General features: G+C 46.0%; 1 long non-coding RNA gene across 3 annotated transcripts; it reads left to right on the plus strand.

Moving 5' to 3' along the window:
- The first annotated feature begins 10,709 nt into the window (after positions 1–10,709).
- Positions 10,710–42,576, plus strand: LOC142303448 (uncharacterized). 3 transcript variants are annotated; one of them, XR_012753027.1, is made up of 3 exons: positions 10,710–11,588; positions 20,543–20,687; positions 40,363–42,576. It is a non-coding gene; the product is annotated as an uncharacterized LOC142303448 (long non-coding RNA). The 3 variants fall into 3 exon arrangements; XR_012753026.1 differs by having other exon boundaries at positions 10,710–11,558; XR_012753028.1 differs by lacking the exon at positions 10,710–11,588 and adding an exon at positions 18,284–18,886.
- Positions 42,577–72,089: the final 29,513 nt, after the last annotated feature.

The following is a 72,089-nucleotide window of genomic DNA, read 5'->3' on the forward strand; positions in this document are numbered from 1 at the left end:
GGGAATTAAATAGAGAGATAGAGATACAAAGAAAGAGACAGACAGACAGACAGACAGACAGTGACACACAGACAGAGACTGGGAGAGAGACAGAGACAGTTACTATCCGGGGCAACGCCCGGGTACTACAGCTAGTATATATATATATATATATATATATATATATTATATATATATATATATATATATGTATTTATTTTTCTGTTTCATGTGTAACATTTTTAAAATTTTCTACTTCTGATATCTTCAGATTTAATTCCGTATTTTTTTATTAAATAGATAGCAAAATTGATAGTGCATATTCTTTTTCAGACAAGATCTAAAATACTTCCATACATTGTTGTTGTTTAAATTTAAGATAAAAAAAATATATTTTTCAAAATTGGATGAGGCTTGGCGATTCTGATGAGCGGTGACATCAATAATGTTATTGCTGTTCACAGTCGCCAGGTCTTGCGGGGTGCAGCATGAATCGGGAGTGGCTGCTGCTCAAAGTTTATGGAGTGTTAGAATGTTGCTCCATAGATTTTCGTGGATGGACAGGGAAATACGTGGTGCTGGGCTACGTCGGACCTGAGTTAGATCAGGTTCTTGCATCAGTTCTATTTTTATGTTACTGTAAGGTTACAAATAAAGGAACTCCAAAGCACTAGTGTGAATTTAGTTTTATGTGTACTTTCCAGAATATTTTGGAGGTGATACTAAGTCTAGTTTCATAAACCTGATTTATAAATTGACCTATTTTTCTGTTAACCGAACCCTATAGCCCGGTCTGCAGAATTATTAGGCAAATAAGTATTTTCATCACATTATACTTTTTATACATGTTGTCCTACTCCAAGCTGTATAGGATTGAGAGCCAACTACCAATTAAGTATCTTGGAAAAACTTTGAAGAATTATTGTGAAAAATCCATAAAAAAGAGTAACATTGACTCATTACAAGTCCATGGTATAGAAAGAGTTAATCTGCCCTTGCGTGGAGGTCATTGGACATATCTACTCAGGAAATGCGAAGCACATTGGATATTAAAACTCAACACTCGCATTCCAATGGGTTTAAATTTTAAAAATTATTTATTCTACTTATATTAAAATTATGTGTAAATATTATTTTCATTATTAAACTAAATTAATATAGTAATTGCAAAACACAGCATACTATTAGCATAGATGTGGTTTATTTTTCTGTACACTGTGTGCAGAATTATTGGGCAAATGAGTATTTTGATCACATGATACTTTTTATACATGTCCTACTCCAAGCTGTATAGGCTTGAGAGCCAACTACCAATTAAGTAAATCAGGTGATGTGCATCTCTGTAATGAGGAGGGGTGTGGTGTAATGATATCAACACCCTATATAAGGTGTGCTTAAATATTAGGCAACTTCCTTTCCTTTGGCAAAATGGGTCAGAAGAGAGATTTGACGGGCTCTGAAAAGTCTAAAATTGTGAGATGTCTTGCAGAGGGATGCAGCAGTCTTGAAATTGCCAAACTATTGAAGTGTGATCACCAAACAATCAAGCGTTTCATGGCAAATAGCCAACAGGGTTGCAAGAAGCGTGTTGGGCAAAAAAGGCACAAAATAACTGCCCATGAATTGAGGAAAATCAAGTGTGAGGCTGCCAAGATGCCATTTGCCACCAGTTTGGCCATATTTCAGAGCTGCAACGTTACTGGAGTATCAAAAAGTACAAGGGGTGCCATACTCGGGGACATGACCAAGGTAAGGAAGGCTGAAAAACGACCACCTTTGAACAAGAAACATAAAACGTCAAGACTGGGCCAACAAATATCTTAAGAGTACGACTGATATTTCAAAGGCTTTATGGACTGATGAAATGAGAGTGACTCTTGATGGGTCAGATGGATGGGCCAGAGGCTGGATCAGTAAAGGGCAGAGAGCTCCACTCTGACTCAGACGCCAGCAAGGTGGAGGTGGGATACTGGTATGGGCTGGTATCATCAAAGATGAACTTGTGGGACCTTTTTGGGTTGAAGATGGAGTGAAGCCCAACTCCCAGACCTACTGCCAGTTTTTGGAAGACAACTTCTTCAAGCAGTGGTACAGGAAGAAGTCGGAATCGCTCAATAAAAACATGATTTTCATGCAGGACAATGCTCCATCACATGCATCCAACTACTCCACAGCATGGCTGGCCAGAAAACGTCTAAAAGATGAAAAAATAATGACATGACCCTCTTGTTCACCTGATCTGAACCCCATAGAGAACCTGTGGTCCCTCATAAAATGTGAGATCTACAGGGAGGGAAAACAGTACACATCTCGGAACAGTGTCTGGGAGGCTGTGGTGGCTGCTGCATACAATGTTGACCATAAACAGATCAAGCAACTGACAGTATCTATGGATGGTAGGCTGTTGATTGTCATCATAAAGAAAGGTGGCTATATTGGTCACTAATTTTTGGGGGTTTTGTTTTTGCATGTCAGAAATGTTTATTTCTAAATTTTGTGCAGTAAAGCCTGCTTTACACCTTACGATATAACATACGATATCGTATGCGATATGATCCACCCCCCTCATATGTGCAGCACATTCAATTTGATGACGCACAAACGATTATTTCCCGTCACACGGACTTACCCTTCCATACGACCGCTGTAGGCGGCGAGCATCCACTTCCTGGAGTGGGGAGGGACGTTCGGCGTCACAGCGACGTCACACGGCAGCCGGCCAATAGAAGCAAAGGGGCGGAGATGAGCGGGACGTAAACATCCCGCCTACCTCCTTCCTTCCGCATTGCCAGCGGGAGCCGCGGAACGCAGGTAAGCTGTGTTCATCATTCCCGGGGTGTCACACACTGCGATGTGTGCTGCCTCGGGAAAAATTTGAACAACCTGACGTTCAATTTTTAGTAATTGAACGACGTGCATGCGATCAACGTTTTAACGTTCAATCGCAATCGCACGGAGGTATTACACGCTACAATGTAACTAACGATGCCGGATATCGGATATGCGTCACTTACGACGTGACCCCGCCGACACATCGTTAGATAAATTGTAGCGTGTAAAGCCCGCTTTATATTGGTTTACCTGGTAAAAATAAACAAGTGAGATGGAAATATATTTGGTTTTTATTAAGCTGGCTGATAATTCTGTACAGTAATAGTTACTTGCACAAACAGATATCCTCCTAAGATAGCCAAATGTAAAAAAAAAACACTCCAACGTCCAAAAATATTAAGCTTTGATATTTATGAATCTTTTTGGTTGATTGAGAAAATAGTTGTTGATGAATAAAAAAAAACCCTTTAAAATACAACTTGCCTAATAATTCTGCACACGGTGTATAATCCCATATGAGACTCATTTTAGCTACCAGACTGATTTCAGTTCTGTGTGAGAGACCCTAACCTCTATGATTACAGTCTAATTATCATGCCTATCAATATTTATAATGATTATTGTTATATACAGTCAGTTCCAACTAAGTTACCCAGATCATACAGTATAGTCAAGATAAAGGTTTATAATTCTAACTGGTCCTTTCTTATTAAGGTCAGAAGAGTATAACAGATGGTTATAGAGGAATATATTATACTTACAAGCCAATGGAGAGACGGAAGTCATCTTACCTGGATGTCCAAATGGGTTATGGACATATGGCTCCTTTTTTGGGCCAAGCAATATTTTTGGGCTGATGATGGCTTATCTTATAATTCCTTTAGATACACAGAACATTTACTGAGAGCCATCTATTCCTCATCTATTCCATGAAATATAGAAAATTTGAGGATTTCTACTGTTAACTGGACACAGCACCTGTTTCTCAGCAAGCAGCTAGATTATTTTGGCGGTGTCCTAAAAGTAAAGCAGATGGATACCCATATTTTATTTCTATACCTGCCATACATAGCAGATGATTGTATGCATACAACTGAGCTCTTACCGTCTTCAATTAAGGAAATGTGAGACAATACAACTAGATTGGGAAGATTTGATCACTAAATGACCTATATTATCAAGCTAATCTAAGAACGTTTAACTAGATATTTCCATTACATTGGAAAACTCAACCGACACACTTTGGTTTCTGACGCATACTCCTGTTTTGATTCAATAAAACCTCGTAACTTCTCCAATTTATAGGTCAAGGATGGTTTTTGCGGTGTTTTCCCAAAGCAGTGCATTGTAGTCTGGCATTGCCAAAATACTTATAAGAACTGAAGAATATGTATATTACTATTAATTATTATATCATTTATTATCTATATATATAATTGCCGTATTCTGTCTGTCTGTCTGTCTGTCTTGCTCCAAAATTGTGTCCTTACGGTGACACAAAGCTGATTGGCCGCTGGGCTCACCATGGCCCCGCCCCCCCGCACGGATTGGCCGCTCGCCTAGGCTCCGCTCGCACACGGATTGGCTGGCCGCTCGCCCAGGCTCCGCAGCCCACACGGATTGGCCTCTCGCCCCGGCACGCATTGGCAACTCGGCCACGCCCCGCCCCCCTCACACAATGCACGCTCGCTCTGGCCCCGCCCCCCGCACGCATTCCCCGAACCGACACGGAGCCACGACTCCCAGGTGAGTACTGTACCCCCGGGAGCCCACATCAGCGTACGCCGCCAACCCAGCCGACACATACCCTCGCATTGCTGGGGTTGCCGCCGTATGCTGGTGTGGGCTCCCGTGCGAGCGGGGGACGGGATACGCTGGTAACCATGGTAGCATAGTTACCAGCGCATCAAGGTCCTGCAGCGGCGGAACATACACACGCACACACATAACAACACACACATCAGATCACACTCACTCACACACACATCACATCGCATCCACACACTCACAACATCCTGGGATATCGCTTGCTTCTCGGCGGCGATACTGTGGAGTGACCTTCCAGGACCTGCCGGAGGATCACATGGCCAGAAGCATGTGGTATCTCCGGATGTTGTGATTGTGTGAGCGCGTATGTGCGATACTGTCAGTGTGTGTGTGTGGTGTGTGTGTGAGTGTATGCGATCGGATGTGTGTGAGTGTGCTCTGATGTGTGAGTGTGTGTGTGTGAGTGTATGCGATCGGATCTGTGAGTGTCGGCAGAGGAGCACGGCGTGCTGGGGGAGGCTGGGAGGAGAGAGGCTGATACTGGGGAAGGCTGGGAGGGGGAGGCTGATGCTGGGGGAGGCTGGGAGGAGAGAGGCTGATGCTGGGGTAGGCTGATGCTGGGGTAGGCTGATGCTGAGGGAGGCTGGGAGGGTGTAGGCTGATGCTGGGGGAGGCTGAGAGGAGAGAGGCTGATGCTGGGGTAGGCTGATGCTGGGGTAGGCTGATGCTGGGGGAGGCTGAGAGGAGAGAGTCTGATGCTGGGGGACGCTGGGAGGAGAGAGGCTGATGCTGGGGGAGGCTGATGCTGGGGGAGGCTGGGAGGAGGGAGGCTGATGCTGGAGGAGGCTGGGAGGAGGGAGGCTGATGCTGGGGGAGGCTGGGAGGAGGGAGGCTGATCCTGGGGAAGGCTGAGAGGGGGAGGCTGATGCTGGGGGAGGCTGGGAGGAGAGAGGCTGATGCTGGAGGAGGCTGGGAGTAGAGAGGCTGATCCTGGGGAAGGCTGGGAGGGGGAGGCTGATGCTGGGGGAGGCTGGGAGGAGAGAGGCTGATGCTGGAGGAGGCTGGGAGGAGAGAGGCTGATGCTGGGGGAGGCTGGGAGGAGAGAGGCTGATGCTGGGGGAGGCTGGTAGGCAAGAGGCTGATGCTGGGGGAAGCTGGGAGGGGGAGGCTGATGCTGGGGGAGGCTGGGAGGGGGAGGCTGATGCTGGGGGAGGCTGGGAGGAGGGAGGCTGGGAGGGGGGAGGCTTAGAGAAGAGAGGCTGATGCTGGGGGAGGCTGAGGCTGGGAGGAGAGAGGCTGATGCTGGGGACAGAGAGGCTGATGCTGGGGACAGAGAGGCTGATGCTGGGAGGAGGGAGGCTGATGCTGGGAGGAGAGAGGCTGATGCTGGGAGGAGAGAGGCTGATGCTGGTGCAGCATGGGGGATGGAGCACGATGGGGGTGCGCAGCATTGGGCATGGAGCACGATGGGGAGTGCGCAGCATGGGGGATGGAGCACGTTTGGGAGTGCGCAACATGGCGGATGGAGCAAGATGGGGGGTGCGCAGCATGGGGGATGGAGCATGATGGGAGGTGCACACCTCCCCCCAACACACACACACATACAACACAGCACACACACACTGGGAACCACAAACTCTGCCCTACATAGACACCCACACACACAGACAACGCTGCACACACACAACACCCAACACACAAACACCGCAGCATACATAAATATACGCACATACCGCACAACACACACATTGCACAAAACATACCTCCCCCCAATACACACCACACCCACACAAACCGCGCAACACACACACACACAACGCTACAGACACACAGCGCTCCACAAACAACGCAACACACGCAACACATATACAACAACACTCTCGCCCCCCGCCACACCCAGACAACACCCAGAACATGTACAGCGCCCTACACAAACACTTGGTAACTATAGACAACAACATCTACATATATATATATATATATATATATATATAACAAAAATCATACATTAACTACACAATACGTAAATTCTAGAATACCCGATGCGTAGAATCGGGCCACCTTCTAGTTATTATATATTATTATTATATTTATATTATAATTAATATATTACTTCATCATTAGCAATGCTCCCAAGAAACTCTAAATGTAGAGTATTCTCGAATTTTCTGGCAAATATCAAAATGTAGATTTGCTATAAATTGATCATTTTATGTTAAAATTACTTCTGACAATATTATAATCATACTCTAGAAATTTTGGAATGCTCAATCCACCCCATGTTTAGACTCCATGATTGGCAAACCATATTGTACAATGTCCTAATATAGATACAGCAGTTTTCCGTTACAAATATATGTGTCTGTCAATTAACTCTTATTGAAGAAAACACTTTGCACCCAATTTATCAGTGTTGAAGCCAAAATCCTTTAAAATAAAGTTTTTGGAAAAATGCGAAGCTGTGCAAAAGAAATGCTTTTCATTATGCCTTTTGGCTAGTGCCAACAAAGATAAAGCGTGACAATGTCCGCCCAATAAATTCATTAAGAGTGGAGGCATATGACAGTATACAACACTCGTAAGATGCGCTAAATTCAATAAGTGGCATGCACCTCTTTATGAATTTGGTGCATCTTACTCCTGCACACCCCTAATTAAGATTGGTGTACAAAATGCTAGTCTTAATGAAACAGGGCGTTAACATTCAGTATCTAGTTTATGTATACTATCCCAACACAATATCCTCACACAAAACAGATTTGGCATGCCTCTAGCCATTAGAATTGGGCCCATTAGAGCCTATAGGAATAGAACACATCACCAATCTTCTAAGTAAATAGATTTCTAAAGTTAATATTGACTAGGGATGGGTGAGCACTAAAATGCTCTGGAGCTCCGTCCTTGAGTCGAGCAGGTCAGAGGCTCTGAAAGTGCTCACCTCAAGCAATGAATATAATGGAAGTCCATGATTGCGTAGTCTAGCTCTCCACCCACATACCGCCAGCCATAAAGAAAGCATTTCCGGGGGGAGGGAGGGAATTTTTTTTTCTTTTGACACACTACATCTGAAAACATTGCTTTAACCCAAGTGAAAGCTATTCGGAGACTATGAATGGCTCTCCCTGTGGTGCATGTATACATCATGCAGGGAAGCAAGCCAATGCATTGTGGTCGTCGTTTCATGGATGAAACATCCAAGCACCCACGATTAGGGCCGGGATGAGGAGTAGGCACCCACCTAGAGCGGTATCTCCTACCTCCCTGAGGGGGTTGCACTTTGGAGGAGGGGTAATTGACATAGCTGAATGCCTGTGACCTCCTGGCGCCATTATATGGCTATAGTCATTCAGCGCACTCACAGCCGCTGCACAGGCATGGAGGTGAGCGAAGTCAGTCAGGGACACTGCTCACCCTTCTCTCTGCCTGTGCCATGTCATAGCTTCCTCCCTGCACTCAATTATATATGCATCCATCAGACACAAATACAATTGCTGTTAGTGCCGCCAGCAGAGGAGTTGTAAGCAGGTCTCTGCCCCACCGGGAAATCCAGCAAAATACAGGCCTTTCTTGGCCTTCACTCTGCTGGAGACAGCACATGCAGGGGATGTCGGCTGGCACAATGCAGTGATATCATCATGCCATTCAGAGCCCCCTAGTAAACAGGATTGAAGAGGAAATGGAGCTACGCTGGACTGAGAACCTGGATTAAGTGAATATAAGATTTTTTTATTTCTCTTTGCCACTGAATGGCGGGGCTTTGCAATAGGGGCTGACTATTGAGAAATGTGGGGCTTGCTGTGTAGACATATGTAGGACTGGCTTTAGGGACATACATTGGATGGGCTGTGGAGACATGTGGGACTCGCTGCGAGGACGGACATGGGGTGGGTTGTGGGGACAAAAGAGAGGCTGGCTATGGGGACATAGAGGGGATGGCTGTGGTGGCATACATGGTGCTGCCTGTGAGGATGTACAGGGGACTGGCTGTGGGGACATAACTGGAGCTGGCTGTGGGGACAAATGTGGGGCAGGCTGTGAGGACATAAGAGGCACTGGCTGTGTTGACATAAGAAGGTTGGCTGTGGGGACATGGGAGGGACTGACTGTGGGGACATACATGGGTCTGGCTGTGGGGACATAAGAAGGGTTGACTATGGAGACAAACATGGGGCAAGCTCTGGGAACATAAGAAGGGCTGGCTGTGGGGGACATATGAGTGGCTGGCTGTGATGACATAAGTTGGGCAGGCTGTGGTGACATACGTTGGGCAAGCCGTGTGACATATGAGGGGCTTGCTGTGCAACAGACTGTGGGGACATAAGTGGGTCTGACTGTGGTGACATACATAGGGCTGACTGGGGTGACATATATGTGGGACTGGCTGTGGGGACATTACAAGAGGGGCTGGCTCTGGGGCAGACTGTAAGGACATACGTGCGGCTGGCTGTGGTAACATACATGGGGCTGGTTGTGGTGACATAAGTGGGGCTGGCTGTGGGGGCATTACAAGAGGGGCTGGCTGTGTGGACATCATATTATATGGTAAACTGTGGGAAACATTATACTGGGAACTGTGCTGGACATTATACCTTGGCTATGGGACATCATACTGTATAGGGGTACTTGGGGGACATCATAATGTATAGGGGACTTTGGGAGACATTATACTGGGGACTGTGGAGACATAATACTGTTAAGGGGCTGTGATGACCATACCATATTGGGGCTGTTGAAGACATTGCATTATATAGGGGGCTGTGGTGACCATATTATATAGGGGCTGTGGTGACCATATTGTATAGTTGGCTGTGGTGGACGTCATACTGTATATTGGGGGCTGTAGTGGACATAATACTTCATGTGGGGCTATAGTGGACATCATAATGTATAATGGGGGCTGTTGTGGATATCATACGGTATGAACGCCTGTGGTGATCATCATACCATATAGGGGGACAGTATGGGGAGAGAGTTACAATTTGGAGAAGACATGGAAGTGAACAGTATGATGGCATAATGTGAAAACGGGCACAGAATGGATATGGAGTGAGGCAGTGTGAAAAGGAGGCACAGTATGGAGAGAGGTTAGCATGGTGGTAGACAGTGTGGTGGTGTTGTGATATAGAGCGTGTAAGGGAAAAAAGTGGAGAGAAGACAGCCATGGTATAGGCCGTGGTTTTTAAGGGTGGACACTGTAGTGGTTTTAGCTGATAATGGCAGACAGTGTGGTGGGTATAGCTGAAAATGTCAGACAATGTAGTGATTATAGCTGATAATGGCATATACCATGAGAGGCTTATTTAGGGCATAATATGAACATATATTGTTTTTCTGAGGGCATTTTAATAACACTCTTATTTTTAAGGCCACCATGTCTGGATGTGCTGCAGACCAGAGAAAAGGGATGTCTGCAGAGAAGAGTTGTGGATGTGAAAAGTCATCATGGCATCTGGACAACATGGAGAGAAAAAGAAAGAAACAACTCACTCAGAGAAGATGTCCTCTATAAGGTAACGAGATGCAAATATTTACTTGTTGATACTGACTACATTTCATCAGTACTCTGGTTCATGTATGGTCCGCAGTTGTATTACTTATAACAATAAATCCCAGAATCTTTGTACTATTTTTAAGGACATACTGAGAGTTGTAGGTTCAACAAATAATAATGTATATGGGACTTATTTGACATTACAATTGATTGCTGTATTTTGATTGCTGTAATAAGCTTGGTGATGTATTCATGTATTTACGGTGGTTCTGGTGACATACACTTGTACTGTTGTATTTATTTACTGCTGGTGGTTCTCGTGATGTATTCATGTGCCCATTGAGGTTCTGGTGATGCATTTGTAATGCCCCTGTAAACGGGTCGTTACAGGGTATTAAATGTTACCCCATTTTTCCCGGGCAGGAGGAAGAAGAGTCCCCACAACACACACTCACATCACACTGGCAGGAAGGAGTTAATAGCTTTTGCAGCATGAAGTTTTGAGTCCATGACTCATCCTGTCTCGTTAATGAGCAGGTGGCTGGACACAGGCAGGTCCCCATGACAACCAAGGGGAGGGGGGCCTGAATAGGAGTGAGTTTAGTACAGAACACACAGAAAGTTTGTCAGAACATCAGAGGCTGTAGCAGAGTGCAGACTTACACAGGACAGCTCCCTGCTGAGGAGATGCCACGAGACCAGGGCTGATAACACCTAGAGGAAGGGAATGGAGCTGAGGACTGGGGATCCCTGGAGAAAGTTATACCCGGTGGCGGTTGGTGTGTGTCCACTACTGGAAGAGAGACAGACAGAATGGTGGCATACTCGGGGACATGACCAAGGTAAGGAAGGCTGAAAAACGACCACCTTTGAACAAGAAACATAAAACGTCAAGACTGGGCCAACAAATATCTTAAGAGTACGACTGATTTTTCAAAGGCTTTATGGACTGATGAAATGAGAGTGACTCTTGATGGGCCAGATGGATGAGCCAGAGGCTGGATCAGTAAAGGGCAGAGAGCTCCACTCTGACTCAGACGCCAGCAAGGTGGAGGTGGGGTACTGGTATGGGCTGGTATCATCAAAGATGAACTTGTGGGACCTTTTTGGGTTGAAGATGGAGTGAAGCCCAACTCCCAGACCTACTGCCAGTTTTTGGAAGACAACTTCTTCAAGCAGTGGTACAGGAAGAAGTCGGAATCGCTCAATAAAAACATGATTTTCATGCAGGACAATGCTCCATCACATGCATCCAACTACTCCACAGCATGGCTGGCCAGAAAACGTCTAAAAGATGAAAAAATAATGACATGGCCCTCTTGTTCACCTGATCTGAACCCCATAGAGAACCTGTGGTCCCTCATAAAATGTGAGATCTACAGGGAGGGAAAACAGTACACATCTCGGAACAGTGTCTGGGAGGCTGTGGTGGCTGCTGCATACAATGTTGACCATAAACAGATCAAGCAACTGACAGTATCTATGGATGGTAGGCTGTTGATTGTCATCATAAAGAAAGGTGGCTATATTGGTCACTAATTTTTGGGGGTTTTGTTTTTGCATGTCAGAAATGTTTATTTCTAAATTTTGTGCAGTAAAGCCTGCTTTACACCTTACGATATAACATACGATATCGTATGCGATATGATCCACCCCCCTCGTATGTGCAGCACATTCAATTTGATGACGCACAAACGATTATTTCCCGCCACATGGACTTACCCTTCCATACGACCGCTGTAGGCGGCGAGCATCCACTTCCTGGAGTGGGGAGGGACGTTCGGCGTCACAGCGACGTCACACGGCAGCCGGCCAATAGAAGCAAAGGGGCGGAGATGAGCGGGACGTAAACATCCCGCCTACCTCCTTCCTTCCGCATTGCCAGCGGGAGCCGCGGAACGCAGGTAAGCTGTGTTCATCATTCCCGGGGTGTCACACACTGCGATGTGTGCTGCCTCGGGAAAAATTTGAACAACCTGACGTTCAATTTTTAGTAATTGAACGACGTGCATGCGATCAACGTTTTAACGTTCAATCGCAATCGCACGGAGGTATTACACGCTACAATGTAACTAACGATGCCGGATATCGGATATGCGTCACTTACGACGTGACCCCGCCGACACATCGTTAGATAAATTGTAGCGTGTAAAGCCCGCTTTATATTGGTTTACCTGGTAAAAATAAACAAGTGAGATGGAAATATATTTGGTTTTTATTAAGCTGGCTGATAATTCTGTACAGTAATAGTTACTTGCACAAACAGATATCCTCCTAAGATAGCCAAATGTAAAAAAAAAACACTCCAACGTCCAAAAATATTAAGCTTTGATATTTATGAATCTTTTTGGTTGATTGAGAACATAGTTGTTGATGAATAAAAAAAAACCCTTTAAAATACAACTTGCCTAATAATTCTGCACACGGTGTATAATCCCATATGAGACTCATTTTAGCTACCAGACTGATTTCAGTTCTGTGTGAGAGACCCTAACCTCTATGATTACAGTCTAATTATCATGCCTATCAATATTTATAATGATTATTGTTATATACAGTCAGTTATTATTATTATTATTATTATTTATTATTATAGCGCCATTTATTCCATGGCGCTTTACAAGTGAAAGAGGGTATACGTACAACAATCATTAACAGTACAAGACAGACTGGTATAGGAGGAGAGAGGACCCTGCCCGCGAGGGCTCACAGTCTACAGGGAATGGGTGATGGTACAATAGGTGAGGACAGAGCTGGTTGCGCAGTGGTCTACTGGGCTGAAGGCTATTGTAGGTTGTAGGCTTGTTGGAAGAGGTGGGTCTTGAGGTTCCTCTTGAAGCTTTCCACGGTCGTGGAGAGTCTGATGTGCTGAGGTAGAGCGTTCCAGAGTATGGGGGATGCACGGGAGAAATCTTGTACACGATTGTGGGAAGAGGAGATAAGAGAGGAGCAGAGAAGGAGATCTTGTGAGGATCTAAGGTTGCGTGCAGGTAGGTACCGGGAGACTAGGTCACAGATGTAGGGAGGAGACAGGTTGTGCATGGCTTTGTATGTCATGGTTAATGTTTTGAACTGGAGTCGTTGGGCGATGGGAAGCCAGTGAAGGGATTGGCAGAGTGGCGAGGCTGGGGAGTAGCGAGGGGAGAGGTGGATTAAGCGGGCTGCAGAGTTTAGGATAGATTGGAGGGGTGCAAGAGTGTTGGAAGGGAGGCCAGAGAGCAGGAGGTTGCAGTAGTCGAGGCGGGAGATGATGAGGGCATGCACTAATGTTTTTGCAGATTCTTGGTTAAGAAAAGCACGGATCCGGGAGATATTTTTGAGTTGTAATCGGCATGAGGTGAAGAGGGCTTGGATGTGTGGCTTGAAGGATAGAGCAGAGTCGAGGGTCACTCCAAGGCAACGAGCTTGTGAGACTGGGGAGAGTGAGCAACCATCAAGTGTGATGGAAAGGCTTGTTGGAGGAGATGAGTGAGGAGGAGGAAAGACAATAAACTCTGTTTTGTCCATGTTAAGTTTTAGGAATCGCGCCGAGAAGAAGGATGAAATAGCAGACAGACATTGTGGAATTTTGGTTAGTAGGGAGGTAATGTCAGGTCCAGAGAGGTAGATCTGTGTGTCATCGGCATAGAGATGATACTGGAAGCCGTGGGACTCTATGAGCTGTCCCAAGCCGAAGGTATAGATGGAGAACAGCAGGGGTCCAAGAACTGAGCCTTGGGGGACACCGACAGATAGGGGGCGAGATGAGGAAGTGGTTCCTCAGTGGTTCCTCAGTGGTTCCTCAGTTCCAACTAAGTTACCCAGATCATACAGTATAGTCAAGATAAAGGTTTATAATTCTAACTGGTCCTTTCTTATTAAGGTCAGAAGAGTATAACAGATGGTTATAGAGGAATATATTATACTTACAAGCCAATGGAGAGACGGAAGTCATCTTACCTGGATGTCCAAATGGGTTATGGACATATGGCTCCTTTTTTGGGCCAAGCAATATTTTTGGGCTGATGATGGCTTATCTTATAATTCCTTTAGATACACAGAACATTTACTGAGAGCCATCTATTCCTCATCTATTCCATGAAATATAGAAAATATGAGGATTTCTACTGTTAACTGGACACAGCACCTGTTTCTCAGCAAGCAGCTAGATTATTTTGGCGGTGTCCTAAAAGTAAAGCAGATGGATACCCATATTTTATTTCTATACCTGCCATACATAGCAGATGATTGTATGCATACAACTGAGCTCTTACCGTCTTCAATTAAGGAAATGTGAGACAATACAACTAGATTGGGAAGATTTGATCACTAAATGACCTATATTATCAAGCTAATCTAAGAACGTTTAACTAGATATTTCCATTACATTGGAAAACTCAACCGACACACTTTGGTTTCTGACGCATACTCCTGTTTTGATTCAATAAAACCTCGTAACTTCTCCAATTTATAGGTCAAGGATGGTTTTTGCGGTGTTTTCCCAAAGCAGTGCATTGTAGTCTGGCATTGCCAAAATACTTATAAGAACTGAAGAATATGTATATTACTATTAATTATTATATCATTTATTATCTATATATATAATTGCCGTATTCTGTCTGTCTGTCTGTCTGTCTGTCTTGCTCCAAAATTGTGTCCTTACGGTGACACAAAGCTGATTGGCCGCTGGGCTCACCATGGCCCCGCCCCCCCGCACGGATTGGCCGCTCGCCCAGGCTCCGCCCGCACATGGATTGGCTGGCCGCTCGCCCAGGCTCCGCAGCCCACACGGATTGGCCTCTCGCCCCGGCACGCATTGGCAACTCGGCCACGCCCCGCCCCCCTCACACAATGCACGCTCGCTCTGGCCCCGCCCCCCGCACGCATTCCCCGAACCGACACGGAGCCACGACTCCCAGGTGAGTACTGTACCCCCGGGAGCCCACATCAGCGTACGCCGCCAACCCAGCCGACACATACCCTCGCATTGCTGGGGTTGCCGCCGTATGCTGGTGTGGGCTCCCGTGCGAGCGGGGGACGGGATACGCTGGTAACCATGGTAGCATAGTTACCAGCGCATCAAGGTCCTGCAGCGGCGGAACATACACACGCACACACATAACAACACACACATCAGATCACACTCACTCACACACACATCACATCGCATCCACACACTCACAACATCCTGGGATATCGCTTGCTTCTCGGCGGCGATACTGTGGAGTGTCCTTCCAGGACCTGCCGGAGGATCACATGGCTGGAAGCATGTGGTATCTCCGGATGTTGTGATTGTGTGAGCGCGTATGTGCGATACTGTAAGTGTGTGTGTGTGGTGTGTGTGTGAGTGTATGCGATCGGATGTGTGTGAGTGTGTTCTGATGTGTGAGTGTGTGTGTGTGAGTGTATGCGATCGGATCTGTGAGTGTCGGCAGAGGAGCACGGTGTGCTGGGGGAGGCTGGGAGGAGAGAGGCTGATACTGGGGAAGGCTGGGAGGGGGAGGCTGATGCTGGGGGAGGCTGGGAGGAGAGAGGCTGATGCTGGGGTAGGCTGATGCTGGGGTAGGCTGATGCTGGGGGAGGCTGGGAGGGTGTAGGCTGATGCTGGGGGAGGCTGAGAGGAGAGAGGCTGATGCTGGGGTAGGCTGATGCTGGGGTAGGCTGATGCTGGGGGAGGCTGGGAGGGGGAGGATGATTCTGGGGGAGGCTGGGAGGGTGTAGGCTGATGCTGGGGGAGGCTGAGAGGAGAGAGTCTGATGCTGGGGGACGCTGGGAGGAGAGAGGCTGATGCTGGGGGAGGCTGATGCTGGGGGAGGCTGGGAGGAGGGAGGCTGATGCTGGAGGAGGCTGGGAGGAGGGAGGCTGATGCTGGGGGAGGCTGGGAGGAGGGACGCTGATGCTGGAGGAGGCTGGGAGTAGAGAGGCTGATCCTGGGGAAGGCTGGGAGGGGGAGGCTGATGCTGGGGGAGGCTGGGAGGAGAGAGGCTGATGCTGGAGGAGGCTGGGAGGAGAGAGGCTGATGCTGGGGGAGGCTGGGAGGAGAGAGGCTGATGCTGGGGGAGGCTGGTAGGCAAGAGGCTGATGCTGGGGGAAGCTGGGAGGGGGAGGCTGATGCTGGGGGAGGCTGGGAGGGGGAGGCTGATGCTGGGGGAGGCTGGGAGGAGGGAGGCTGGGAGGGGGGAGGCTGAGAGAAGAGAGGCTGATGCTGGGGGAGGCTGAGGCTGGGAGGAGAGAGGCTGATGCTGGGGACAGAGAGGCTGATGCTGGGGACAGAGAGGCTGATGCTGGGAGGAGGGAGGCTGATGCTGGGAGGAGAGAGGCTGATGCTGGGGGCAGAGAGGCTGATGCTGGTGCAGCATGGGGGATGGAGCACGATGGGGGGTGCGCAGCATTGGGCATGGAGCACGATGGGGAGTGCGCAGCATGGGGGATGGAGCACGTTTGGGAGTGCGCAGCATGGCGGATGGAGCACGTTTGGGAGTGTGCAGCATGGCGGATGGAGCATGTTTGGGAGTGCACAGCATGGCGGATGGAGCACGTTTGGGAGTGCGCAGCATGGCGGATGGACCACGTTTGGGAGTGCGCAGCATGGCGGATGGAGCACGTTTGGGAGTGCGCAGCATGGCGGATGGAGCACGTTTGGGAGTGCGCAGCATGGCGGATGGAGCAAGATGGGGGGTGCGCAGCATGGGGGATGGAGCATGATGGGAGGTGCACACCTCCCCCCAACACACACACACATACAACACAGCACACACACACTGGGAACCACAAACTCCGCCCTACATAGACACCCACACACACAGACAACGCTGCACACACACAACACCCAACACACAAACACCGCAGCATACATAAATATACGCACATACCGCACAACACACACATTGCACAAAACATACCTCCCCCCAAAACACACCACACCCACACAAACCGCGCAACACACACACACACAACGCTACAGACACACAGCGCTCCACAAACAACGCAACACACGCAACACACATACAACAACACTCTCGCCCCCCGCCACACCCAGACAACACCCAGAACATGTACAGCACCCTACACAAACACTTGGTAACTACAGACAACAACATCTACATATATATATATATATATAACAAAAATCATACATTAACTACACAATACGTAAATTCTAGAATACCCGATGCGTAGAATCGGGCCACCTTCTAGTTATTATATATTATTATTATATTTATATTATAATTAATATATTACTTCATCATTAGAAATGCTCCCAAGAAACTCTAAATGTAGAGTATTCTCGAATTTTCTGGCAAATATCAAAATGTAGATTTGCTATAAATTGATCATTTTATGTTAAAATTACTTCTGACAATATTATAATCATACTCTAGAAATTTTGGAATGCTCAATCCACCCCATGTTTAGACTCCATGATTGGCAAACCATATTGTACAATGTCCTAATATAGATACAGCAGTTTTCCGTTACAAATATATGTGTCTGTCAATTAACTCTTATTGAAGAAAACACTTTGCACCCAATTTATCAGTGTTGAAGCCAAAATCCTTTAAAATAAAGTTTTTGGAAAAATGCGAAGCTGTGCAAAAGAAATGCTTTTCATTATGCCTTTTGGCTAGTGCCAACAAAGATAAAGCGTGACAATGTCCGCCCAATAAATTCATTAAGAGTGGAGGCATATGACAGTATACAACACTCGTAAGATGCGCTAAATTCAATAAGTGGCATGCACCTCTTTATGAATTTGGTGCATCTTACTCCTGCACACCCCTAATTAAGATTGGTGTACAAAATGCTAGTCTTAATGAAACAGGGCGTTAACATTCAGTATCTAGTTTATGTATACTATCCCAACACAATATCCTCACACAAAACAGATTTGGCATGCCTCTAGCCATTAGAATTGGGCCCATTAGAGCCTATAGGAATAGAACACATCACCAATCTTCTAAGTAAATAGATTTCTAAAGTTAATATTGACTAGGGATGGGTGAGCACTAAAATGCTCTGGAGCTCCGTCCTTGAGTCGAGCAGGTCAGAGGCTCTGAAAGTGCTCACCTCAAGCAATGAATATAATGGAAGTCCATGATTGCGTAGTCTAGCTCTCCACCCACATACCGCCAGCCATAAAGAAAGCATTTCCGGGGGGAGGGAGGGAATTTTTTTTTCTTTTGACACACTACATCTGAAAACATTGCTTTAACCCAAGTGAAAGCTATTCGGAGACTATGAATGGCTCTCCCTGTGGTGCATGTATACATCATGCAGGGAAGCAAGCCAATGCATTGTGGTCGTCGTTTCATGGATGAAACATCCAAGCACCCACGATTAGGGCCGGGATGAGGAGTAGGCACCCACCTAGAGCGGTATCTCCTACCTCCCTGAGGGGGTTGCACTTTGGAGGAGGGGTAATTGACATAGCTGAATGCCTGTGACCTCCTGGCGCCATTATATGGCTATAGTCATTCAGCGCACTCACAGCCGCTGCACAGGCATGGAGGTGAGCGAAGTCAGTCAGGGACACTGCTCACCCTTCTCTCTGCCTGTGCCATGTCATAGCTTCCTCCCTGCACTCAATTATATATGCATCCATCAGACACAAATACAATTGCTGTTAGTGCCGCCAGCAGAGGAGTTGTAAGCAGGTCTCTGCCCCACCGGGAAATCCAGCAAAATACAGGCCTTTCTTGGCCTTCACTCTGCTGGAGACAGCACATGCAGGGGATGTCGGCTGGCACAATGCAGTGATATCATCATGCCATTCAGAGCCCCCTAGTAAACAGGATTGAAGAGGAAATGGAGCTACGCTGGACTGAGAACCTGGATTAAGTGAATATAAGATTTTTTTATTTCTCTTTGCCACTGAATGGCGGGGCTTTGCAATAGGGGCTGACTATTGAGAAATGTGGGGCTTGCTGTGTAGACATATGTAGGACTGGCTTTAGGGACATACATTGGATGGGCTGTGGAGACATGTGGGACTCGCTGCGAGGACGGACATGGGGTGGGTTGTGGGGACAAAAGAGAGGCTGGCTATGGGGACATAGAGGGGATGGCTGTGGTGGCATACATGGTGCTGCCTGTGAGGATGTACAGGGGACTGGCTGTGGGGACATAACTGGAGCTGGCTGTGGGGACAAATGTGGGGCAGGCTGTGAGGACATAAGAGGCACTGGCTGTGTTGACATAAGAAGGTTGGCTGTGGGGACATGGGAGGGACTGACTGTGGGGACATACATGGGTCTGGCTGTGGGGACATAAGAAGGGTTGACTATGGAGACAAACATGGGGCAAGCTCTGGGAACATAAGAAGGGCTGGCTGTGGGGGACATATGAGTGGCTGGCTGTGATGACATAAGTTGGGCAGGCTGTGGTGACATACGTTGGGCAAGCCGTGTGACATATGAGGGGCTTGCTGTGCAACAGACTGTGGGGACATAAGTGGGTCTGACTGTGGTGACATACATAGGGCTGACTGGGGTGACATATATGTGGGACTGGCTGTGGGGACATTACAAGAGGGGCTGGCTCTGGGGCAGACTGTAAGGACATACGTGCGGCTGGCTGTGGTAACATACATGGGGCTGGTTGTGGTGACATAAGTGGGGCTGGCTGTGGGGGCATTACAAGAGGGGCTGGCTGTGTGGACATCATATTATATGGTAAACTGTGGGAAACATTATACTGGGAACTGTGCTGGACATTATACCTTGGCTATGGGACATCATACTGTATAGGGGTACTTGGGGGACATCATAATGTATAGGGGACTTTGGGAGACATTATACTGGGGACTGTGGAGACATAATACTGTTAAGGGGCTGTGATGACCATACCATATTGGGGCTGTTGAAGACATTGCATTATATAGGGGGCTGTGGTGACCATATTATATAGGGGCTGTGGTGACCATATTGTATAGTTGGCTGTGGTGGACGTCATACTGTATATTGGGGGCTGTAGTGGACATAATACTTCATGTGGGGCTATAGTGGACATCATAATGTATAATGGGGGCTGTTGTGGATATCATACGGTATGAACGCCTGTGGTGATCATCATACCATATAGGGGGACAGTATGGGGAGAGAGTTACAATTTGGAGAAGACATGGAAGTGAACAGTATGATGGCATAATGTGAAAACGGGCACAGAATGGATATGGAGTGAGGCAGTGTGAAAAGGAGGCACAGTATGGAGAGAGGTTAGCATGGTGGTAGACAGTGTGGTGGTGTTGTGATATAGAGCGTGTAAGGGAAAAAAGTGGAGAGAAGACAGCCATGGTATAGGCCGTGGTTTTTAAGGGTGGACACTGTAGTGGTTTTAGCTGATAATGGCAGACAGTGTGGTGGGTATAGCTGAAAATGTCAGACAATGTAGTGATTATAGCTGATAATGGCATATACCATGAGAGGCTTATTTAGGGCATAATATGAACATATATTGTTTTTCTGAGGGCATTTTAATAACACTCTTATTTTTAAGGCCACCATGTCTGGATGTGCTGCAGACCAGAGAAAAGGGATGTCTGCAGAGAAGAGTTGTGGATGTGAAAAGTCATCATGGCATCTGGACAACATGGAGAGAAAAAGAAAGAAACAACTCACTCAGAGAAGATGTCCTCTATAAGGTAACGAGATGCAAATATTTACTTGTTGATACTGACTACATTTCATCAGTACTCTGGTTCATGTATGGTCCGCAGTTGTATTACTTATAACAATAAATCCCAGAATCTTTGTACTATTTTTAAGGACATACTGAGAGTTGTAGGTTCAACAAATAATAATGTATATGGGACTTATTTGACATTACAATTGATTGCTGTATTTTGATTGCTGTAATAAGCTTGGTGATGTATTCATGTATTTACGGTGGTTCTGGTGACATACACTTGTACTGTTGTATTTATTTACTGCTGGTGGTTCTCGTGATGTATTCATGTGCCCATTGAGGTTCTGGTGATGCATTTGTAATGCCCCTGTAAACGGGTCGTTACAGGGTATTAAATGTTACCCCATTTTTCCCGGGCAGGAGGAAGAAGAGTCCCCACAACACACACTCACATCACACTGGCAGGAAGGAGTTAATAGCTTTTGCAGCATGAAGTTTTGAGTCCATGACTCATCCTGTCTCGTTAATGAGCAGGTGGCTGGACACAGGCAGGTCCCCATGACAACCAAGGGGAGGGGGGCCTGAATAGGAGTGAGTTTAGTACAGAACACACAGAAAGTTTGTCAGAACATCAGAGGCTGTAGCAGAGTGCAGACTTACACAGGACAGCTCCCTGCTGAGGAGATGCCACGAGACCAGGGCTGATAACACCTAGAGGAAGGGAATGGAGCTGAGGACTGGGGATCCCTGGAGAAAGTTATACCCGGTGGCGGTTGGTGTGTGTCCACTACTGGAAGAGAGACAGACAGAATGGTGGCGGGTCCCCAAGATGCTCCATGCCACGGGGATAGCATTATCGCACCGAAAGAGAGAGGGACCCCAAGATCACTCCACCGGCCCCTTCCTCCTACCTGCCCGGGACCGACCAAAGGCTACAGGCGGCAAGGACCAGCACCCGGGTGTGATGTGGAACGGACTTTAAATAAAGAATAACTGGAACTGCACTCCGTGACTGCTGTGAGTAATGCCGCCGCCCTGTGCTCCGGGTGTCCCTGAGGACTGTTGCCCTGGGTCTCATAAACCTCCTGGGGCCACCCCGCTCCACCCATGGGGAGCGATTCCATCCGGCTGCCCGTAACACCTGCCCCGGAGAGAGACTGTGCAGCGGCGGCTGAACACCTGGCCGCAAACCACGGGTGGTGCTGCAAGCATCCCCCGTCCCCGTCCCGTACCGTTTCCTGGGGGAGAGTGATGGCAAGCTCTCCAGGAACCCCGTTACCCTCCTTCCATCCCCCTTGTAACACCGGACTGACGGTTGGACTTTCCTTTTATTGAAACCCGCCGGGGGGTCACGGAAGCTGGGTCGGGCCACTCACAGCCTGACCCCGAATACCACCGGCCCGGTGACCATGCGAGCCCTGCAAGCCCCGACACGGGCGTTTCACATTAATGTACTGATAGTGGTTCTGGTGATGTGTTCATGTACTGATGGTGGTTCTGGTGATGTATAGATGTACTGATGATGGTACTAGTGTTGTATTTATTAACTGATGGTGCTTCTCGTATTGTATTCATGTACTGGTTGAGGTTTGGGGCCGTATTCATGTACTGATGATGGTTCTAGCTACCTATTTATTTACCGATTGTGGTTCTGGTGCTTTATTTATATACTATTGATGATACTATTGATGAATACATCATCAGAAATACCATTAGTACAGGAATCCAACACAAAACCACCATCAGTACATGAAAAGCATCACCAAACCACAATCACTACAGGAATATGGAACTAGAACCAAGATAGAGCAACAGAATCACCATCGATTTGATTAAAAACAATATTTGTCGAATAACGAACATAAAAAATTCATACGTTTCCCTTTATCTTTAATGCTGAACACCTTAATTGAAAGCAATTGGCCCCCATTATAAATCATTTATATTAGTTTCCATAACTGACCTTGGGTCTGATATTATAATATAAGACATCAGCAATGGATATTGCTATTTGTCCCTTGTATTGTGCAAATGGTTCTAAAACAATGAATTATTGTGTATATATACAGTAATTTTGAAAATGCACCTCCTATAGATCCTCACCGATAAAGTACATCACTTTTGATTACTTTTGCTGGTATTCTTGGGTGAAAAAGGTAACAATTCTACCCATCATAGAGGCAAGGAGGTGCATTAGCGGTCCTTTTAACTTTGTCTCTGATCCATTCTATTACTTGGGGGCTGAGTGTTCCTCAGGGAATGGTGGGGCACCATCAGCTTTGTCTGCCTAGGGCACCAAAACACCTTGTCCCAGCCCTGCCTGTGATGCTCGGCCGAGCTACACAAGTACTTGAGCACCGCAATGTTCAATTAAATAACGAGCAATCCTGAGCATGCTCACTCATCACTACTATTAACATGAATTTCCAGATGTTGGTAACATCCCATCCAATCGATACAAGTAAACAAATCAAACCACAGATGTCCATAAATTATGTATAATATTGAGAATTTACACAAGAAAAAAAGCATGCTTAGTGAAATTTAATTTTCACTTCGTAGAAAAGCAATTGTTGGTGGTGTTAGCTTCAAGACGCCTCCTGAATGGAGAAACTAATCACATGCATTGCTCAGGTGGGATTTTGGTCCATTCTCCCACACAAACATTCTTCAAATCCTGAAGGTTTGGTGAGCTCCTTCTATAAACACTGAGCTTTAGTTCCATAAATTTTCTATAAGATTTGGGTCAGGTGATTGGCTGGGCCATTTTAGCAGTTTATTATTTTTTTTTTAAAACCAATTGAGAATTTCTGTGGCTGCATGTTAGGGATCATTGGCTTTCTGAAATGTCCACCCTTGTTTTATCTTCACCATCCTGGTAGATGGCAGCACATTTTTACCAAGAATGTTTCAGAGCACTTGTACATTCATCCTTCCTTCAATTAAATGATGTTTCAAGTGCCGTATGCTGGAAAAGCCCCACAGCGCGATGTTCCCACCTCCAGACTTTACTGATGGTATAGTGTTTTTGGAGTGGAAATCTTTGGAATTATGTTTCTTGGTAACCGCAAAATTGCATTAACATGCAAAAAGAGGCGATGAAAACATAAACCTACCTGCATTTGTATAATTAAAAACATCAGCTCAAGATGCAAACAATTAGTCCTTACAAAGCCCCAGATGCCAAAAAATGAGAACACTTTAGCTCTCAAAAAATGGCAAAAAAATTGCATATCTCTTTTTTTGACAAATGTCTGCATTTTTTTTTCACCATTTAGATAAAAGTAAAACTATACATGTTTGGTATCTGCAAACACGTACTGACCTGGGGAATCCTACTGTCAGGTCAGTTTTACAATGTACTGTGCATGGTAAATAAACCATGGCTCTTAGAAGAAGTAGGAAAAAACAAAAACGAAAAACGGAAAATCGCCCTTGGGGCTGAAGGGGTTAAATTTCTGTTCGTTTAGTATCTAGTTAGAAAATATTTCAAAGTCAATTAGCAAAAGATAATGAGAAGGTTAAATAGTACTGAGAGATTCGGAGATCAATGCAAAGTAGATGTCCTCCTGCCAGTGGAAACATGCTCACACCTAAGCTGCGAGTGGAAACTTGGCTTCATGACACATTCTCTGAAGTTAACAGGAACCTGGAATAATAATTACCATAATCTGGATCATCCGAGGTTACAAAAGTGAATGGAGTCTTACATTCAGGAGCGCACAACATCATTGGACTAATTAACAAAACATGTGTAAAAAATGGCTGAATCTAGCCAGAATAAGGTGGGGGTTATATGGTGAAATGTGTCGTGCGTCAGCAGTTCTCAGACAAGTAGCGCAACCAAAAAAAAATCTGTGTACTCTGACTGCCACATGCTGTCACACTAGTATTTTACAGAAGTGATTTAGCTGCGAAAATAAAATATGGCCAAATTATAGTGAATTCGCACACAAGTCAAAGTGAGGTGACCTGCATTGAAGTCTATGGAATGTTGTATCTCTTTTTTGCGCATATGTATTATCTTGTGGCGAATTGTGATGCCACATATAATCATTAAATGCAATGTCACAATATGATTCTGAAATTTCAGTGACACGTGACATGTGTAGACTTAGCCTAAAGTGGGTTTTACACACAGCGACATCGCTAGCGATGTCGCTGGTGAAAGCACCCGCCCCCGTCGGTTGTGCGTCATGGGCAAATCACTGCCCGTGGTGCACAACATCGCTTACACCCATCACACATACTTAAGGGTACTTTACACGCTGCGATATCGGTATCAATATCGCTAGCGAGCGTACCCACCCCCATCGGTTGTGCGTTACGGGCAAATCGCTGCCCGTGTTGCACAACATCACTTACACCCGTCACACGCACTTACCTGCCTAGTGACGTCGCTGTGACCAGCGAACTGCCTCATTTCTCAGGGGGAGGTTCGTTCGGCGTCATAGCGACGTCACTAAGCGGCCGCCCAATAGTAGAGGAGGGGCGGAGATTAGCGGGCCGAACATCCTGCCCCCTTCCTTCCTTCCTCATTGCCGGCGGGACGCTGGTAAAGTGAGTTTCCTTGTTCCTGCGGTGTCACACACAGCGATGTGTGCTGCCGCAGGAACGACAAACAACCTCGTTACTCACCTGACAACGATATTTGGTGTTTGGACGACCTCTCCAAAACCAACGATTTTTACCACTTTTGCGATCGTTGAAGGTCGCTCATATGTGTTACACGCTGCGATGTCGCTAACAACGCCGTATGTGCGTCACAAACACCGTGACCCCAACGATAAATCGTTAGCGATATCGCAGCGTGTAAAGCACCCTTTACCTGCCTAGCGACATTGCTGTGGTCGGCGAACCGCCTCCTTTCTAAGGGGGCAGTTCGTTCGGCGTCACAGCGGCATCACTAAGTGGCCGCCAAATAGAAGCGGAGGGGCAGAAATGAGCGGGCCGAACATCCCGCCCACCTCCTTCCTTCCTCATTGCGGGCGGCCGCAGGTACGGTGATGTCCCTCATTCCTGCGGTGTCACACATAGCGATGTTTGCTGCCGCAAGAATGACAAACAACCTGCGTCCTGCAACAGCAACGATAATCGGGATAGGAACGACTGGTCAACGATCAACGATTAGGTGAGTAATTTTGATCATTAACGGTCGTTCCTGCGTTTCACATGCAACGACGTCGCTAACGAGGCAGGATGTGCGACACGAACTCAGTGACCCCAATGACATATCTTTAGCGATGTCATTGTGTGTAAAGCCTGCTTAAGGCTTGCGTTTTGCACGAACGAGTGTAATCTGTTAAAACATCGGATTGCTCTTACTCTAGTGCAAAACTATGGAGCAGTATCCATCTTGATTGATTTCTCATGCATGAGAAATGAATTTTAGCACACTGCGTCTGGCAGCGATTCTTGACTCATGCACTGCACTTGCATGTAATCTGAGTACAGTGGGGTACACGCAGGGACAGACCGGGGAGGAGATGGGGAGAAAGTGCTCCCACCCTCTTCTCTGCAGCTGTGATACAATCACAAGATCGGATCACAGTCGTATGACCCTCGGCTGACACCCGCAGCAGAGGGTCATTAGCATATCGCTTCTGATGCTCTGGCAAATGGCACTGAGGCCGAAAAGCAAGTCCACCTCTATTGTTTACAGTACATATACATGAATGCAATGATTTCAGTCTCTATAAGTGAAAACCGCTATAAAACAGCATCCAATGCTATACAGAGGGTAAAAAAGGGTAAATAAAATTATGGATAAGATTGCACCGTGGGTGTGTAGCTATTGAATCAAAAATTATTCCACAGAAATGAGCTCGAATATAAGTTGGTATACATGCAAGGTGTAGGAGCATGTTCACATTGTGGCCATTTAATAGATAAAACCTAATATAAAAACAAAATGAGCAGGTACCCTGAAGAAAGTAAATAGTAATAGTATATATAAATAAGGTAGTGTACTTAGTAAACACTGTTTTTGATTTAAAAAAAAAAAGTGTAAATACCATCCCACAATAACAAGGTTTTCCCAAATCGGGACAGTCCTATTCTCTATTATTAAAACCTCGCCTTGTGTCAACCAATGTAGCTGGTGCCAGAGCAGGATCGAGGCCGGACTGTTCACACACCTGCACATGGGAAGCTAAATAAATTAAATACCTAGCTCAAAAAGAAGCAGCCATACTGCTGATTGCAGAAAGCACAAGAAACTACAGCAAAACCAAACAAATGAGCCGGAGCATAAGTTTGTATATATCCAACATGTAGTAGAAAAATAGTATAATATAGTACTAGCAATAACTTCAAATCCTGTTGGTGTTTCAATACCTGGAGCTCATGGGTTCCTCAGTAGCTTTTCGAGATAGTTTCACTAAACATAAAAGTTCATCAATCTATTAAATCTGATGCCTCGTTGAAGATCCAACTAAAATAAGATATTCACATTGCAAATCTATGCTTGGTTTTATTAACACATGCTTTAACAAAGAGGCAGTAAGATGTAAAACGGATCAAAAGCTAAATCATTATTATATTTTCATAGATTGGTTATATGAAATAGCTAATTTCATTTGGCAGTAACATGGCTCCTTATTAAGGGGGCGGGTCGTGCGGCGTCATAGCGACGTCACACGGCAGGCGGCCAATAGAAGCGGAGTAGCGGAGATGAGTGGGACGTAAACATCCCGCCCACCTCCTTCCTTCCGCATAGCTAGCGTGAGCCGCAGGACGCAGGTAGGAGATGTTCCTCGCTCCTGCGGCTTCACACACAGCGATGTGTGCTGCCGCAGGAACGAGGAACAACATCGTAACATCGGTCATTTCCAAATTATGGAAATGACCGACTCTACATCGATGATATGATTAAGATAATTTTGCGCTCGTTAATCGTATCAAAAAGGCTTTACACACTTTGATATCGCCTGCGACGCCAGATGTGCGTCACTTTCAATTTGACCCCACTGACATCGCACCTGCGATGTCGTAGTGTGCAAAGTGCTCCTTAGGATAGGTCATCAATGTCTGATTAGCTGGGATCCGACACCCCGAACCTCTGTAGATCAGCTGTTTTTTGTACCGATGGAAGCTGGAAATGCTCATTTCTGGAGCTGCTCCATCTTCTGAGGCAGCATGGTTGCTCAGTGGTTAGCACTGCAGTCTTGCAGCGCTGGGGTCCTGGGTTCAAATCCCACCAAGGACACCATCTGCAAGGAGTTTGTATGTTCTACCCGTGTTTGCGTGGGTTTCCTCCGGGTTCTCTGGTTTCCTCTCACACTCCAAAACATACAGATAGGGACTCTAGATTGTGAGCCCCAATGGGGACAGTGTTGCCAATGTATGTAAAGCGCTGTGGAATTAATAGCGCTATATAAATGAATAAATTATTATTATTATATTCTGATAGCGGCCGTGGCCAGGTGCTGCACATCTGCCTCCATTCTAATCAATAAGAGGCAGATGTGCAGTACCCGGCCGCGACTACTATCAGAAGATTGAGCAGCTCCGGAATTGAGTGTTACCGGCTGCCTGATGCCACCACCTTGACCAAGAACAGCTGATTGGTGGGTGTGCATGGTGTCGGTTCCCGGCCGATCAGACTTTGATGACCTATCCCAAGGCTAGGCCATCAATGTCAAAGTAGAGGACAACCTCTTTGAAAAGTGGAAGAGTGCATCATGCCACTGGTCAAAACAGTTAATCTCCTGAAGTGCACCGCTCCGGCAAAGCAGGAAGCCAGGGCAGGGAGACATGGGCTCCTGAAGATAGAACATTATAACAAACCTTTGGCTGTATAGGCATTTATAATAGTTGCTTATTGACAGGAAAGGAGCTGGAACATTCTAATACTAGGAAAATAGGAGTGAAATAAAACTATATGCTTAGGCTTTATATAGCTCAGTCCCTCCCGTTCTGCTATTGACTGCAGTGCCATTCGGGACATCACCATATGCATGCGATTATTTGGTGGTCTCACTGAAATTAACAGTTCAGCTGACATTCATCTGATGTGAATGTGTGAATGCTTAGCTCATAAGTTTTTATCAAACACTTCTAAAGCTCCATAATAAAACGCAACACATAAAGTGTCCCAATTTTTTCTGCACTGTTGGTTCATTTTAATTTAGTTAAAATGCAAATGAAAGCAATGAACTCTTTAAGTGAAATTGGGATAACTAAACAAAATGGATTTTTGTAGAGGCCCTTCACACATAAGATTTTCTCTGAACGGAACTAATGAATGAAAATGTAGCTCATTTGTTTTTTTCTGTGACACTCTATTATACCTCTTTGTTGATGGGACCGGAGGTAAATTAGGTATTTTAGGAAGTAGTTTATGATTTTCAGCTGACTTTTCTTCATTCCCTGTAAAACTCATTTATGCAGTAATGGTTCTTCTTAAAGAATGGATAAACATCTAAGGCCCCCTTCACACGTCCGTGAAAAAAATGATCCGTTTTTTCACGTACGTTTTAAAGGGGTGGTTTGCTCCCCGTGTGCCGTGTTTGTGGCACATTCCTGTTCACTGTGTGTTATACGTAATAACACACGGAGAACAGAAAGCCCCGCCTTACCTGATTCTTCCGGAGCTGTCTGTTGTGCTGAATGACAGCGTCCGGCACAGGCCACGCCCCGCTGACGCTGCTTCCGGCCCCCAGTGAAGAAAACGTGTTGTTCAAAATCACTGGGGGACGGATGCAGGTGACAGCTGCGGCAGAGACTGCAGGACTCGTGGAGGTGAGTATGTGTTTTTTTATTTTTTACAATTCCACATGTGTTTCTCCGGCGCGAGTCACGTGCACCCGCATCCACACTACTTCTGTGTGGTACGTGTGCAGGACCGTGCTGCCGGAGAAACACTGGCATGCATCCGTGTGGAGCACATGGCACACGTCTGCTCCACACGGAGGCACGAGCCACTGGCAGAACACGTGCGTGCACATATACCCATTGATTTTAATGGGCATACGTATGCCCGTGTCTCCGGTACGTACGGGCACGGACCTAGCACGTACCGGAGACACGGACGTGTGAAGGGGGCCTTAGATAACTGTTGGACAAATTGTCATTCAGAGAACAACCTTCTCTTCAAAGTCCTCTATATGAGCCCTCAGCTCAGTTGAGAGTTTGTGTTCTCTACAGGGAAAGCAAAGTAAGCCTCATTTGGCAGTAGTCCATCTGTCTGCAGAACAAAATGATTGGATGATTGAGCTCAAACCACCAATCCATCGTCTGTCAGGGAAGAGTTCAAACCTCCAATCCATCGTCTGTCAGGGAAGAGTCTGGAGGACCTCATACATATGAAATGACCAGCTAATACCGCATTAGTAAATGGGTTCATGTGGCTGTTATCACAAACTCGATGCAGTTTTGATGCGTTGTTTTTGCCAGGAGATGCAGTATTGGTGCAGGAATTTGGTGTATAAATTTCAGCACCATATCTACATCTTATGGCAAAAGAAAAAGCAGTTTTCTGCCAGGAAATGCAAGTCTCATTCAACTGAATAAGTTCACCTGAGGTGTAATCACTAAGTTCAGTGAGGTCACTTGAGGTTAGTTTACCAGCGGTCAAAGGTGGACTATCGTGGGAACTACCAGCTGTGACCGCAGATAAACTGAGTGATGTAACCACTCACAGCTGCAGCTCAGTCACTCAATGCCTGATACCGAAGCGAGCGATCACATTTTCTAATTTGCCTGTGCGATGCAACTTCAGTATGTAGTAGAACCGGGATCATCGTGGGATCTCGTGTGGATTACATTGGAACTGGGTGTTTGGGGTTAATAAATTGAAGAAAGAGGATGTGTTTTTTATATTTTATTTCAAATAAAGGATTTTTTTCAGTGTTTCTGTTTATGTCTTTTCACTTACAGAATTAGTAATGGGGGGGTCTCATAGATGCCTTCCATTACTAATTTAGGGCTTAGTGTTAGCTTTGAGCTGTCATTAACCCTTTATATTACCGTGATTGCCACCACACCAGCTCAATCGGGATGAGCAAGGTAAAGTGCCGGGATTGTCACATCTAATGGATGCGACAATTCTGGGAGGCTGCAGGCTGCTATTTTAGGCCAGTAGGGGGGGGGGATAACCATGGGCCTCCCCAGCCTAAGAATACCCCATCTGCCATATTTATTATGACTGGATCTCAAAATTTAAATAATTAAAAAAAAAAAGCCACATAGGGTCTCTCTTACTTTGATACACAGCCAAAATAAGCACAGAGCTGGGGCTGCAGCCTGTAGCCATATGTTTTATCTGCGCTGGATATCACATTATGAAGGGATCCTATGCCAATTTATTGATTTATTTTTACACTATAGGGACGCAGACAGCATGTGTGATTCCAAACAATCACAGACGCTGTCACACAGAGTGGGGGCGCGGTCTGACTGCAAGCAATAACACAATCACACACTGGGACTGATGGTGGGTGGAGAAGCAGTTAATATGTATGAGGGTTAATGTGAAGACCCGGACGTAGTATCACAGCTACACAGGAGACTCAGTAAGTATAATGCTCCTGCTCTAATCCCGCAAGCCTTTGCTACAACTATGTTACAGCACAATTTGTCTGTCTTCTTAGACTTATATGGGGTTCGGTATCCAGGCAGATGTTTGGGTTCAAGTCTGGTTTCGAATCGTTGTTTTTTTTTTGTGTTTTTATTTTTTAAATCTGGCTGGAACTGCTGAATCCAAACATCTGCGGTTTCGCTTAATGTAGCCCATAATATATTCCTCGTTTTTGATGCAAAGGACTTTCCAACTTTCCAGTCAGCAGCCTGGCAGAGAGTATACAATCCTGACTTATGTTTTGTCTCACGCAATAGAAACAATCAACCTTTGTCTACATCTCGATGGGTTGTCAAACATTTCCCTCGTAGCCAGCATCGCCCTGCCATCATCACCATTGGAGTATCTATTCCTCTTGTAACGTCGTAACCGCGTCCTCGATGGAACCTTGCCAAAGCCAACTGGAAGAAGTTTGCAGATCACCTTGATAAGTGTATCGGCTGGATACCACCAATCAGTAAAAACTATGAACGGTTTTGTAAAGCAGTTATTACAGCTGCAAAGAAATCAATACCACGTGGCTTTCGCAAAGAATATATCCCAGGATGGTCTGATGAATGTGAACAACTGTACAGACAATTTCTTGAGAGTGAAGATGGTGAAATTGGTGAGGAATTGTTGAACAAACTGAATGCAGCACGTTGTATTAAATGGATGGAAACAGTTGAGAATTTGGACTTTAAAAGGTCCAGTAGAAAAGCATGGTCTCTTTTAAGAAAACTAGAAGGAAATCGTAAAGTAAAGCACAAAACGAATTCTATAACTTCAAATCAAATTGCAGCACATATTGTGAACATATCAAGAAACCCAAAAGACCGAGCTCACACCATAGAAGTTAAAAGTAAGTTTAAGCTACTAAAATCTTCAGTGGCACCATCTGAAGAATACTCACGTGCTTTTACAACCTGTGACATTGAAATTGCCCTTGCTGAAACTAAAATTAACAAAGCTCCCGGCTCTGATGGGATCCATCCTGAATTTCTCAAAAACTGTGGACCTTATGCGAAAAAATGGATGGCAAAGTTCTTCTCAGATATTATGGAGAATTCTCAAGTCCCTAGTAAATTAAAACATGCCAAAATAATTGCATTGTTAAAACCTGGGAAGCCTGAAGATAATCCATCAAGCTATAGACCCATTGCCTTGTTGAGTAGCTTATATAAGCTCTTAGAACGCTTAATATATAACAAGATCAGTCTAAAGATTTTCGACTCAATACCTATAGAGCAAGCCGGCTTCAGACCTGCTCGAAACTGTAGTGACCAAGTCTTAGCTTTGACAACTCTCATTGAAGCTGAATTCCAGAAGAACAAGAAAGTTTCAGTGGCGTTTATCGATCTCTCTGCTGCATATGATACTGTGTGGAGGGAAGGACTTTTATATAAATTTCTGAAGGTGATGTACCTTTTGAACAATATGATTGCAAATCGAACTTTTCATCTTATTATGGGCGATTCAACCAGTTGTAAGAAATCTTTAAACAACGGACTGGCCCAGGGATCAGTGCTGGCACCTCTCCTGTTTGCACTGTACCTAGCTGATATTCCTAAAACAGTGTCACAGAAATTTGGATATGCCGATGACTGGGCACTTGCTATGGTAAGCAAAACAATGGAGGAAGCAGAGGATGTTCTTACAAAAGATCTTAGTGTAATGGGAAAGTACTTCAATGGAGATTAAAACCTAACCCATCAAAAACGGAAGTTTGTTGCTTTCATTTACACAATGCAAGTGCCAAGACTGAACTTAAAGTACAATTTGAAGGCCAATCTGTTAAACACAATTTCAATCCTAAGTACTTAGGTGTAACTCTTGATAGAAGTCTAACTTTTAAATCCCATCTGGATAAATTGGCACAGAAACTGAAAGCACGTAATAATATTATTCAGAAACTTTGTGGATCCTCATGGGGCTCGGCAACATCTGTTCTGAGAACATCTACTTTTGCCCTGGTGTACTCTGCTGCAGAATACTGTGCTCCAGCATGGTTAAATAGCTGTCATGTAAACTTAATTGACACTCAGCTGAACAACTCTTTGCGTATAATATCTGGTGCTATTAGACCTACACCTGTTCACTGGTTACCTGTGCTGGGTCATATCGCACCCACAAATCTAAGAAGACAAAAGCTCCTACTTAAAGAGTACACTAAAGTAGTGAATAATGAAAAACTTCCAATACACCAAAATATCAGAGATGTTACAATACAACGATTGAAATCAAGACATCCACCCATCCGAACTGCAATCACCTTGCATGAACAAAACTTCAATTTAGAGGAGAAATGGTGAGAACTTTGGGTCAATGTAGTAGAAGGTGATCCCCAAATGTTCCCTAATTTACAAAACCCTCCACCAGGCTTCAATCTACCAAGGAAAACATGGGTTACTCTAAATCGTATCAGAACAAACTTTGGCTTCTGTGCAGATCTTATGTATAAGTGGGGAAAATATGATTCTCCGACCTGTGACTGTGGAGCAGATCGTCAAACTATCCAGCACATTGTTGAGGAGTGCCCCCTGAGATCCTACCATGGCGACAAGAAGGATTTCTATATTGTAAATGATAACGCTATTGCATATATAGAAAATCTTGATATTCAAATTTGATTTTTATTCTTTTGATATTTTTCAATCACTGTCTATTGTCTGGTGTTTATTTTTATATGATGGTAAGATATACGTTCATACGATTTAAATAAATGCAGTTTCGCTCATCTCAAACCTTGAGGAATCACCTGCTAGTGTTTTCTTTTCAGGTTTATTCACAATTATTCAAACTACAGACCCTTAGACCCCAATTCTACGTTCACCACCAGACCAGCTGTCTGCCAAGATTTTTACACTCTTCATGAATAGATTATTATTGTTATTTATTCATTGAGCACCATTGATTCTATGGTGCGGTACATGAAATAAATGAGTTTTAAAAAATTGACCTTTTAAATCCATGCTGACTATGCTCAATGTTGACTATGCTATTTTCTATAACATCTTAAACAGTGTTTAACATGATCTGTTATTACATTTGCAAGCAGGGCAAAGAAGAAAAGTTAGAAGAGTAGATGGCGGCAGGTAATGCTGCAAGTTCTGAGGTCTGATGAATACTTTATAAAATGCATTAAAATGAATGAACTGTCCATCTGACAAGTCTCTTGGTAAACTTAAAGGGGTTGACCAGTGGAAACAAGTTATCAACTATTTGATGAATAAGTGATAACTTGAGTAACGGTGGGTGTCATCGGTAGGGACCAGCATCGAAAAGCAGATTGGGCCAATTTTTTCCCCATCTGGAACTTTTTTCACCGTTACAGAATGGCACAGCAAGTTGGACACTTGACCGTCACTGCTCTCAATGTCTATAGGACTGCCAGAAAAAGCCAATGAAAGCACTAGGAAGCCCCATAGGGAATAAATGGAGCGCAGGTCATAAACACACATGGTCGCTCTGTGGCGCCCCTGAGGCTTCCGTCGCCACAGAGATATTGCACCTCATCCAGAGGTGTGATATCCCATCCTGGGTAAGAATGGGGTCACCTACCGGTCCACAGACTAAACTTGCACACACCAATTGGTAGGCATACACTGGGTCAGGGATAGTGGCAGCAACCCCCATAGATGTATTCATGGGGCCATAAGTCCAATTTCTGGTCCCAATAGTGTGGGTGGGTCCTAGTCAGTGGGTGTGTGGGAGGAGTCAGAAAGGGAGAGAAAAGAAGGGAACTAGGAAGTTCAAGGTCAGTTAGACAAGCAGACAGAGAGAGAAGGAGAGGGAGGTAGTTACCTCAGGAGAGTGAAGGAGTAAAGTTTGAGAAGAAAGTGAAAGAAGGAAGTTCCTGGTGGAGATCCTGGGGTCTAGTTAGGCCCAGGTGACACCGAGAAAGAAAGGCTCCCAGGGCCACGGAAGGGCATATTGGCTCGTGGCCTGTTCCACTGAAAGATTGGGTGGAGGAATCTGGCTGCATTCGGGGACGGTCCCCAGACTGAGGGAAGAAAGACAATTCCTCAAAAGTAACACCAAAGGCCCGGGGGTGGTTGCAAGCGCCCGGGGCCACAACCTGCCACAGATCCCCTGTGAAGGGGGCAAGATACAACTGCGGTTAGCCCCCTTTGTTCAGGCCCTGAGGTGGAGGCTAAGACCAGCTCAGCTAAAACAGTCAAGGCTAAGAAGTCAGTCAGGAAAGGACACAAAGAGGGGTGCACCGGTACTGGCCCTTAAACTACCCGGGATCGGCGGAGGTCCCTGACAGTGGAGCCCAGCATACTGTGAGCAACCGGACAGCTGCTGAATTGAGAACAAACAGTGAGTAAAGACCTTAACTGCAAGCCTTGTGTCGTCTCCTCTATACCGCCCTGTCGGCCCTGCACCTTGTTAACAAACACCATAGAACCTACAAAGTACCAAAGGTTGCCCCGGGGTACCCGCTCTACCTGTGGAGAGCAAGAAACACCTCAGCTGCCATAACATCAGCCCCGGAGGTCCCTTCCAGCAGCTGCGGCCCTAAAGAGCTGCAATTTACCACAGGTGGCATCACGAATATTCATATAAACTTTATTATAATCATCCCCCCCAATATCGCCACATTAATTGACTCCACCAGGGTCACGGATTCGGGCCCCGCCACCGCTGACTACCCCAAACTAGTCCTGCCCGACACCGAGTCACCTAAGGCCCTGGGGTGGGCGAGTCAGCTCCATTCTAACAGGGATAAAAGTTCCTTATTCTGGTGATTGGTGCAAGTCTGAGAGGTTGAACTGATCAACACGTTACCTCCTAACCTGTGGATAGATGATAACTTATTTTCACAGGACAGGTCTCTAAAGTGAAAACATTTGGATATCTGAAACCACTGGCTTGGGTAGCTAAAAATACCAAATTTTCTGGTTTATGTTTATTTTGCTTTCTAATATAGCAACCGCATACTCTGCAGCGCTGTACAAACATTGTGATTGTTTTCTGTCCTCATTCAGGCTCACAATGTAAATTCACTAAAAGTTTGTCAGCTTGGCATTTGCGAGGAACCCATAGTATGCCAATGAAACTCATGCAAACATGGGTTCAACATGTAAACTCCATTCAGATGTTAACCTTGATCGGATTGATCAGACTTTATTGTAATAGCAAGGCTTTGAATCCCTGAGGCAATGACTCTATTCATTGATATTGTTCCTTAGTTGTCATCACTCCTCTCGTCTCCGTAGAGTATAGGAAAAGATGTAACCTAATGCCTTACTGTGCTGATAGTCGTTCAGAGGCAGAGGAGAGGAGGCTCAGGAGTGTAGAAAGCATCACATTTCTCTTATATGTTAAAGTAAAGTACCAAATTGCTTATACTGTATATCCACTTATATTATTGATTTATCTAATTATGAAAAGTTTGTAAAACCAATGACTATTTAACAGTAGTGATGGGCGGCCTCGCAGATATCTGGGATCGGTGGGTCGCACCGGGTTAAAAAAATCTGGACTTTTACAGTCCGGGTCCGCCCATCACTATTTAACAACCAAGAATTATAGTTTAGCACATACTGAGCAACTTCTTTAAGAAAAACAATGAAAAAGAAAGAAATTGTATAAACTAAGTGTTTATTTTTAGATTTTGTATTATTTTTTGATACTCCATTCAGCCTTTAGAAAATGCATTTTAGGATTTATGTAAAGTTTGTGTGTGACTCTATACAACCAATTTTATTAAGTCTTCATAAAGCACTTATGGCTGTCTATGGGATCATCCTATATATCCCTATTCTACAACTTTTTATTAAAGAGCCACAGGAAATGTATTTGCCTGTTTAAAGCTTCTGATACCATGGCTCTGCAGGGTGCCTGATTCTTAACCCTGATTTCAATATAAAAACTAGAAATAACAATCTTGCCTATATATTTACCCAAAAAATCTGCTTAATATAGTAGAGCTGTTAAAGGAGTTGTCCACTACTAGGATAACCACTTCTCAATCAGAATGCTTATCCGTATTAAATAAATACACTTAGGCGGGCTTTGCACACTACGACATCGCAGGTGCGATGTCGGTGGGGTCAAATTGAAAGTGACGCACATCCGGCATCGCATGCGACATCGTAGTGTGTAAAGCCTAGATGATACGATTAACGAGCGCAAAATCGTCATAATCGTATCATCGGTGCAGCGTCGGCGTAATCCATAATTACGCTGACGCGACGGTCCGATGTTGTTCCTCGCTCCTGCGGCAGCACACATCGCTGTGTGTGAAGCCGCAGGAGCGAGGAACATCTCCTACCGGCGTCACCACGGCTTCCGTAGGATATGCGGAAGGAAGGAGGTGGGCGGGATGTTTACATCCTGCTCATCTCCGTCCCTCCGCCGCTATTGGCTGCCTGCCGTGTGACATCGCTATGACTCCGCCATGACCCGCCCCCTTAGGAAGGAGGTGGGTCGCCGGCCAGAACGACGGTCGCAGGGCAGGTGAGTGCATGTGAAGCTGGCGTACCGATAATTTTCGCTACGCCAGCTATCACACGATATCGTACCTGCAACGGGGGCGGGGACTATCGCGTGCGACATCGCAGCATCGGCTTGCGATGTCACAACGTGCAAAGCCGCCCTTACATTCACATCGATTGCAGGCGTCATTTCAGCGGTGTTGCTACTCGCTCTCCCAGGGTTCACGAGATGTTGTTATATTACACGAGCCCTGCGCTCAATCAGTTCTATTTTCATCACCCCCTTCTGACGAAATGAACATCATGAGTAAAGGGTGCTTTACACGCTGCGACATCGCTAACGATATATCGTCGGGGTTATGTCGTTAGTGACGCACATCTGGCGCCGTTAGCGCGATCGCAGCGTGTGACACCAATGAGCGACGATCAACAAGCGCAAAAACGTGAAAAATCTTTGCTCGTTGACACGTCGTTCATTTCCTTAATATCGTTGCTGCTGCAGGTACGATGTTGTTCATCGTTCCTGCGGCATCACACATCACTATGTGTGACACAGCAGGAACGATGAACCTATCCTTACCTGCAACCACTGGCAATGAGGAAGGAAAGAGGTGAGCGGCATGTTCCGGCTGCTCATCTCCGCCCCTCCTCTGCTATTGGACAGCTGCCGTGTGACGTCGCTGTGACGTCGCACAAACCGCCCCCTTAGAAAGGAGGAGGATCGCTGGCCAGAGCGATGTCGCAGGGAAGGTAAGTCCGTGTGACGGGTGTTAGCGCGATGTTGTGCGCCACGGGCAGCGATTTGCCCGTGATGCACAACTGACAGGGGCGGGTTCGCTCGCTAGTGATATCGGTACCGATATTGCAGCGTGTAACGTACCTTCAAGTCCCACCTGCGTCTGACCACTCACTTCTATTGCTGTTTGATACGTCCAAAGGAAGAGAGAGTGAAACTAGCACTAGTTGGCAGATCACTCGCGTAATATAACAACATCATGTGAGCACCAGGACAGTGGGTTCCAACACCACTGGAATGGTGTCACCACCGGAAGTGGTATAAGTGTATTCATTTTAATTGTTATAAACACTCTTATTGAGAAGAGACTGTCCGAGTAGTGGACAACCCCATTAATATAAAACATTCATTTTCATTCATATCTACTGAAAATTTTATATGAGAAGATGTTATGATTTTAAAAAGGCAAAATGCTTAAATGTTTTATGAGTTTTCTTCTTAACATTCTGTGTTAGTTAATGTGTTAGTTAATTTCTACATATCTAGCAAGACCTCATGACCTTCCCATTTTTGCTTTCTGTAAAGGGTTTTCTCTAAATGTATCTTCAGTAATGCACTGCTTCTGACTCTTGGCTTCCTGCTCTACCAGAGGTGGTGCATTCCAGAGTATTGGCATTTTTGACCAACAACATGATGATGGCACTTGTCCAAACTGTGTTCCTTACCAGCTTTGCTGGGAGATGGGAGACTAGAACTGCCTCTGTCTAGTGAAATAGTCACCTTCAGAATGACGTGAACTAGCTGTAAATTGTAGAGCCACAATGGAGTAGGTAAATGGCCATCCTGGAAATCCAAGTTGGCCGTTAACTTAGTCAATGAGATGTACACAATAAAATTAAAAATCCCTTTATTCTTGTGAATGGAAAAGATCTCAAATAAGCGGTAAATTGTAAATTTGCCTGTTTTTACAAGCACTTTGCAATTTTACCCATTTATGAACTTAAAATAATCCCTTTACATAAAAAATAGAATTACTAAATGATATGTTTAGGTGTATCTGTGGCATTAGTTTTCATTGATTTCTACAATTGCATATGTAATGTATCATTTCATAAAACCATAAACTCACTGCCTGCTGTTATCAGTAGTAACAAGTCAGCAACTCAAAGCAGAGCAGACTATCAGAGCAAAATTGGCAAAATTCTGCCAATGTGCACTGATAATGTGCTTTGCTCTGTATTTGGCTCGCTACTACTGATCTTAGCAGGCAACACAGAGTGTGCTGTCATTGAGCATATCATAGAATAACAGTGTGGAGGGACCAGACCAAAGCCTAAAACAAGCACTACTGTGATTCTTCATTTCAGGGAGGGAGCAAGGTCTGTGACAGTGACCACAGTGCCTGCCCCCTGATGACGCTTTCTGTGAGTATCCCAGCCTACACTGTGATTCTCAAATGAAGAGTCATCAGGCAGGAAGTAGGGGAAAAAAATCACTAGCAGCTAGTGTAGAGCATATGAATACAGCACCAAAACAACTATCATTACATGAATGCATCACCAGAACAGCCATCAGTACATGGTTGTATCACCAGAAAACAACTATCAGTACATGAATGGATCACCAGCACAACCATCACTACATGAATACAGCACTAGAACCACCATCATAAAATTAATGCATTACCAGAACCATCATGAGTATAGAAATATAGCACCTGAATCACCATCAGTACATAAATACATAACGAGTGTCAACACCAGTACATAAATATATCACCTGCATTAAATATTACCAAACATATGAATACACTACCAAACTTAGTATAGAACATCAACTGCAATGTCTGGTAAGCCCCATTATATTGGATGTGGGAACTTTCATTTCTAATAAATTAATAAGTGAGAAAGTCTCTTGTCTTTATTTCTTTAATTCTCTTTTTTATGTCTTTCAGATTTCCATGGTGGACTTTGTCAAATTCTGTGGACTACTTTGGACCTGCATGGGGTTTTTGTTGTGTTTTTTTTTTAAATTATTTTTTTCTCTTTACACTTACTGGGTTAGCAATGGGGGTGTCTGGTAGATGCTTATTCCATTTCTAACACCTGGGCTTGATGCCAGCTGACATTAAACAATTCACATCAACCTCAAAAGTATTACCCTGATTGCCACCACACCAGGGGAACTGGGAAGAGCCAGGCAAAGTGCCAGAATTGGTGTATCTAATGGATGCGCCACTTCTGGGGTGCCTGCAAGCTTGTATTTTTATGTTGAGAATGGCCAAATTATCATGGACCTTCCCACCCTGATAATATCTGCCTTCAGCTCTCTGCTTTAACTTGACTGGCTATCAAAAATGGGGGGACCCCACGCCATTTTTTTAAATTATTTAAATAAATAATGATAAAAAATGGAGTGGGGTCCCCACTATTTTTGACAACCATCCAAAGTAAAGCAGACAGCTGACGATTGCAGCCCACAGTTGTCTGCTTTACCTGCGCTGGTTGTCCATAATATTGAGGGACCCCACATATTTTTTTCCATATAATTATTTATTTGGCTAAATAGTTATACATACTATGTTGCTGTGTATCTAATATTTTGTATCTATTATCTATCTATCTATCTATCTATCTATCCGTGCATCTATCTAATTAGCTAACTCCATCCATATGTCTATCTATCTCTCCACATCTTTAACACATAAAAAAACATTAATTTCAGAGTCATGCATTTTTTCCCAGTACATGGCACATAGATGTCACACGGATACCACACAAATGATACACGAATGGACAAACTGGACAGTGCAACACATACGTTTTTCAATGGACGTGTGAGGGGGGCCTAATCGAGTACGGTAGTTAAAACTAAAGCCGATGTTACTTGATGGTTTAGAAATGAGCTGGTAAACATAGATGAATGAAAGAAGAATTATATATGCAGCTAGGTACATTTAAGGTCCAGTCACACTAAGCAACTTACCAGCGATCCCAACAACGATAGGGATCGCTGGTAAGTTGCTAGGAGGTTGCTGGTGAGCTGTCACACTGCGACGCTCCAGCGATCCCACCAGCAACCTGACCTGGCAGGGATCGCTGGAGCGTGGCTACACGAGTTGCTGGTGAGCTCACCAGCAACCAGTGACCAGCCCCCAGTCTCCTAGTTACAGCACACATCAGGTTAATTAACCCGATGTGTGCTGCAGCTAAATGTGCACAGAGCAGGGAGCAGCGCACACTGAGCGCTGGCTCCTTGCTCTCCTAGTTACAGCACACATCGGGTTAATTACCTGATGTGTGCTGCAGCTATCTGTGCACAGAGCAGGAGCCGGCAGCACAGGCAGTGAGAGCGGAGGAGCCTGGTATCAAAGGTAAATATCGGGTAACCAAGGACAGGGCTTCTTGGTTACCCGATGTTTACATTAGTTACCAGCCTCCGCAGAAGCTGGCTCCCTGCTCACTGCACATTTAGTTGTTGCTGTCTCGCTGTCACACACAGCGATCTGTGCTTCACAGCAGGACAGCAACAACTAAAAAATGGCCCAGGACATTCAGCAACAACCAGGGACCTCACAGCAGGAGCCAGGTTGTTGCTGGATGTCACACACAGCAACATCGCTAGCAACGTCACAAAAGTTGTTCGTTACCAGCGATGTTGCTAGCGATGTTGCTTAGTGTGACGGGGCCTTTACTGTAAATACTATACCTCCCAATCTTGTGTAGTGAGAGATTACTCAAGACTAGAGCTCCACTTTAAACTCAAATCCTATCATTAATCCATTGTTTTAAGTCTCATCTATAGATTATTGAATTACTGGCTTGGGTCTAATTGACAAAGGCACTACTTTATGTTCCTGTGGTGGGTAACAGAAGAGCATAAAGCCCTTCCTCATAGCCCACTGATTACAATCTGCAGTCGTTCCGGAGCATATGGACATGCTATGTTGTGTACATTTGATATAAGAAGACTAACTGGATCTATGCTTGTGACAGCACCTGGTGACAGAATGACCTCCTGTGGTTTAAGCATCTGTGCTTCCCATACTTGTGTGTTCAGACAAATAAGCCATTACATGTCTAATCTAGTCACTATTAAGATAAAATAACAGGGCTTAAGCAACTGTCTTCTAAACAATAAATCTTTCATAGCTCTTGAAGTTACCTAGCATATGTCTACATGTCTACTATTTTTTGTAAGCTTCATGTAGAATAATACATTGCAGAATTTGTTTTTTTGTTAAACTACCGTAGATATAAACTATGTTAAGCAGTGTTGGATTAGGGTATCAAGGTCCCATCACTAACATTGACTCTGGTGGCTCACGCAAATATTACATTACCGTCATTCACAAATATATCCATTAGTATTAATAAATTGGTAGTTTGTTAAAGTTAATCTGTTAGCAGGCTTTTGCTATTTAGGCTGAAAGTAGTATCATGTAAGTGCTAAGACCCAGATTCCAGGGAAGTGTCACTTATTAGGCTGTGTGATGTAGTTTCAATACAATCAGTGTTTTATCAGCAGGAGATTATCCTTGCTGGACTAAGGGTACCTTCACACTTTAGCGATGCAGCAGCGATCCGACCAGCGATCTGACCTGGTCAGGATCGCTGCTGCATCGCTACATGGTCGCTGGTGAGCTGTCAAACAGGCAGATCTCACCAGCGACCAGTGACCAGCCCCCAGCCAGCAGCGACGTGCAAGCGACGCTGCGCTTGCACGGAGCCGGTGTCTGGAAGCTGCGGACACTGGTAACTAAGGTAAACATCGGGTATGGTTACCCGATGTTTACATTAGTTACCAGCGCACACCGCTTAGCTTTGCTCTCCTAGCTACAGTACATATCGGGTTAATTAACCCGATGTGTAATGCAGCTACATGTGCAGAGAGCAGGGAGCCGCGCACACTGCTTAGCGCTGGCTCCTTGCTCTCCTAGCTGCTGTACACATCGGGTTAATTAACCCGATGTGTAATGCAGCTACATGTGCAGAGAGCCGGAGCCGGCAGCACAGGCAGCGTGAGAGCTGCGGAGGCTGGTAACTAAGGTAAATATCGGGTAACCACCTTGGTTACCCGATGTTTATCTTGGTTACAGCTTAACGCAGCTGCCAGATGCCGGCTCCTGCTCCCTGCTCGCTTCATTTCGTCGCTCTCTCGCTGTCACACACAGCGATCTGTGTGTCATAGTGGGAGAGCGCCTTTGAAGAAAACGAACCAGGGCTGTGTGTAACGAGCAGCGATCTCGCAGCAGGGGCCAGATCGCTGCTCAGTGTCACACACAGCGAGATCGCTAATGAGGTTACTGCTGCGTCACAAAAAACGTGACTCAGCAGCGATCTCGGCAGCGAGCTCGCTGTGTGTGAAGCACCCCTAAGGGGTACTTCACACACAGCGAGATCGCTACTGAGATCGCTGCTGAGTCACGTTTTTTGTGACCTCATTAGCGATCTCGCTGCGTGTGACACTGAGCAGCGATCTGGCCCCTGCTGTGAGATCGCTGCTCGTTACACACAGCCCTGGTTCGTTTTTTTATTGTTGCTCTCCCGCTGATAAGCACACATTGCTGTGTGTGACAGCGAGAGAGCAACAATCCTGAATGTGAAGGGAGCAGGAGCCGGCGTCTGACAGCCTGCGGTAAGCTGTAACCAAGGTAAACATCGGGTAACCAAGGTGGTTACCCGATATTTACCTTCGTTACCAGCCTCCGCAGCTCTCACGCTGCCAGTGCCGGCTCCTGCTCCCTGCACACGCTAAGTTAAGCGGTGTGAACTGGTAACTAAGGTAAACATCGGGTAACCATACCCGATGTTTACCTTAGTTACCAGTGTCCGCAGCTTCCAGACGCCGGCTCCGTGCAAGCGCAGCGTCGCTTGCACGTCGCTGCTGGCTGGGGGCTGGTCATTGGTGAGATCTGCCTGTTTGACAGCTCACCAGCGACCATGTAGCGATGCAGCAGCGATCCTGACCAGGTCAGATCACTGGTCGGATCGCTGCTGCATCGCTAAAGTGTGAAGGTACCCTAAAGGCCCAGTCACACTAAACAACTTACCAGCGATTCCAACAACGATACAACCTAATAGGGATCACTGGTAAGTTGCTAGGAGGTCGCTGGTGAGATGTCACACTAAGCGACGCTCCAACGATTCCACCAGCAACCTGACCTGGCAGGGATCACAGGAGTGTCGCTACACGTGGAAGCATGCTGCGCTTGGTAACTAAGGTAAATATCAGGTAACCAACCCGACATTTACCTTGGTTACCAGCGCACACCGCTTAGCGCTGGCTCCCTGCACACCTAGCCACAGTACACATCGGGTTAATTACCCGATGTGTACTCTGCTACGTGTGCAGGCAGCAGGGAGCCGGCTTCTGCGGACGCTGGTAACCACGGTAAACATCGGGTAACCAAGAAGCCCTTCCCTTGGTTACCTGATATTTACCTTCGTTACCAGCGTCCGCCGCTCTCACACTGCCAGTGTCGACTCCCTGTTCCCTGCACACATAGCCACAGTACACATCGGGTTAATTTCCCGATGTGTACTCCAGCTACGTGTGCAGAGAGCAGGGAGCCGGCACTGACAGCTGAGAGCGGCGGACGCTGGTGACGAAGGTAAATATCGGGTAACCAAGGTAAGGGCTTCTTGGTTACCCGCTGTTTACCGTGGTTACCAGCGTCCGCAGAAGCCGGCTCCTGCTGCCTGCACATTTAGCTGTTGCTCTGTCGCTGTCACACACAGCGATGTGTGCTTCACAGCGGGAAAGCAACAACTAAAAAATGGTCCAGGACATTCAGCAACAACCAACGACCTCACAGCAGGGGCCAGGTTGTTGCTGGATGTCACACACAGCAACATCGCTAGCAAGTTGTGCCTCAGCAGCGATGTTGCTAGCGATGTTGCTTAGTGTGACGGTACCTTAAAGGCCCCGTCACACACAATGAGATCACTGATGAGATCGTTGCTAAGTCACAGTTTCTGCGACGTAGCAACGATCTCGCTAGCGATCTCGTTATGTGTGACTCCCACCAGCGACCTGGCCCCTGCTGTGAGGTCGCTGGTCGTTGCCGAATGGTCAGGACCATTTTCTTCAACGGCGATGTCCTGCTCGGCAGGATGCATCACTGTGTTTGACGCCTACCAACGACCTCCTAACAGGGTCCCACCGCCGCCGAGATCGTTATACAGGTTGCTCATCGTTACTGCATCGTTGGTAAGATCTGACTGTGTGACATCTCACCAGCGACCTCCCAGCGACTTACCAGCGATCCTTATCAGGTTGTATCGTTGTTGGGATCGCTGGTAAGTCGTTGTGTGTGACTGGGCCTTTAGTCTCATGTGCAGGCCAATCAGGCCAATCTGTGTAAACATGCTCCCACTACTGATTGGCAATTTGGCTAAAATTCACAGTATACACAGGAAGCTGCGAAAAAGGGGTGTATGAGGGGTTATACATAGATCAGAAATATGCACTCCAGTATCTAGAGATGAGCGAATCTTTGGTAGGTTCGGTACACTGGCAGCAATCGAACCAAACCTCCACTGGTTCGAACTTTACCAAGCCTGGTTCAACATCACTGATTGGCAGTTTGAGTCTGCTAACACATGCAGCCAGCTATAAGCAGACCACTTCCAGAGGAGGGTGTGTGGGCTTTTTCAGTTTATTTTTTTGTTGCACACTATATTAGATCACTCTGTTGTTATCTCCAGCCGATCAAACACTGGGAGCGGCTCACACTGGGCTGAGCACCAAGTGTACCTGAGCAAAGTGGAGTTTGCATGTAAAGCATTCAAACACTGAATCTGAACTTGGGTTTTTAAAGTCAGTGTACGGTTCGAAAACCAAACTTCGAGTTTGTTCATCTCTAACTGTGGTGCCCCTGAGCATGTCAGGGTGCCACAGGGAACTGCACCCCCTCCAAGGGATGCACGGCCTACTCTCCCTTGGTTCCAGGTTCCACCCTATGGTATTGCTACCAACCGCATTCAAATCCCAATCCACACTCACACCAGGACTGGACAGACAAACCAGTGGGTGGGTCTAGCTGAAAGAGGGCCGCCCACCTAGGGGTCAGGCAGACTGGTGGGAGGTGACAGAGCAGTCGGCTCCAGGGGAGCAAAGGGAGAGGAAGTGGAGTTGAAACTCTCAAATGGAGAGGAAACTGGGGTTGGAGCTCCCAGGAAAAGTGAAGTAGTAGCCCTCATAGTGTGAGGGGTTGGGGAGTTGAAGCTCCCAAGAGGTCGGACGAGATTGGGACACAGCAAAGCAATACTATTGGGAGCGGATACCTGGACTTGCTCCCCCTTGCCAAGCAGCAGTGGTGCACTGGGACTTTTGTTCACCTGCAGCGTATGTGTGTAATGACTTTACAAAACATCATCCAGCACCACGACTACCAGTAGTGAGTACCCTGCTCCCTTCCCTCCCAACCTCTCAAACCTGCCTTCCCATCCAGAGTCCCGGGGCCTCCCCTACCCATGGAGGGAACGTCATCTGGCTGCCGCGCTCCGTCTCCCCCGGGTACTCCCATCGGCAGCGGTGGTACTCCACTTACCGCGAACAATGGGTGGCGTCACAAACTTTTATCCCCTGTAAATAGTCCCCTTCAAATTTGAGTGGTCACAAGCCCTCGGGTCCATAGACCCTCGGATCCGAGCGGTTCGACCGCTGCAGGTTCGGCACATAGCAAACAAAATTTGATCCAGCTCACCTTCGCCTGACATCCAAATGCTGAGCACGGAAACCGGTCCTGCCACGGCCGTTCAAACACCCAAATGACAAATATATATTCCGGCTCCAAGCAATGGATACATTTTTATTTTCTTTAGAAGTGCAAAACAGATCTAAAGGCAGTGATACCAGCGAGGTCAACTAGTTTTTGGCTAAATGCCCTTAATCATGACTTTTGACTCATTGTTTGTTCATCTCTACCTATATCTACAAAAGAGAAAACAAGGATTCTAGAAAAACTGCACAACATCAATGTAAATGGGGCAGAGAATAGCCATCGCCTGAACCTGCTAATAAACCAAGACTGAAGAAGTAGAGATTGACTTGGCTCTGAAGTCTGAGAAACCAAAGGTCAAAGTTGATGAGAAACTCAAAGGCTCTGAAACTGTGGCTAAACATGAGGACACTGCAACTTACGAGGTAGAGCCTTTGGTAAAAAAGAAGAGGAAGATTGGTTTGAAAAACCCAAAGAACAGTCCGATGTTCCTGAAGGTAAAGAAATCTGACCAGTCTTTAAGTGCATAGTGGATGTGCCAGAAGACATGAGAAAAGTGAGTACCAAGGAGACAGTGCATGAAAAATGTAAAAATAAAAATCCGTAGGAGCGTGTAAAGTTTATTTTTTTCCCAGGGGGCTAATCGATTGGTGGTATTGTCTGCAAGTGAAGCCATAGCGAAGTGGGTAGCTATCCTAAGTGACATGTGTCTACGGTGTAGTTGTACGAAGTGGATGATCATATAAAGGAATAAAAAAGCCACGGCACTTAAAGCATACGAAGCAGCTGACCACAGCTGACCTCCCGGGTTGCTGAACTAGTGGGCAAGAGGTCCCATACCGCATGATGGCCACCCCAGCACCTACACTAGTCCACTCTCAGTGGAAGAACTCCTTTGTTTATGTGTTGGATGAGTGAATTTTGGTGGTGTTTACCGGTGACAACCTCCTCCATATCCGAGATGAATACTGCACCTCGGGTGAGGTGCAATACCCTGTGGCGCCTGAAACTGCAGGGGCGCCACACACCCCCACAGCGAATCACAGCACTTCCGCAGGCTGTAAATAAAGCAATACAGTAGAAAGTGCAAATTTGGATATGCATAATAACAACAACATTTCTTCTCTTTATGGGAGGCATGGTTTTTTGAACATTATAACCTTCAAACATTTCACATTTGTCATGCAAAACCTTTAGACACTGTAAATGCATAAAATATTTGCATAAGACATTAACTTTTGAGAAATCTGCATTCCCTTTTTTTGTCAGAAAACTTTCACTTGTGCCATAAAACTTTTCGCTTGGCATAAAATTTTCCATTTTGCATAAAACGTTTTCACTTTACATCTTATACTACTTCGACTAAGTGCAAAAAATTAGCAGCAACGACATTATGGGGGACCTGCCTTGAATCCCCAACATAGGCTCCAGGTGTGCTCAGAGCGTTCCAGACCTTGCTTGATCTCTTCAGCACACTGCCAGGTTTTTGGGTCCTATTAATTCTGGTAGGGTGCACAACAGGTGCAAATTCTTTACAAGGTAAGTCCTGGCCATACCAAGTCCGATGGCCCACCTGTCCATTTTAGCATTTATCAAATACTTTCAAAACTATTGTATAGGGCCCAGGTGGTCTCAAGTGTATTTGCAGCTTACCGGGGTAGTAGGTAAGCCATGGACACCATGGTCTGGGTGTCCTGATCCCAAGGTCCCATGGCATCATGATCCAAGTCCATCTCACTGTCGGAGTCCTTGTGCTCATGTAGCCGGTCTACCTGCACATCCAGGGCATACCATCCCTTCTCACCTTTTTGACGGGTGTAGGTGAAGTGATCACCAGGGTACAGGACACGATCTGGGTGTGCTCTGCTGAGGTGGGATTCCACATTCCTCCGGGAAACAAACACGTCCTTTGTCATCCCAAATTCGCCAATGAATCCCCACCCCCGCTCCAGGTCAAAGCAGACCACCACGCCGTGCCTCAGCGGCCCCTGTGCTGAGGGTTGCTCCTTATGGCACCACTTTTGGTGGCCAGGTATCTGGCTTCCAAGCTCTGAAACTGAGCCCGGTGTTCCTCCTGTTCTGCGAGCAGCTTCCTGAGCTGTTGCTCTCAGGCCACAGCAATCAAGCCCGCCATGATGATGGGCTCCAAGGGGGCTGCAGGTTCGGTTCTTTATTGATCATGCATCTCAGGCCTCGCTTAATCTGCCATGGCTAGGTACAAGGGTTGGAGGCACTGCCAATGGTCCAGCCAGGCCATTCCGTGCACGTCCTTGGTATCAGGTTCCTTCCCCTCCAGGGTTGGCGTCGCTGCTGCTCCCATCAGGGTCTTCTGCCACCTCTGGACGGTCCCCTCCTGTAGGTCCAGCAACTGAGCCCGCAACCGCCTCACTTCCTACTCCAGTAGCTCAGCAGTGATCATGGGTCGCGTCACCGATACTCCCTCGGGACGATCGGGGGAGCTGGCTGCTTCCACCCCGTGCTCCTGGGTGCTCTGGTTGCTCTCCACCATCTTGCATCTGGTCACTGGCTGCGCAGTCAGCTCATTCTTATGCACTCTCCAGGGGGGCGGGACGTCTTTTCCTGCTAAGTTTTGTTTCTCCTCTCTGGCCTGGGTGGGCAAGCACAGCACTTCGAGCCATTCTGTTACCCAGCCTATGAAGGGCAGACACACCCAGACAGAGTGATTACACATGGCGCCTGTTGTTTTCAATGGCCGCCAGTGTACAGTCTCTCAGTATACAGTCTATAGGCGAACAGTTCTCACGGTTGCGGGCACGAAATCCTGTTTGTGACGCCAAGTTGACGCACCCACGGGGTCAGGAGTTACACGTCACTGCGTTGTGGTGCTTCTCCTCGGTCACCACGGTGGCCTTGCCCGGTTCCGTGACCCTGGCAGTGTCAATAAAGATGGGGATGATGGGAGTAGTTGCTCGTGATGCCACCTGTGGCATGCGGCCAGTTATTAGCCGCCGCTGTGGGACTTCTCCTCTGGGTTGGATGATAATGCAGCTCAGATGATACAGCTCTGCACAGATAGAGATAGGCCCCAGGGAGGATGATGGTGGTAATAGTCGTCTATGGCGAAGGGGCGCGAGGTTGTGAGCACCGGCAGTGATGGGACGACACAGAGGCTGCTATTCTACTCACTGGTAGGGTGCCGTCCCCACGCCGGCAGCCTGCCGCTGCTCAGGTCCGGGCCTTCTGGTGGGTGGTTCGAGGGTCTCCGGACTCGGGGGATCCCGCGGACACACCCAATGAATAGGGTTTGGAGGTGGTGGATGTAGAACGTATATGCACGGACTGGGTCGTACTAGGTTCGTGACGCCACCCACGGTATGTGGTGAGTTTGGACACCACCGCTGCAGTTACGGGGCACCCGGGGGGAGATGTTGTGCAGCAAGTTGTTAACCCCTCCGTGGGCAGGGATGGTGGCCCCGGGACCCATTGGGATTTGCTGGTGCAGGGAGACGGGCGACCGCAGGGTACTGGTGTACTCACTAGTGAAGGAAACACATGAGTCTCTGGTAAACCAAGGTGATGGTGGTCGGTGCCCACAGCCGGCTGCGTTCTGGTCCCCCACCCGGCTGGTGGTCTCTATCTTTCTCCTGCACTTTTGTGTGATAGTGGACTGCCTGTGCTTGCAACTTCAGGAGCCCGCTCCCGGCTGGATGTGGCCTAAGGAGCGCTTGCCCGTGGGATCTCTGAGCCGTGGCGGTGGCCTTTTATCCCCCTCGGTGGGCTGTTGCCTTCAATCGGGACTTTGGGTGGGACGGGATCTCTAGTCCTGGCCTCAATCAGTTAATTAACCAGTTCCAGTAGCTTCTGAACCTAGCTTCAGGGTCTGAGTACCCCCCTGTGTGCTCCGGTTTCCGGGTCGGTTCCCCAGGTCGGTACTGGCGGGCCACTACCCTGTCCCGATCCACCTCGGTTCTAACGAGCCGTCTTCACGGCTCCTGCAGAAGAACACCGCCATCAGCCTCCTAGCAAAAGGCACCAGGGCTCCTACCCTGGTGCCTGTCAGTTTGCTTCAGGTCTGACACACAGGCCTGACCTCCACTCTCCTTGAACTCTCAAACTGATCTGTCTGTCGACTCTAGACTCACTGTTTTCCTGCCCCGGGCTGTCTAGACTCCTTGGTGGGCGTCTTCCAACCACCTGGTTCCGCCCCCTGGTGTGGCCATCCAGCCCCGAGGGGGGTGACTAGGGTTTTAAGGTCGGCTGATGTCACTTGTGAGGGAAAGGTGTAGTGCAGGTGCCTATCTGTGACTACCTGGCCCGGCCAGGGCGTCACAGTAGCATACTGCCATTGGAGCACCGAGCTACGCTGTGATGGGCTCCAGCCGATGCCGGATACTTCGGAGGTAGAGGCCGGTGTTTCCTTCTGTGCGTCACCTTTCAATGGTTTCCCTCCACCCCAGCTCCTGGGCCGTGGAACAGGTCACGGGTGCGTTCAGCACTTCCTGCAAACCCTGGGATCTCCCTTCTTTCCTAAGAACCCCGGTCGAGCCTTCAGCTCCAGACCACGGACCCCGAACTGTCCATATCTTTGCTTGCTTGTCCCTGAGCCCTTCCTGCCGCCTGCTGCGTCCGTAGGACTCTTCACGACTGCCTTGTGTGTGAGACGGCTCCTAACTTCCTCTGCAGGTGCCCCGCCTCACGGGTTGCCTAACTAGTGGGCAAGAGGTCCCATACCTCATGATGGTTACCCCAGCACCTACCCTAGCCCAGTCCCAGTGGAAGAACTCCTTTGTGTATGTGTTGGATGAGTGAATTTGTTGGTGTTTGTTTACCGGTGATGACCTCCTCCGTATCCGAGATGAATACTGCACCTCTGGTGAGGTGCAGTGCCCTGTGGCACCTGAAGCCACAGGGGCACCACACATGTACCCTGCTGTACCAAATAAGTAAAAAGTAATAGTACGTATAAATAACATAGGCTACTTAGTACTAGAGTTGAGCGCAGTTCGCGGTTCGAGGTTCTCCAGTTCTAGGCTCGAGTGATTTTGGGGGCTGTTCGAGATCGAACTAGAACTCAAGCTTTTTGCAAAAGCTCGATAGTTCTAGATACGCTCGAGAACGGTTCTAGCAGCAAAAAGCAGGGCTTTTTACAGCTACAGTGTGCAGGAGCCATCGCTGGCAGCCTGCCAGAAGCTGGTAACCAAGATAAACATTGGGTATCCAACCAAAGCGCTTTGGTTAGTAACCCGATGTTTATCCTAGTTACGTGCAGGAAGCCCACACTTCCCCGCTCAGCTCGCTCCGCCCCCTCCTGCCCGCGGTATGTACACATACACACACACACACACACACACACGCACACATGGTCCCGCTCGGCTTACCTGCGGTGATGAAGTCCCGCCATCCCGACCTCAGCGCTGTCACTGTCCTCCATGGCCGCCGCTTGTCACATCACCTTCTCTCGCTTCCGACCCGAGACTGACTAGCGGTGACGTCACGGGCCTCTCGCGATACTTGGTGTGAAGGCGCCGGTCATTGAACTCAGTGACAGGTGCTGTCAGTGTGCTGGAGATCAGCGCAGGTAATGTACCTCGCTGACAGCAGCACTTGTCATCCCCTGCAGTGACCTGGGCTGAACCATTGATGTTAGCTCAGGTCACTGCACTGCTCTCCCAGCCAATGGGGAATATCCTGCTCTTCATCGACTGGGACAGTGTGGATCGTCATGGCAACCCCTTGGATTACACCAGACCTGGATTTGTTTTTCTTTCTAATAAATTGGTTAAAGAGGGAATGTTTTGGGGAGTGTTTTTTCAAATAAAAATGTGTTTGTCGTCTATTTTTTTTTATTACTGACTGGGTTGGTGATGTCGGGTATCTGATAGACGCCTGACCTCACCAACCCCAGGGCTTGATGCCAGGTGACATTACACATCTGGTATTAACCCCATATATTACCCCGTTTGCCACCGCACCAGGGCGCGGGATGAGCTGGGGCGAAGCACCAGGATTGGCGCATCTAATGGATGCGCCACTTCTGGGGCGGCTGCGGCCTGCTATTTTTAGGCTGGGGAGAGTCCAATAACCATGGACCTCCTTAGTCTGAGAATGAGAATATCAGACCCCAGCTGTCTGCTTTACCTTGGCTGGTGATCCAATTTTGGGGGGACCCCTACGTGTTTTTTTTTTTTTAATTATTTATTTAATTTAAAATAACAGCGTGGGGTGCCCTCAGTTTTGGATTACCAGCCAAGGTGAGGTTGCCAGCTGTGGTCTACAGGCTGCAGCCGTCTGCTTTACCCTAGCTGGCTACAAAAATAGGGGGAACCCTACGTCATTTTTTTTTTTTCATTTTTTTGGCTAAATACAAAGCTAAGCACCCCTTAGTGCCACATGAAAGGCACCAAAGGGTGCAAAATTACAAAATGCAGGAGAGTGGGACATTATGTGTCTTTCTGCCATTTTAATGACAGAAAAGACTGATATGAAGTGCACAAGCACAAGAAAATCACCAGAGCACTCTACGCTGTGAAAAGCAGTAGAAAATGGCACTGGAGTGAACATGTGACCGCCTCATGTAGGATGAAGCTATGGATCCTGGGTAAATTTATGCATTTACCCTCATTCAGTTTTTTTGCAGTACACAAAAAAAACGGAAGGCACACGGATGACAAACAGATGACATACGGACCGTCTACGGAACGGAAACGGATGCCACACGGATGCACCCGTGAAAAAAAACGGACTGTTTTTTGCAGATCACAAAAATGGATCGGTCGTGTTAATGTAGCCTTATTCTGATCTGCCGTTTATAAACAGCAGGCAGAAATAAGTGAAAAAACGCCCCCCGGCGTCAGAAAATCTCCGGGGTTTCAGGGCTAGCTGAGACCCTGGAGATCATGATTCAGGACGGTTTTTCCGATCCCCGCTCACGTGATCACAGGTATACACCGTACACCGATAATCACGTTACAGTAAATGACAGCGCCGGTAAAAAATTATTTATCTCCTATCTGGCATGAACAAACACTTCTTCTCCACGTCTTCTCCACTTTTTCTCCACTTTTTCTCCATTTTTTCTCCACTTTTTCTCCACTTTTTCTCCACTTTTTCTCCACTTTTTCTCCATTTTTTCTCCATTTTTTCTCCATTTTTTTCTCCACTTTTTATCCATTTTTTCTCCACTTTTTCTCCACTTTTTCTCCATTTTTTTCTCCACTTCTCCACTTTTTCTCCACTTTTTCTCCACTTTTTATCCACTTTTTATCCACTTTTTCTCCATTTTTTCTCCACTTTTTCTCCAATTTTTCTCCACTTTTTCTCCCCTTTTTCTCCACTTTTTCTCCATTTTTTTCTCCACTTTTTATCCATTTTTTCTCCTCTTTTTCTCCATTTTTTTCTCCACTTCTCCACTTTTTTTCAACTTTTTCTCCATTTTTTCTCCACTTTTTCTCCACTTTTTTCTCCACTTTTTCTCCACTTTTTCTCCACTTTTTCTCCATTTTTTCTCCACTTTTTCTCCACTTTTTCTACATTTTTTCTCCACTTTTTCTCCATTTTTTCTCCACTTTTTCTCCATTTTTTCTCCATTTTTTTCTCCACTTTTTCTCCACTTTTTCTCCACTTTTTCTCCACTTTTTCTCCATTTTTTCTCCATTTTTTCTCCATTTTTTTCTCCACTTTTTCTCCACTTTTTCTCCACTTTTTCTTCTTTTTTTCTACATTTTTTTCTCCACTTTTTCTCCACTTTTTCTCCACTTTTTCTCCATTTTTTCTCCACTTTTTATCCATTTTTTCTCCACTTTTTATCCATTTTTTCTCCACTTTTTATCCATTTTTTCTCCACTTTTTCTCCATTTTTTCTCCACTTTTTCTCCACTTTTTATCCACTTTTTCTCCATTTTTTCTCCACTTTTTCTCCATTTTTTTCTCCACTTTTTATCCATTTTTTCTCCTCTTTTTCTCCATTTTTTCTCCACTTCTCCACTTTTTTTCAACTTTTTCTCCATTTTTTCTCCACTTTTTCTCCACTTTTTCTCCACTTTTTCTCCACTTTTTCTCCATTTTTTTCCTCCACTTTTTCTCTACTTTTTCTCCACTTTTTCTTCATTTTTTTCTCCACTTTTTCACCATTTTTTTCTCCACTTTTTCTCCACTTTTTCTCCGTTCTTTTTCTATGGTCGGTCTACCCATTAGCTCTGCCATGCATAGTGTAGCTCTACACCTACTGCACATGTTACTTTATGATTGACATCTCTTTCGTACCAGAGCTGTCTAAGCCTACTCTGACCCCATATTTGTCATTACTATATTGTCCTTGTACTGTATTATGACATTTGTATCATGTGTTTCATTTCTTGCTGTGTTGCAATTTTTTTGCTGCATCCCAATTGTACCTCTACATTGTTCGAGTTTATGTTATTGTTCTCTCACTCTTATGTGATACTGATTATTGTCATTTTTCATGATTACATGCAGATAAGTCCAATCTGACGAAGGCTCAGGCCGAAACGTCATTTGTAACTTGTTTTGGACAAAAACATATATGCTTATGAAAAAAGAAATTTTCTTAATACGGACCAATAAAGAGTGATTTTGCATTACTATCCGTTGTGACTTACTGACTTAGTCTGGGAGATTTAGAGTGCCGAGGTTACTCACTAATTTTATCTATTATTACCTCTGAGCACCTATATACCAGTGAGCAGAGCTTCCTCTACAGTAGTTCTCCTGATTAGGCATGCCCTTACCTCATGAGCAGGGCATTGCAGCTTTGGTAGCAACCATTACGACATGGACTCTGCTGCTGTGGACCCAGGGAGAGTGAGTGCAGATTCATTGCACCCACACTCCTCACAGGAAGGGTCCGCACTCCTAGAAAATGGGGGATACGTTCCCTGAGTGTGTCCCCCCCCCATATTCTAGACGGTCCAGAGTCGTCGTGGGACCCCTTTATTTTTTTTCTTACAATAAATTGGTGAAAGAGGAAATGTTTTGGGTACTGTTTTTTCAAATAAATTTCTTTTGTCGATTTTTTTGTTTTTGTTAGTACTGACAGTTTATGATGTTGGGTATCTAATAAACGCCATGACATCACAAACTGCTGGGCTTGATCTCAGGTGACTTTACAGCTAGTATCAACCCGATTTATTACCCCGTTTGCCACTGCATCAGGGCACGGGATGAGCTGGGGTGAAGCGCCAGAATTGGCGCATCTAGTGGATGCGCCACGTCTGGGGTGCCTGCGGCCTGCTATTTTTAGGCTGTGAAGGCCCAATAACTATGGACCTTCCCACCCTGAGAATACCAGACCACAGCTGTCCGCTTTACCTTGGCTGGTGATCCAATTTGGAGGGGACCCTACTTTTTTTGTGTAATTATTAATATTTATAAAATAATTATAAAAAAAGAGCCTGGGGGGACCTCCACATTGGATCCCCAACCACGGTAAAGCTGCCAGCTGTGGTTTTCAGGCTACAGACGTCTGCTTTACCCTAGCTGGCTATCAAAAATGGGGGGACCCAATGTCATTTTTTTTTAACTATTTTTTAAATAGAAAAAATTAATGGGCTTCCCTGTATTTTGATTGCCAACCAAGGTAACGACAGGCAGATGGGGGTGGCAACCCATAGCTGTCTGCTTTATCTGCGCTGAGAATCAAAAATACCGCGGAGCGCTATGTCATTTTTTTTAAAGATTTATTTTTACAGCACTGTGATGTCCAGCAATCAAAATACAGGGAAGCCCATTTTGTTTAGTTATTTAAATAAATAATTAAAAAAAATATATATGGGCTTCCGCTGCATTTTTTGTATTGCTAGCTAAGGGTAATCCAAGCAGCTACTGGCTGCTTACCCCCACTGCTTGGTGTTACCTTCACTGGCAATGGAAAATCCAGGGAAGCATTTTTTAATTTTTTGGCCAAAAAACTACAAAAAAAGGACGTGAGCTTCGCCATATTTTTGTATGCTAGCCAGGTACAGCAGGCAGCCACGGGCTGCCTCCAACCCCCAGTTACCTATTTGTACCCGGCTGGGAACCAAAAATATAGGGAAGCCCTTTTTTTTTTAATTATTTCACTTATTTCATGAAATAATTAAAAAACAAATGACGTGGGCTTCGCCCCATTTTTGTGTCCAGCCGGGTACAACTAGGCAGCTGGGGATTGGAATCCGCAGCACAGGTTAGCCCGAAGTTTCTGGGCGCCTCTGCTGCGAATTTCAGTCCGCAGCCGTCCCAGAAAATGGCGCTCTCATAGAAGCGCCATCATCTGGCGCTGTATCCAACTCTTCCAACAGCCCTGGAGCCGGGTGGCTTGTTGGGTAATCATGAGTTAATACTGGCTTTGTTTTACTAGCCAGTATTAAGCCAGAGATTCTTAATGTCAGGCACGTTTGACCCGGCCATTAAGAATCTCCAATAAAGGGTTAAAAAAAAGACACCACACAGAGAAAAAATACTTTAATAGAAATAAATACACAGACACATTAGAGACTCCATCTTTATTACCTCCTGTCAGCCCTCCACGATCCATGGTCTTCTGTCTTTCTCATTCAACAAATGCAGCTCTGCTACATCACTGCTGCATGGGGGAAGACTCTGCTTCCCGTGGAGCATTCACTCCGTGAAAGCTGCACGAGAAGCAGCATGCAGCCTTCACTCCGTGAGTGATCAGTGCTGCTGGCTGTCAGCGGTAACGCTGACAGACGCGTTACCATAGCAACGGTGCTCTCGGAGCCGCGGTTAGCGGTGACGTCACCGCTAACTGCGTTGCTATGGCAACGGTGATCTCCGTTAATGACCGGCTGTGTCAGCCGGTCCCTAACGGAACAGGGAGTCGACCGTGTGCTAGAGCATGTCGCCGGTACACGGCGATACACAAATGTGCACCGTGTACCAGAGAGATGCACTCGCAGGTCCTACATGACGCGTCATAGTCATGTGACCAGTCTGTAGCCAATGAGATAATAGCCGCGTGACTGGTCACATGGCTATTTTGACGTCTTGATAGGTCCTGCATCACTGCTTGCAGTGCCGGTCACCGGGAGGATTCAGCGATCATCGGATGGAATAGCGGCAGGAGACAGAGTGCAGGAGGGATCGCGGGGACCGGTAAGTGTTATGGCAATGTTTATTAACTGTTTGTGTACATTTATCGTGCATTTTTATGTGTTTGTGATTGCCTCCCATTATAGCCTATAGGTTCGAGTTTGGTTCGTTGAACGTTCGACGAGCCGAACTCGAACGGGACCCCCGTTCGGCGAACCGACCTCGAGCCGAACCGCGACCGGTTCGCTCATCTCTACTTAGTACATACTGGTTTTTAATGAAAAAAAAGTAGTAATTATAATGTATAAACCATAATTAAGAATGGCCATGCATGACCTCTTCTCTACAAATGTGTAACATTCCTAAATCTAGACTCCAAAGGTAATCATCAGGTTTAAAGAGACCTCTGTAAATAAACTACATAAGGTTTCCAATTTGTTATTAATGTAATAATTTCTTACTTCCTAAAGAAAGACGAGCTGTGAGTTGGACACAAATTGCTGCTCAAGGTCACAAGTATATTCATGTATATTTCACAAGCCTTCTCTCTGTCCATTAACATTCTCAGGGCAATACACAATGATGCTCAGGGCATGTCACTGATTCTTGATTGTAGACCTGCTAAGGGAGGATTAGGTTTTCCACTCTTTGAAAAGAGTGAGCTCTTGGCTAGGACAGGCTTTATTACCAGGAACATGATATCAAAATCTTTCATTTCGTCTACTGACTGATGCTGACATCAAGTAAGTTCAGTGGTTGAGAAGAGGCCTGGGCATGCACCCAATGACTTAATGTCCTCTTATACCTTTGCATTCTAATACCTTTGAACACTTTTCAGATAAATTAAAGACATGTGAGACATAACCATTAACAGTACTGTATTTTTTTTTTTAGTCTCTGAAAAAGAATATGAACTCAGACGATTGTAGTTATAGAGTTTGCAGTCACATCACATCTAGGCCCTGGAACCTAAGGAGGCCAAAATATTGGGAAAACCAATTCTGTTAATGGGGTGTGGTAGTTGGGGGCTCTTTACAGATTATGCATCTGACACACCCGTATCGGGGCCTGAGGGTTACTTGGTACCAGCCCGACTCTGTTTCTGCTCGGTGGATGTCACGGTGACAGGGCCCGGTTCCGTGACCCCGACGGTATCGTTTTAATAAAGATGGCTGATGGTGAATTATTTACAAGGGGAGATAGTTTGTCATGCCACCTGTGGTATGCGGCAAGATTAGTGCCGCCACTGCAGTTCAATTTCCCCTGGGGTCGATGGTGACACAACAGAGTTAGAATCACTCTCCACAGGTAGAGTTGGGCCCCAGGGCTGTTGGGAGTAGTACACAAAACCAAAAAAGATCCCAGTGATCAATAATACCAATACATAAAGTAAAAGGAAGACCGCTGGTATAAAGGAGACCAAAAAACAAAATATATGGTGAAATACACAATATTTTTAATAATAAAGTGAGCGTGACAAAAGGACAGACAATACAGGCAAAAGAGTGTCAAAATTGCCGGACACAGAAGATGCACAAACCGCACCAGCAGATGGAAAACTAGCCACCAAACGTCGAAGCCACGCCCGGTGAAACGCGCGTCGAGGCCCCGCCCACCACCACCAGCCTGTCCACCAAACAGTCTTAAATATGTCTCAAGGTAAATTTATCATCACTTCATGATATGACAAGTTTTTGACATTATTCTAAGGGTGAGCTTTATATGGGGAATCTATCCTTTGACTCATTTGCCTCTCCCTTCCTTTTCTGGCTACCTGGCCTGTTATAATCGGATCCAAATGTTTGGTGGCTAGTTTTCCATCTGCTGGTGCGGTTTGTGCATCTTCTGTGTCCGGCAATTTTGACACTCTTTTGCCTGTATTGTCTGTCCTTTTGTCACGCTCACTTTATTATTAAAAATATTGTGTATTTCACCATATATTTTGTTTTTTGGTCTCCTTTATACCAGCGGTCTTCCTTTTACTTTATGTATTGGTATTATTGATCACTGGGATCTTTTTTGGTTTTGCATTCTCAATGGGACCCTCCCTTGTAGGGAAGCTGTAGGTTTACACTGTTGGGAGTAGTAGTCTGTAATGGCGGGATGCAGGGCCGAAGGTGCAGGGAATAACTTGACGAAACAGGGATGAAGTCACAAGGTCTTTACTCACAGTTAAGAGTTCCAGGTTGGCACTTCCATACAAATGCTGCCCTCGGGGTGTGTAGTCCTGCTGTGATGGGCTCCACCTAATCCCGAATAGTTCAGAGGCACAACCCAATACACCCTTCTGTGTTTCTTTCCTGGTCATCTTCTTGCGCTGACCTGTCCTGTGCCTGCACACACAGTGCCCTGAGATGGTGTTCGCGGACCCTGTTGGGTGGCTTGAAGCTCTATCCCTTTGGCCCTATGGGGTCACCATTTCACTGGTTGTGTGTGGATTTGGCTTCGGCACTTGAAGTAACCTCAGCCTCTCGTTAGATAGCTGAGTCTTGAAGTTCTCCACTAGTTGAGGGGCCGGTCCCCTTCTGCAGCCAAGTCCCTCCACTCCGGTATGTTGTCTGTGGAACAAGGCCACGGGAGTATGGTCGCTTCCCATGGGTTCTAAGACCCTTTTAGTCGTGTGCCTGGGCCGAGCTGCGCAGCTCCAGACCACAGGTCTTGACTCCTCCACTGCTCCCTCTCGACTGCTCCACGTTCTACAGTCTGCTCCCACTAACTAGACTCCACCCCTCCAGCCTTGCTCGGACTGCACGTTCCAATGGCGACATCAAAGGTGCAACTTGCCCTTACCACGGTCCAGTGGAGTGTTGCTGAATGAGAGTGTCTGTGTTTTGTGTCTACCGGTTTGTGTTCTCCTCCTTACCTGGGAATGGGATACAACACCTCTGGCTGAGGTGCAGTACCTCTGGGGCGAATGAAGCCTCAGGAGCGCCACACATCAGTGAACAACTGTTCAGTTTTGCTTCAAAAATAGTACATACTCTACTCCTCATAGATAACAGCTAATGAGGTGATCTTCAAATGTTAGATCCTCCAATGGAGCACTGATAGTAGACCAGCTGACCATATAGCTCCATTTAAATAATACACACTGTATATTCCCATACTATCACGGATTATGTAGAAGTTAATTTATTACAGTTTTTTTAAGGTGTTACCAGAGCATCTACACTGACGAGCAAAATGAGTAAACAACTTGTAACTATTTAGCATATGATTAGTTATGCAGATTCTTGCTATGTCACTGCATTGTTACTTTTTGGTCCTAAAAATCTAAATTTAATTTTTTAATATTTTGTTAATATTTTGTAAATTTACCTTTTGGCTTTCAACACTGCCTAAATCATTTTGGGCAGGCACTTGATCAGATTTAAGCATGTCTCAACCAAAAAAATGATCCCAGGTCTCTTCGACACGTTCCCAATGTTGGTGCACACTGGTCGACTCACTTGAGTATGTACGTAGCTTTTTCAACAACTCTACCCACAAGTTTTAGAGTAGGTTGAGGTCTTGGGACTGTACCCAGCACATATACAGTCCTTCATAGTTATTGAACTTATACAGTCGATGCTTCTTCACCGTTTTTTGGGCCACCATTCCAGACCTATTTAACATGCGTCGTACGATGCTTGTATGGATGTCTGTGATTTCACTATTATGAAGAATACGAACCACCTTCATTGCCGTCTTTGTCACGCCAGAACTGATAGACCTTGTGATGAGCTGACTTATTGACTTATTTTACCTGGACGTCCAGCTCATGGCTTTTGAATAGATTGACAGACTTAAGGGGTTGTGCCCATCTCCAAGATTGTGTCTCAATATGTAGTAGGTGTAATAATAATAATATTAGCAAATACATCCAATATGTACTCCTGATATAGCCATGTCTCTTACATCATGTGCGGGGCATTGCAGCTTAGGTATCCATGGTTACGTCCACTCATATATGGAGTTAGTTGCTCGAGGTTGTAACCATGGATACCTAAGCTGCAATGTCCTGCACATGAGTTAAGAGGCATGCCTATATCAAGAGAACTAGACTAAATTTACAATTGGAGTTGTGCCGCCCCGTGCTCGGCGGCAGCCGAGCCGCTCGGATCTGGACCTTCAGTGGGTGGCTCGAGGGTCTCCGGACCCGGGGGTCCATGGTCATTCCGATTTAAAAGGAGTTGGCGGTTTGGGGGGGCGTAGGTGTACGACCGGAGCCGTGTTTGAGTTCATGATGCCACCCACGGGTTATAGTGAAAGTGGACACCACCGCTGCAGTTACGGGGCACCCAGGGGAGATGTTGCGCAGCAAGTTGTTAACCCCTCCGTGGGTAGGGATGGTGGCCCCGGGACCCGTTGGGGGTGATTGGCGGTGCAGGGAGATGGGCGGCCGGAGGGCACTAATGTACTCATGATTAGTAACACACACAAGTCTCTGGTAAACCAAGGTGATGGTGGTTGGTGCCCGCAGCTGGCTGCAGTCTGGTCCCCCACCCAGTTGGTGGTCTCTGACTTTCTCCTGCACCGTTTGTGTGATGGAGGACTACCTGCGCCTGCAGCGTCAGGAGTCCGCTCCCCGGCTTGTGGTCGCCTAAGGAGCCCTTTGCCCGCAGACGCTGGCCCGTGCAATCTCTCTGCTGTGGCGGTGGCTTTCTATCCCCCTCATTGGGCTGTTGTCTTCAGTCGGGACTTTGGGTGGGACAGAACCTATAGTTCTAGCCACAATCAGTTAATTAGCTAGCCGCTAGTAGCTTCTGGACCTAGCTTCAGGGTCTGAGTACCCCCATTTGTGCTCCGGTTTCCGAGTCGGTTCCCTGGGTCGGTACCAGCGGGCCACTAACCTGTCCGGGTCCACCACGGTTCCACCGAGCCGTCTTCTCGGCTCCTGTAGGCAGAGGCCTCCATATGCCTCCTAGCCAAAGGTGCCCGGGCTCCAACCCTGGCACCTGTCAGTTTGTTGCAGACCTGACACACAGGCCTGCTTCCGCTCTACTCCACCTCCAAAACTAATCTGACTACTTTTTTCCACTCCAGGCCATCCAAACTACTCGGTGGGCGTGTCCAACCACCTGGCTCCCGTCCCTGGTGTGTCCATCAAGCACTGAGGGGGGTGACTAGGGTTTTAGTGTTTGGCAGCTGTCACCTTGTTAGGGGACTGGTGTAATGCGGGGCCCTATCTGTGACTACCTGGCCCGGCCAGGGCATCACAGAGGCATTTGTTAACATTATTATTATTATTACACCTACTACATATTGAGATAGATTCTTGGAGATAGGAATACCCCTTTAATTTAGTATTCTTGCAATTTTCATGGCACTCACATGATGCTTTTTGGCAATTTTCCTGGTCAAGAGACCACTATTGATGAGCAGGATGATGCTGTTTCTCTTTTCTTGGGAAATCTTCTTCATGATTACTGCTCGATTCAAACCAGTGACCTTTTGCTTGGGAATCAACCTAATAACAAACTGAGCTATTAGGGAATGTGAGAACAGATTTTCCCACTACCAGCAGCAAAACAGTAACAATACAGTAGTATGACAAGAATATGCAAAACTAATCCTATACTAAATAGTTGCAAGTAGTGATGGGCAGATTCGCAGATACCCAGTTCAACCGAGTTTAAAAAAACCAAAACGGTTTGGGCTTGGAATTGATCTAGTAATCTGGCCAGATGCTGATCCCTATATAAGGGAACCAGAATTCGGCACTTTAAAATGGTGGTAGAAGGGATTGCGGGAATGGAGCAAGCGCGTTATGCTTATCGAGTCTCATGTGCAGCTGTAACGCTTCTTCAGTTCATTATTCCTCTTGCATATGCACTGTTTCCCATGCCCACCGGCAGTCCCCACAACTCTCATTGTTGCAGTCAGACGTGCGCCCACCCTGTATGACAGCATGTCTGACTGCTTTCAATCAGAGACGCTGTGAGTTTGTCTCTATTGGTGTAAAAATAAATAAATTAAAAAATTGTAGTAGGGTCCTCCTATATTGTGATACACAGCACAGATAAAGCATATGGCTAGAGACTGCAGCCCCATGCCATGTGCTTATCTTGGCTGTGTATCAAAATAAGAGGAACTGCAGGTAGCTTTTTTAAATAAATATTTTTGTTAAAAAATGGTGTATGGGCCCCCCTAGTTTTAATACCCAGCCATGACAAAGCCGACAGCTGTGGTTGGTGTTCTCAGGTTGGGGAAACCCATGCTTTTTGTGCCCCCGACCTAAAAACTTTGTTATTATCAGAAATCTCCAGAGTTAACAATGTCATTTATGAGTAAATGAAAATCTCAATATCATCTAACATATAGAGGGCTTGTTTCAAAAGAAAAGGATAGAGTGACAGATATGATATAAAAACAATAGTGAGTTTTGAATCAATTTACATCAAAATATAAAACATTTCATATATAGAGAAACAAGAATAAAAACCAGGATAAATACTCTTTGAGACTACCTGAATTCTGATCAATTCACTTTAAGTAGCGTATAAAAACCTCTTAAAATGAACTCTGCAAAGACCTTGGTGGCCTGTTATACATCCAGAGGCAAGGAAATACTGTGTAAAGAGGTATTGTGAAAGTGTTTAGTGTGCATACCTGGGTGTCAGTTGGTTGGTCCTGCTTCCCTATGGCCCTGACGTGTGTTTTGTCATCACTTTCCCTGGCGGGAGGGGGCCTAACGTTTTTATACCATATCTGTCACTCTATCCTTTTCTTTTGAAGCCAGCCTCCCATTTGTTTGAGGATATTGAGATTTGCAATCTTGGTACTTTACCTGTCTCATCTCAATTGCACTGGTGCAGTGTCAATCAGGGTAATAAGGGGTTAATAACAGTTCACAGCTGCAAGTAAGCCCTAGATTAGTAATTGGAGGTATCTATGAGACCCCCCTCATTACTAATCTGTAAGTGAAAAGAAATACAAATATTGAAGAAAAAAAACCCAATTATGTGAAATAAAATAGAAAAAAACCTCTTTCACCCCTTTATTAACCCCCAAAACACCAAGGTCAAACGTAATCCACATAAGGTCCCACAGCAATTCCAGCTCTGCTACATCTGAAGTGACAACACATGGGCATGGAACGTGACCGCTCGCTGTGAACTTCAGGCAGAGAATGACTTAGTTCCAGCGATGAGCACTGACGTCACTCAGGTTATTTGCAGTCACAGGTGGAGGACCGTGTGAACCTCCAACTGTGACCGTAAATAAAAAGTGTCATCAGCATTCATCGCTGTGGCTCATTCTCTGCCTGAAGCTCACAGCGGGTGGTCATGTTCTATGCCCGTGTGCAGTCACTTCAGATGTAGCAGAGCTGAAATCATTGTGGGATCTCCTGTGGATTATGTTGGACCTGGGTGTTTTTGGGGATAATAAAGGGGTGAAAGAGGGTGTTTTTTTGTATTTTATTTCAAATAAAGGATTTTCCTGGCGTTTGTGTTCATATCTTTTCACTTACAGATTAGTAATGGGTGAGTCATAAACACCCCCCACTAATCTAAGGCTTAGTGGCAGCTGTGAGCTGTTATTAACCCCTTATAACCCCTTATTGTCACCGCACCAGGGCAATCATGATGAGATGGTTACAGTTCCAAGATTGTCGCATCTAATGGATGTGACAATCTTGGGCTGCTTCAGGCTGATATTTTTAGACTAGGGGGGCCAAATAAGCATGGTCAAGGTGTTGGTGCATCTGATTACAACCAGAGCTGCAGGGACTGCCGGTGGGAGGGGGAAGAAGTCCATATGCATGAAGGATAATGAGTGGCCCCAGATGTAGTATGAGCTGACCCGTAAGCAGTGTACGTGCTTGCTTTCTGCTTTTTTCTTCATTTTTCCTTTACTTTTTTAAAATTACCTGAGTTGCCAGACTCGTATCATTACCAGGAGTTCCTTGAAAACTCCGGGCATTGGTGCCCGGATACTTATTCACCTGCATGGGTCCGCCCATCACTAGTTACAAGTCAAATTTATGTATGATATAGCTAAGATGATTGTCTATAAAATTATGGTAGTCTTACATTTAAAGCAGTAGTGCATGGTGAGATATGGAGCCTGAAAGTCAAAGTAAATATCATTGTTCCCTTTTTGCTTGTCAGTTTATAGGCCCCCGTCACACACAGAGATAAATCTTTGGCAGATCTGTGGTTGCAGTGAAATCATAGACATATTGTTCTATTTGTACACAGCCACAAACCTGGCACTGATTGTCCACAATTTCACTGCAACCACAGATCTGCCGCAGATTTATCTCTATGTGTGAGAGGGCCTTTAGGCTTGAAAAATGGTGGCCTGTTGTGATAATGTTATACATTCTACAACTTCAAAAATCTCCTCTCAGAGAGGCTGTACAAAAAGCTTAGCAAATTAGCTGGAAGAAATTGTCTTTAACCAAAAGATCCCATTGCCTTCCTGAAGGACTTTGTCTTTTATGTAGGCTGATTTCTGCTATGATGGCCCTGCAGCGGAATTTACCTATGTTAAAGGCAATTTGTCAGGTGATTTTTTTTAGTATCATACTAATAGTATCCTAAAATAGGGCTTGGGCAGCCCTTTCAGGATATGTAACTTTTATTTCTCTGCCTTCTCTGGTTTTCTTGCTGTAAGTTCAGGTAAATTCAGTGTAGTGCTCCAGCTAGTCAAGCAGATGTTAATCCAAAATGAGTATTGACTACTCTCCGTTCACATAATCCTGCCCACCTCTCGCCATCGCCATCAACAATAGTAAAAATCCTCACAATTATTTTTAATATCACTAACCTTGATGGCGAGAGGTGGGCAGGATTATGTGCATGGGGAGTAGTGAAAACACATTTGGAATAACATTGATTGACTAGCTGGACCACTACACTTAATAAACCAGAGCCTACAGCAAGAAAATCGGAGAAGGTGGAGCAATAGAAGTTACATACTCTTCTCCTGCCTCCCTTGATTCGATAACCTCTCCTCCCAGCTCATGGCCTGTAGTATGGCCTCACTCCTGCTGCCGCCGGCTTCCTGCAGTGGTAACCCTCCTCCAGCCTCCTTCTGACCCCTTCCATCGATACAACCCCCACCCTCAGCGAGCCAGATAAGTTACATACAGATTATAACTTGCACCCCCATTTTCCTCCCAAATATGTGGGGAAAAGTGCATGCTATAGTCTGAAACATAGGGTAGATTATCCCAATACATGCAGAAAATACAACCATGACCAGATATTAGTTTCTGTAGAAGAAGATACTCTTACAGGTCGAAATAATACTGCACACTAAAAATTATACAGGTCAACACACATTGTAGTCCCTCAAATATTAGGTCTGATTGTGAGTATGTTTGAGCTACTTCAAAAATTGGCATTAGTTCTTCCCTATCAGGTCTAGTTTTTTGAGATACAGAACATATGACATACACCACTCTTCATTGTTCGCCCATAAAAATCAGGATATTATAACGTTAGACAACAGAGAGAGACAGCACTGGATCTCATAGTGTGATCCAAGGGCAAACAACTTCATATAGCATATCGAACACCAAACAATAAAGGAAGTCTTTCATTTTGCCAAATATACACCCAATTACCAGGTCACAAATGACTTACGGTAAGTACTACAAAAAAATGTATATGAAATTACATTTTATTAGTAAGAAAATCCTTTAAAGGGTAAAAGGGATACAATTATTGCAAAAGATATACTGTATATAAATACAAATACAAAAAACACAGAATGGTGAAAAAGACCCTCACAAGTCTACACATCAAACATTGGAAAAGCAGTCATTTTGGGTATTTGAACACCACTTAGAAAAGGTTACACGTATTCCCAACCATTGGAATATATAATATATAGGCTACTGCACTGAAGTATGCTAGAAGTGATGTAATGAAAAGTAATACCAACAATGGAGTCACATATGGGAACAGCAGATAGTGAAAAATATTACACAAGTCAGTGTCAGATTCAAGCTGCTTACCATACACTAAAAAACGTGTGTAGACCAGTGGGGGGACGAGTCCCAACACGTGTTTCGTATGTTGCTTCGTCGCGAAGGATGGAGGAAACATATTAAATATTAAAAGAAGAGTTTATTCATGAAAATCTTCCTCTTTCATACTAACAGCACAGATTTACGATATAAACTTTTGCCGTCATTAAAAACACAAGAAGCTCCTTTTATAAGACTCTTGAGAGTGGAATCTGCCAGTAAAATCCCGCATAAAATTCCAACAATAGTCTGTCAACATCTGTACATCCCATCTTCCTTGGTATCAGGCTTCAATTGTTTTTATGTTTTGATGAATTCTTTCACCAAGGTTCTCTGGAAAGTGATTTAAGTGAAAGTGCAGATGGACTTTAAAAATCACATAAAAGCCTGTTGAGAAGAAAGAGCATATCCTTCACTAAGGTGTAGTTGTTTGCCTACTTGTTATTATGAATGTTTTTTACAAGAAGAGTAAATGAAGATCAATCACATGATTCAATGGGGTATTTTGCATGTTGCGACATCGCAGGTGCGATGTCGTTGGGGTCAAATCGAAAGTGATGCACATCCGGCGTCGCTGTCGACATCGCAGTATGTGAATCCTTTTACATACAATTAACGAGCGCAAAAGCGTCGTTATCGTATGATCGGTGTAGTACCCCAATATCCTTCACTGATGCTATGCAATGTGGGTCATTTATAAGTTGACTGATCTATGGACCATCGAAAATTCCTGCCTTCAGTTTTTTCATGGTATGTCCAGGTTACTTAACCCCATAGCGACGGCCTAACGTCTCAAGACGTCGGAAAAACAGGGTACTTATTCTGTTCCGACGTCTTGAGACGTCAGGCCGGAAAAAGCTTGTAGCGCCCCCCAGTGACGAAAAATCTCGGGGGTTTCAGCTACCGGAGGTAGCTGAGACCCCCAAGATTATGAATCGGGGTGTTTTTTTTTGGACCCCGTTAATGCGATCGCCGGTATACACCGTATACCGGCGACAACATAAAAAAAAAAAAATGGCCGGTAAAATTGATTTATTTCTCATCTGACGTGATCAAACATGTCAGATGAGAAATAAATATAATCCTCTAGTGCCCCCAAAGCCCCCGGTACCGGAGAGTCCCCCCACCACCCCTACCCCCCCTCCGGAAAATCCAAGATGGCGCCGACGCGCGCTGAAAACTGCCGCCGCCGTCGGCTCTGCATTCATTTCCCTCCGATCTGAAATGATCAAACATTTCAGATCGGAGGGAAATGTCCTCCCCCTGACCCCTCCTCCGGTACACCGGAGATCTCTGGTCCCCGGAGCCCCCTCCGGTTCTCCAGAGCCGCCTCCCCCCTCTCCCCTCCGGAGCGTGGAAAATGGCGGCCGCATTCATCCTACTCTTTCTGCCGCATGTGACACGTCACATGCGGCAGAAAGTTGTCCCCAGGTCCCCCCGTCACCCCCCGTCACCCCCCCCCCCCAGCCCCCGGTCATACGTTACCTGGCTGCTGGTGCTCCGGCCCCGCGATCACGCCGCCTCCTTCTCTTGAATGCTGGCGGCGCATGCGCAGACAGCGGCTGTCAGCTGGATCCCTGCAAGCAGGGACGCTGACGTCGCTGCTGCAGTAGGCTGCTCCACTGTGGACCGGGGGAGGGTGAGTGCAGTAATCTGCAGACACACTCCTCACATGGAGAGCCTGCTGTTCTAGAAAATGGGGGGTACGTTCTGTGAGCGTGCCCCTCATATTCTAGAATGAGGTTACTGCAGGTCACTCTGCCCTAGGTTGGACCGGGGCAGTGTGAGTGCAGTATTCTCAGATTACTGCACCCACACTGCTCATGGAGAGCTTGCTCTTCCAGAAAATGGGGGATACGTTCCCTGAACATGCCCCCCATATTCTAGAAGATCCAGAGACGGCGTGGGACCTCAAAAATGGATTACAGCGACCGAAATTTATTTATTTACAATAAATTGGTAAAAGAGGAATGTTTCGGGGAGTTTTTTTTCAAATACATTTTTTTTTTGTCTTTATTTTTTTCTATTTCTTGACTGGGTTAGTGATGTCGGGTATCTGTTCAGATGCCGTGACATCACTAACCTCAGGGCTTGATGCCAGGTGACATTACAGCTGGTATCAACCCCATATATTACCCCGTCTGCCACCGCACCAGGGCGCGGGATGAGCTGGAGCGAAGCGCCAGAATTGGCGCATCTAATGGATGCGCCACTTCTGGGGCGCCTGCGGCCTGCTATTTTTAGGCTGGGAAGAGTCCAATAACCATGGCTCTTCCCACCCTGAGAATACCAGACCCCAGCTGTCTGCTTCACCTTGGCTGGTGATCTAATTTGGGGGGACCCCACGTTTTTGTTTTTTTTTTAAAAAACGCCTGGGGAGCCCTCCAAATTGATCACCAGACAAGGTGAAGCTGTCAGCTGTGGTTTGCAGGCTACAGCTGTCTGCTTTACCCTAGCTGGCTATCAAAAATAAGGGGGACCCCACATCGTTTATTTTAATTATTAATTTTTTGGGGGGCTAAATACAAGGCTAGGCACCCTTTAGTGCCACATGAAAGGCACTAAAGGGCGCCAGCTTAGAATATGCAGGGGGTGGGACGTTATATTTGTTTGACATCTATCCATTCATCCATTGTAGCATTTTAGGCTGTGCGCCCACAATCGGGATTTGCAGCGTTTTGGGCGCAGAGTGTTTTCCCTGCGTCCATAACGCTGCATTGTGCAGTAGAAGCACAGTGGAAGGATTTTTAGAAATCCCATGCCCAATGTGCTTGCCCAATGTACTTCTCTTCTCCGCAGCATAAACCGACCTGTGGCGGCAGCTTCCCGAGCCTCAGCATGTCAATTTATGCTGCGGAGATGAGTGTTCTCTACAGGTAGCATAGAGCTCCACAGCGGCCTGAACCCAAATCGTGGGCATGGGCAGCTGCGTTCTCCCGTGGACAACACTCACATCTCTGCAGGAGGCTGACACTGTGTACTAGACGCCGTGTCGCTGGATCATGGCCACATAGCCTAAAAGTGAGACATTTGTTGCTACAGCAACATTTTTGTGAAGTACCTGTGGATTCAAAATGCTACTATACTCCTGAATAAAATCCAGTTTCCAAAATGGAGTCACTTGTGGGGGGTTTCTAATGTATAGGTACCCAAGGGGCCCTGCAAATGTGACATGGTGCCCGCAATTTATCTCAACTTTTCCAGAATTCAAATGGTGCTCCTTCCATTCCAAGTCCTCCCATTTATCCAAACAGAGGTTTTTGGCCACATGTGGGGTATCCCTGTGCTCATAAGACATTGGATAACAACCTGTTGGGTCCACGGTTTGTTGTTGTCTCTTGAAAAAGTGAGAAATTTGATGCTGAAGCAACATTTTTGTGAAAAAAATGAAAATTTTCAATATGGCAACCTAAGCTTATCAAAATCTGTGAAGTATTCGTGGATTCAAACTGCTCACTATACACCTAGATAAAAGCCTTGAGGTGTCTTGTTTCCAGAATGGAGTCACTTGTGGGGGACAGCCACTGTTTAGGCACCTCAGGGGCTCTCCAAATGCAACCTGGCGTCCGCTATTGATTCCAGCCAATTTTGCAGTCAAATGGCACTATTTCCCTTCCGAGCCCTGCTGTGCACCCAAACAGTTGATTTCCACCACATATAAGGTATCGCCAAACTCAGGAGAAATTGCACAATAAATGTTATGCTGAATATTTTCCTTTTACTCTTGTAAAAAAAAAAGCTACCTGGTTGAAATAACAATTTTGTGGTAAAATTTTATTTTTTTTTTTTCATGGCTCAACGTTATAAAATTCTGTGAAGCACCTGGGGGTTCAGGGTACTCACCAAACATCTAGATAAATTCCTTGAGGGGCCTAGTTTCCAAAATGGGGTCACTTGTGCGGGGTTTCTGCTGTTTAGGTACCTTAGGGGTCCTCCAAATGTGACATGGTGCCCGCAATCTTTTTCAGCCAAATTTCCTTTCCAAAAT

This window comes from Anomaloglossus baeobatrachus, chromosome 4, assembly GCF_048569485.1.
Source record: "Anomaloglossus baeobatrachus isolate aAnoBae1 chromosome 4, aAnoBae1.hap1, whole genome shotgun sequence".
NCBI classification, from domain to species: domain Eukaryota; kingdom Metazoa; phylum Chordata; class Amphibia; order Anura; family Aromobatidae; genus Anomaloglossus; species Anomaloglossus baeobatrachus.